Source organism: Lynx canadensis, chromosome X, assembly GCF_007474595.2.
Source record: "Lynx canadensis isolate LIC74 chromosome X, mLynCan4.pri.v2, whole genome shotgun sequence".
Lineage (NCBI taxonomy): Eukaryota > Metazoa > Chordata > Mammalia > Carnivora > Felidae > Lynx > Lynx canadensis.
Window position 1 is genome coordinate 96346492 of NC_044321.2, and position 72089 is coordinate 96418580.

The window sequence follows — 72089 nt, forward strand, 5'->3', positions numbered from 1 at the left end:
TCTCTCAAAACCCAGTAAATATTAAAATTATGGTAGAAACTTCAGATTTATACCATCATTTCGTACTTTCTAAACAAGTCATTTCCCCCATTATCCTTTAAATACTTAATTTTATCCTTGATGATATTGGAATTATTGAGTGATAACTTTTTTATTTTTTATTTTTTGAGGGGGGGGAGGGGCACAGGGAGAGGGAGAGAGAGAATCTAAAGCAGGCTCCAGACTTCAAAATGGATGAAAGACCTAAATGTAAGACAGGAAGCCATCAAAATCCTCCAGGAGAAAGCAAGCAAAAACCTCTTTGACCTTGGCCACAGTAACTTCTTACTCAACAAGTTTCCAGAGGCAAGGGAAACAAAAGCAAAAGTGAACTACTGGGACCTCATCAAAATAAAAAGCTTCTGCACAGGAAGGAAACAATCAGCAAAACTAAAAGGCAAACGATGGAATGGGAGAAGATATTTGCAAATGACATATCAGATAAAGGGTTAGTATCCAAAATCGATAGAGAACTTATCCAACTCAACACCCAAAAAACAAATAATCCAGTGAAGAAAGGGGCAAAAGACATGAATAGACACTTCTCCAAGGAAGACATCCAGATGGCCAACTGACACATGAAAAAATGCTCCACATCACTCATCATCAGGGAAATACAAATCAAAACCACAATGAGATACCACTGCACACCTGTCACAATGGCTAACATTAACAACTCAGGCAACGACAGATGTTGGCAAGGATGCGGAGAAAGAGGATCTCTTTTGCATTGTTGGTGGGAATGCAAACTGGTACAGCCACTCTGGAAAACAGTATGGAGGTTCCTCAAAAAATTAAACATAGAACTACCCTATAACCCAGCAATTGCACTACTAGGTATTTATCCAAGGGATACAGGTATGCTGTTTTGAAACCCCAATGTTTATAGCAACACTATCAACAATAGTCAAAGTATGGAAAGAGCCCAAATATCCATCAATGGATGAATGGATACAGAAGATGTGGTGTATACACACACACACACACACACACACACACACACACACACACACACAATGGAGTATTACTTGGCAATGAAAAAGAATGAAAGCGTGCCATTTGCAACTACATGGATGGAACTGGAGTAAAATTAGAGAAAGACAAGTATCATATGACTCCACTCATATGAGGACTTTAAGATACAAAACAGAGGAACGTAAGGGAAGGGAAGCAAAAATAATATAAAAACAGGGAGGAAGACAAAACATAAGAGACTCATAAATATGCAGAACAAACAGGGTTACTGGAGGAGGTATGGGAGGGGGGATGGGCTAAATGGGTAAGGGGCATTAAGGAATCCACTCCTGAAATCATTGTTGCACTATATGCTAACTAACTTGAATGTAAATTGAAAAAAAAAAAAAAAAGGCTCCACGCCCAGTGCAGAACCCAGCATGGAGCCCGATGTAGGGCTCAATCTCACCACCATGAGATCATCACCTGAGCTGAAATCAAGAGTTGGACACTTAACCGGTTGAATCACCCAGGAGCCCCTTGAGTGATTTTAAAAAATGTTTTTAAATGTTTATTTATTATTGAGAAACAGAAAGAGACAGAGCGTGAGCAGGGGAGGGGCAGAGAGAGAGAGGGAGACACAGAATCTGAAGCAGGCTCCAGGCTCTGAGCTGTCAGCACAGAGCCCGACGCGGGGCTTGAACCCACAGACCGCGAGATCATGACCTGAGCCAAAGTTGGACGCTTAATCGACTGAGCTACCCAGGCGCCCCATCCCCTTCAGTGATTTTTAGTTAAACTTTGGGGGACTCTTTTGTGGAGAGGTTGGCAAACATTTCTGAATTTCTTTGTATGCCAAAAAAAAAAAGCTAAACTTACAAACATAAAGCTCTTCATGACACCACTCAGATCCTGCATCGAATTCATCAATACAAGTCAGCCAGCACTAAAAGGAACACAGTATTCTTTTTTTTTTAATGTTTATTTGGGGGGGGGGGTAGGGCCAGAGAGAGAGGGAGACACAATGTGAAGCAGGCTCCAGGCTCTTTGCTGACAGCGCAGACACAGCCTGATGCGGGGCTCAAACTCACAAACCGTGAGATCACGACCTGAGCCTAAGTCAGAAGCTTAACCGACTGAGCCACCCAGGTGCCCCAGGAACACAATATTCTTAAAAAATTAAGGAGAAATTAGTGGTACCTCATCACTAGACTCTGTGATTTTGGTAACCTTCCTAATACAGGTGTGCCCTGTTTTAAGAAGGCCCAATTAGGGTGCCTGTGTGGCTCAGTTGGTTAAGTGTCTAACTCTTGATTTAGGTTCAGGTCATGATCTCATGGTTCATGGGATTGAGCCCTGTGTTGGGCTCAATGCTGACAGCATGGAGTCTTCTTGGGATTCTACCTACCTCCTCTTGGGATTCTCTCTACCTCCTCTCTCTCAAAATAAATAAACTTCCCTCAAAATAAATTAACTTGAAAAAAAAGCCCAAAAGAAGGGTGCCTGTGTGGTTCAGTTGGTTAAGTGTCCAACTCTTGATTTTGGCTCGAGTCATGATCTCACAGTTTGTGAGTTTGAACCCCATGTTGGGCTCTGCACTGACAGTGTAGAGCCTGCTTGGGGTTCTCTCCTCCCCTCTCTCTGTCCCTCCCCTGCTGTCTCTCTCTCTCAAAATAAATAAACATTTTTAAAAAGCCCAAAAGATGAGTTTAAATGCATTACAGCAAAATCTGGGCACTATAAATCAGATTGGATACATAAGCAACCTTTTAGCTACATGAAAAGAAAAAGGGCAAGGGGTCTAATCTGTATTTTCCTCCAAACTGAGTGTTTTCATTTTGGGAGGAAGATCTAGTGATTAAATTCACACAAGGAGATGGCCTAGGGCCTGCTAAAAGTCAGGTTGCAGTTTCCACTGCATTCAAGATACTCAGCAAGATAAATAACTTTTAGAAGAAACTTCAAATTTTCTCTCATTCACATCTCACCCAGTGGGTCTAACATTTCTGGAATTGGTTAGACCTGTGTTGTTCAATATGGTAGCCACTAGCCATATGTAAAATATATTCACAACCATGATCAATTTTCATTAGACTTTCACTCTTCCCAATTCTGTCCTCAATAACAGAGCGAGGTCAGGGTTACAGTTTTTGCCTATTGAGTGCACAGTGATCAAAACTGTAACTGTGACCTCAGTAATACTATTTTCTATGTTACTGATTCAGATTTTATCTACAAGACTGGGTACAAATAAGTTCAAAGACACAGCATATTATTTATTTTTCCTCTTTTTAAAAAAAGTTTATTTTTGAGAGAGAGAGAGAGAGAAAGAGGCAGAGAGATGGAGACACAGAATCTGAAGCATGCTCCAGGCTCTGAGCTGTCAGCACAGAGCCTGACGTGGGGCTTGAACCCACAAACCATGAGATCATGGCCTGATGCAGAGTCAGATGTTTAATTGTGCCACCCAGGTGCCCTGAGGCAGCATATTATTTAAGACAAATAGGGGCGCCTGGGTGGCGCAGTCGGTTAAGCGTCCGACTTCAGCCAGGTCACGATCTCGCGGTCCGTGAGTTCGAGCCCCGCGTCAGGCTCTGGGCTGATGGCTCGGAGCCTGGAGCCTGTTTCCGATTCTGTGTCTCCCTCTCTCTCTGCCCCTCCCCCGTTCATGCTCTGTCTCTCTCTGTCCCAAAAATAAAAATAAACGTTGAAAAAAAAATATTTAAAAAAAAAAAGACAAATAATATTTTATAAAGGAAAACTTGTGTATAAAAATACAACCAAAAGCATCAATTTGGTTTATTTCAAACATTTTTTAAATTTTTCATTAAAGTTTTTTTAATGTTTAATTTTGAGAGAGACAGAGAGACAGAGCACGAGCTTGGGACAGCAGAGAGACAGGGAGACAGAGAATCCGAAGTAGGCCCCAGGCTCTGAGCTCTCAGCACAGAGCCCGATGTGGGGTTCAAACTCATGAACCGAGATCATGACCTGAACCGAAGTCAGATACTTAACCGACTGAGCCAACAGGTGCCCCTAAAAAAAATTTTAAGTAATCTCAACACCCCATGTGGGGCTCAAACTCACAATTCCAAGATCAAGTTGGCATGCTGTACCAACTGAGCAAGCCAGGCACCCCTGAAGAGCATCCATTTGGTTTAAAAAGCAATTGTTACCTGAGGCGCCTGGGTGGCTCAGTTGGTTAAGTGTCTCACTTCAGTTCAGGTCATGATCTTGCAGTTTGAGCCCCGTGTAAGGCTCTGTGCTGACGGCTCAGAGCCTGGGGTCTGCTTCAGAATCTAGGTCTCCCTCTCCCTCCCCTGCTCACACTGTCGCTCTCTCTCAAAAATAAAATAAACATTAAAAAAAATAAAAGCAATTATTATCTTAGCACCCACTAGGAAATCAAACAATGGGATGCATTCTCTGATATATTTATTACAATTACACCTTAATATACTAATATAATTGAAGCTGATAAATGCATAATTAAAAAAATATATTGTTGGGGCACAGTTGACACTTGTAAAATTTTTTTTAACGTTTTTATTTATTTTTGAGACAGAGACAGAGCATGAACAGGGGAGGGTCAGCAAGAGGGAGACACAGAATCTGAAACAGGCTCCAGGCTCTGAGCTGTCAGCACAGAGCCCAACGCGGGGCTTGAACTCACAGACCGCGACATCATGACCTGAGCCCAAGTCGGCCGCTTAACCGACTGAGCCACCCAGGTGCCCCACGGTTGACACTTCTAAACTGGGTGTCACACTCAGGGTGATATTGTTTATCATTGTACTTACACCAAACATGACTTGATCTGTATTAATTGCATCTGAGACCACATATTAGGGTGCTTGATAAAGAGATTTTTATTATTTTTAAAAATTAACAATTCTTCATTTTAACCAAAAACCCCAATAAGGAAGATCAGATCAATTTTTTTTTTTTTTTTAAAAAATTTTTTTTTTTCAACGTTTATTTATTTTTGGGACAGAGAGAGACAGAGCATGAACGGGGGAGGGGCAGAGAGAGAGGGAGACACAGAATCGGAAACAGGCTCCAGGCTCTGAGCCATCAGCCCAGAGCCCGACGCGGGGCTCGAACTCACGGACCGCGAGATCGTGACCTGGCTGAAGTCGGATGCTTAACCGACTGCGCCACCCAGGCGCCCCCAGATCAATTTTTAAAAAGTGCTTTACACACCATTCTGATGATCAATAATAATTTGAAGCCCGAGGCCCTCGAGGAAATTCTTTCTGGTTTGCAAAAGCTGTGGGAGACCATTAACATCATGAGGCCAGTTATGGCAAATATTGATCTCTAAAATGTCATGGTCTCACACCCTATGGGGGGCGGGGGCTTATGGATCTGACTTAATATAGCATGTGCAGGCCTGATTATAGGACAAATCAGTTCCAAGTACTTCACACATTTATAAGCACAAGAACTATTGTATCCACCAGTGGATAAAGCTTCTGTGTAGCCACTGAAATTAGGCAAATGGTATGGTAATCCAAGGTGACTGGTGAGGTTAAGGCCTCCACACCCAAAACCATTGGATAGGATGCAACTATGAACATGGGAAAAATCTCAGAATTTTAACAGGTAAAGAAAAACCAGGGCAGACTCCACTGCCAGATTACCAAAACAAGTTCTTCAAAGACTTCCAAAGAACTCATCCGCCCAGCAGCAGTAAACACTCAAGTATTTTTATCCAAACCACAGCCAAGAGCTTGATAAAGTGGGAAACAACACAGTTAAATGTTAAATGAAATTAGATTCTTCATAGTGACCACTCCTATTTCAGTATCTGCACAGAGAAGTAGAAGAGAGTTACACTGAGCTTGTGTATGCTGAAGAGTGCCACTAAATTAGCTCCTGGTGAAATTATTAACCTTTATAGATCATTTTCACTTTTTCTCCCAGGGACGCAATTCCACTTTCCCTGTAACATTAGTTGGGAACATTTATTTCCTTTGTGGCTTGGTTGTGTATTTTGAGAAAGCAATCCATGGGCCCTTGCAAAAGTTCAGAACATATATCAGCATTACAAGTAATGGAAAACACATAGCTGAAAGTTTTAATCACAAATTCACAACTAGAGATTTCATTCACGTATCTTAGAAAGCTAAAAAGACATGTTAAATTTTTTAACGGATCAGCAAAAATATGTGCCACAGATTCATAATTTAGAATTTATCACATAAATATAATATTTATAAATATCTTTTATTTGCAAAATTATTCTTAAAACATTTCTTTCCAAAATGTTTGACGTTTTCACATGTGTTTTAAGGGGAAAAAACCACCCTATTTAAAATGTACCACTAAACTTTAATGTGCCATTAAACCAGTGCCACCAAAGTAAAAAAAGGAAAAGAAACATACTGCTGTGTTGGACATGCAGTTGTTACTGCAAATAGTGACAATACCTGTCCTATATGGTGATTGTACACATGCTCTTCTTTCACTTCTCAGTCATTGTCAGAACCATTTGGAGGTAAGAAGACCAATGCATCATTGAAAATATGCCCAAACGCCCTAAGACGGTATACTCCATACATCATCACATGCATCTGATTAGGAGTCAGTCCATTAAAAGTAACAGCCATATCCGAACAGCATCCTTCTACCACCAGGTTGGGGTGATTAGTCATTGCCTCTTTAATAAAAAGCCCAATGGATTTGGTATTAAATACATCTTTTCCTTCAGAATCTTCTGCATTTTCTGCAAACACTCCAGCATATTTCAGGCAGACTGCTAGCTGCTTATCTTCAGATATCTTCCAAATCATCCCTCCCTGTTCAGGACACTTTTCAGGGATACTGAGAAGGCTGTTAAGCCTTTTCATGGATTCTATACTTAAGACAATGCCTCCTTCCACACTCACATATTCAAGGTCTCCAGATTTTATAGTGTGGCCTAGATAGAAAGGTTGTGATGGATCCTTTTTTAACAAAAAATACTTTAAGTTTTCAATAATAGCAAATGTAGAGGGGCGTGCAAGGAAGAACCAGTTGTATTGGTCTCTGTATTTATCAAAGGCATATTTGTAAGCTTTTCTCATCATCAACCACATGTCATTTGTTTCCATGTTAATAGACTCAAACACTTTAACATTTTCAGAACTGAAGAATTCTGCTTTGTCACAGTGTTTGGTCCAAGTCTCCTTCACTGCAGCCCAAAGACTCACATCTTTGGGTTTTACAAGAATGATACAGTATACTCGAAAGCTCTTACTGAGCTCCATGCGTTCATCCTCTGAAATCTTCGAGATATCTTCTTTATTAGGAGCTTGTAGGTGATGATGCTCATGGTGCATTCTGTTTCCATGACCAATCCTAATGTGTCCTAGCATAGTGATCAAGGCACAGAAAATGCTTCCGAGCATCACACCCTTCAAAAATGAACTGCTTTCAGAAAGCATTTTTCCTAAAGAGAAGAAAAAAGATCCTTAGGATACTTAATAGAAAAGGATTAGTCTAGTGATTTGATTTGGTATGCCTTATAGACTTACATTTTGCTCTTAACATTAAAAAAAGTTCCCAAGTTTGAAATCAAGTTAGTTGCATAGAATACCAAGTCTAAGAATCTTTAGCTTCCAATGGTATCTGATTACTGTTCTGTATAAACTGGAACTTTGCAACAACACCTCTATGCACTAGAATTTTCTGGGAGGCCATTTTTGCACTTCTTCTATGGGGATTTAATTAACTAAGTACTAAATCAAAACATTAACTCTAAAAATCAATGTTGTAGAGGTTGTCAGTCCGTCATTCTCTTTAAAGGAATTTCACTTCACAAGCTTGCTTATATTATTTAAATATTTCTGTAGATATGAATGGACTTTATATCAAAACCTTAAATTGAACAGATAGAACCACCTATAATTAGCAAATCACCAATGACATCTGTGCTAGCATTTCTGTTCTTAACCTAGTGCTTTATTTAACTGATGGCTGCTGTCCTTAGGTGTTCTGAGTACATCTAAATCAAATTTCTTGAGATTGAAACCATACATGTTAATATTTACTCTTTTGCTCCTAAGACTAAATGGTTTCTGATACAGTAACCCAACTAACTGATGTAATAAAAGCCCATAATGAAAATAGTTAAATTATTTAGATGAGAACTGACTCAATATAGGCATATCTGGGGAACCATTAACCAACATCTTTATTGCCTCCAAAGGCATTTTATTCTCTGGGGAAGTAGAAAGAGAAAAGTCTACACTTTTATTTCAATCAGAAATTAAAAGAAAAGCCAACATTAAATACAACTGTTGAGATTTCCCAATCTTCTATCTTCACAAGAAATGTTCTACTGAGCTACTTAGATTTTTCTCTTTGTCTCTTAAAGCTGAAAGAAGCCTTAGAAGTCACCTAATACCATTTCTCTCACTTTACAGACAGGGAAAGAGAGGGTCTACAGAGGTTAAGTAACTGACCCAAAGTCACACAGTCAGTGGTAGAACTAAACCAGCAATCAGATCTCTTGAGATCAGTGTAATGCTTTTTCTATTACAGAATAGTGATCTGAACAGTGCTTCTATTCATACTGTTGAAAATTTAATAGATGGGTTACTGGATAACCTCGTTTTCCTACAAATGAAAAAAATATGGGGTTTGTTAACCGTAATTGACATTTTGCACCCACGATCAACATCCTGCCAGAAGGAAACCACCCCTTTGGTTTTCTTCTAGAGGAAATGGACTTTGACTTCTACTAGGACAAGGTGTGGAATAGTTTGACAGATGTAATTCCTGAGTGGGGGAGGAAGGGTGAGCAAAGAGGCTGGACGGTTTTCCTATGTCACTCACAGAACTTGGTCAATACACAGCTCTACGAAGAAAGAGAACTGACAGAAAATAAGCTCTGCTTAGTATCAGAATTCTCAGATGCACTCTAAAAGTAATTTATATAGGCTTTTGACACTTCATATTATACAATTTTCATTATTTCTAGCCAATATATGATAATCCACACGTGTCTCTTAGTTTGATAATAGCATATCTAGATCAGAATTCTTCCTGATGGGGATACTACTCATGGATCATCTGCATAAATTATTCTAAGGAGATTTTTTTTTTTCCATCAGGGGAGGCAAAAAAATGTAACACTGAAGATGTACATGATAGGATATTTGTTGCAGAGGAGAGGGAAACTTAAAACTGCACACAGGCATAAATGAAGCAGAAACTCCCAGAGTGGTTTCTGAGATGGCATCTTTTTAGAAGGTGAAAGTGGCTGGATGGATTATGGAAAAGGGAGAAGAACGAAATAGAGAAAAACGAGAGGGAGGACGTGGTCACCTCAAAACCCCACTGAGGGGCCAAGGCAGCACCTCCAGGAAGGCAGTTCTCGGTCTCCCCGACTAACTACTGCACCCCCGGCACCTGCCCTGGGATCCGGCGTGGAGCATGCTGGGAGTGGGCCAGGGCCCAGGCCTTCCCCCAGGAGAGGGGCGGGGTCGATCCGCTCCGGGGTCCGCGCAGGGTGCGGGCCGACGCCCCAGCACTCACCCGCGTCTACAACGGCTCAGGGGCGGGAAAGCGCAGCCGCGCACGGCTTTCCTCTCACGTTCGCGCGCCACACGCTTACGCTCCTGGTCGGGCTGCTCTAGCTGCAGGCGGTGTTCTCTCGTTGGTTTCGCTAAAGGTGGGGAGGGCCAGGAAGTGAACGCCGCTACGGCGCGGGTAGCGGGGCGGGGCGGGGCGGGGCGGGGCAAAGGAACCCACGGCCAGGCGGAGCGGCCGGCCCGTGCTGACGTCGGAAGGGCCGGCACGCACGCGGCGCTCCTTTATTCCCCGCCTCCCGCGGAGTTCACAGAAGCGCGTCTAGCTGGCGTGACCCGCACGCTTGCCTGTATCCAATGGGACGCCCGGAGGCGTGCGTGCGTAAGAGCCGCTGACACCTCCCACCTCTTCACCTTCTTGGCGTGGAAACCGCGAGAGTGAGGTAGAGCTTTGCTGCTGGCAGCGCTTGTGTCAGGTTTCTCGGTGGTTTCTCTCACGTGCTCCTGCATCGTTGCACCTTCATATCGAGGAGAGGGTGCGCTAGCCCGTATTCCTGGGCTGGGACCAAAGTGCAAGCCACTGAAATATTCCTCAAATTATGAGGGCAAGGATTTTCTGTGGTTATTGGAATGGCATCTGAAGCCCCACTGACTGGAATCCAATCCTGCCTTCACCGCGTCCTTTGGTATGCTGGGAAAGTTACTTCACCTCGCTATGCCTCAGTTCCCTCCTTTGTAAAGTACAGAAAATATCACAGTAGTGCTAGGAGATTAAATGAGCGCATATGACTCCATTAGCAAAAGACCAAGCACAGAATAAGCATTCATTAAATGTTGGCTATTACTATTATTCATCCCTGTATCACTGGCACCTAGCTTAGTGCCAGCGCACAGTAGACAATACATGTTTGTGGAATTAATGAATGTTAGAACTACAAATGAGGAGACTAGGACCAGAAAGGAAAAGAACTTCCTAAAGGCCACACAGTAATTAATGTTGGAAGTGAGACTAGAATCCAGGTGTCCTAATTACAAGTGCAGAACTCTGTTAAACATGATCTTTTAAAATTCTTTTTTTTTTTTTTTTGTGGTAGCGAGGGTTTTTCCTAAAAAACACAATTTACCCCAAATATTTAAAATGACTAGGTTCCATCCAGATAACATTGAGTGGTGACTGTCTTGGGTCTGAGTTCCTAAAGATAAATGTTTTGAGTATTGACAGTGACCCAGTTTAAATAGACTGAAGGTTTCCTGAAGCACCGAAACAACAAATAGATATTAGGCAACTACTATCCTAGCAGCACTAACCTAAATTCTGGAGATACAGTGGTGAACAAAATTGGCCCCCTGCCTTCATGGAGCTCTTAGTTTAGCAGGGAAGAAAGACATTGAACAATTCATTACAAATAATTATAGTGGTGGTATGTTCTGTGAAGGAATACAAAAACAAGTTTTAGAACTGGAAAGGAACTTAAGTATCTCCACTGTGTTTTGTTAAATGCTATATATTGTCATTGTCACATATATATAAACATATATGTATATATGGACATACATAGTTCAGTGAAACAAGTTGCAGAATAATGTGTATAGTATGATTATACTTTGGTCTAAACAAAATTTTATATATGTTTGCATGTTTGATCTGTATGAGCAGGGAGAGTTGTGAAAGACTGGGCAGGCTGTTAAGATTACATCAGGAGGTTGAGGTGGAGGTGATTAGCTTTGTCTTTATACATCCTTGTAATGCATTGTTTCACTAGTTATAATAAGCATTTGTTACTTTTGAATTTGAAGAACAGCAAATAAAGGGATCTTCAAAATGAGAGGGACAAAGAGTAAAAGGAAAAGTTACCAAAAAAAGTACTTTTTTAAGGACAGATTGACATGGCATTTAGAATTCAGAGACTGACAAAGTGACAGTTTAAAATGCCACTTCTGGGGTGCCTGGGTGGCTTAGTCTGAAGCATCTGATTTTGGCTCAGGTCATGATCCCAGGGATCATGGGATTGAGCCCTGTGCTGTTAGCATGGAGCCTACTTGGGATCCTCTCTCGCTGTCTCTGCCCCCTCTCTCAAAATTAATAAATAAACATTTAAAAAAATGCCACTTCTTTCTAGTACAGGAAGGTATGCCAAACTGGAACTACTGATAACAGGATGCTCTGAAGCAGAATAAACCATGGGATATGTAACATCAAAGGCACTGTTATTGAGAGGTTGTCCAAGAACCCAGTTCTCTACTTAAAGCAGAGCTGAAATACACTTAATCATTGGAAGTGAAGTTAGTAAGATGATTGACTTGTAGTTAGGTGATTGCATTTTTAAAACACCATTCCACAATGTAGCCCTAATTTAAAAATACATGCAAATAGTATCTATTAAAATTAAGAATATTTATACCCTTGGCTCAGCCAACCCACTTATAATCTCTCTCCCAGAAATTAAAGGCCCAGTATGTAAGGCTAAATGTATTGTCTTATAACAGCAAAAGTGGGAAACATCCATCAATAAGAGAATGGTTGAATTAATTATAGGGCATCCATACAGTGGAATATTTAGCATAAGATAAACAGTTTATTTCACTTACCTACATTAAACACTTCACTAAAAACATTAACCTGCACCTTATGCAGGTTGCTTTTGAGTTTGGTTGCCCTCATGTACCCAGCATGTAAGGCAAGATTGCATTTAAAGCTGATAATACTGCATTTTTTTCTTAAAGTTTTTTTTTACATTTATTTATTTTTGAGAAACAGAGTGAGACAAAGTGTGAGCGGGGGTGGGGCAGAGAGAGGACACACAGAATCTGAAGTAGGCTCCAGGCTCTGAGCAAGCGGTCAGCACAGAGCCTAATGCGGGGCTCAAACCCACAAACTGTGAGATCATGACCTGAGCCCAAGTCGGATGGATGCTCAACTGACTAAGCCACCTAAGGTGCCTGAATACTGTATTTTTGATAAAGACCTCCTGTCAAGTGCATGGATTATTCAGCATGAGAAGTCATAAATTTCTAGTATTTGGCGATTTACTTGCATGTGAGCACTAAAATTTTCTAAATCTGGGGGTGCCTGGGTGGCTCATTTGGTTAAGTGTCTGACTCTTGACTTCATCTCAGGTCATGGTCTCACGGTTCATGAGTTCGATGCCCCGCATCAGGCTCTGCGCTGACAGTGCGGAGCCTACTTGGGATTCTCTGTCTCCCTCTTTCACTGTCCCTCCCCTGCTCGCTCGGTCTCTCTCAAAAATAAATAAATAAAACTTTAAAAATAAATAAATAAACAAACAAACAAACAAACAAATAAATAAATAAATCAAAATCTGTCCAAAGGCCTTTAGGAAATTAATATGGCTTTCCACACCAGTTCACTGGAGTAGTAAATATTGAAGAAAACCTAAGGTAGATTGTTTTCTGCATAACATCTTTTTGGAGGGTTAAAAATGTTTCTGTGTTTACCAAAATTAAGTACCTGTAATGTATGTACCTCTTCTGCCCAGAGTTTCACAACTCTTCGTCCTCCGTAACCAAATTCCCTTGTCTGGGCAAATTCATTATTGTTTCCATTTGAGTATAGTTGGTCCCTAAACGAATCTAATTTGTGTTTTCAGGCATATTCATGCTTGTAATTTCATTTCCAAAATGTTTTTCCACTTGATGGCCATCTGAGAGTTTTCTTAAAAAAAAAACACAAATGATTCGCCTGCCAACAGATACATATTAAGTATTAACAGTATGTCAGTCACTGTGCTAACTATTGTTTCTTTTAAAAACTTTTATTAAGGGAAATTTCAAACACATTCAGAAATAGAAGAGTGTAATGAAACCACATGTAGTTTTTTTTTTAAATATTTTGTTTTTAAGTAATCTCTACGCCCAACATGGGGCTCAAACTCAGAAGCAAGAGTAGTGTGCTCCACCAACTGAGCCTGCCAGGTGCCCCTGAAATCAGTTGTACTTTTTTTTTTTTAATTTTAACGTTTATTTATGTTTGAGACAGAGAGAGACAGAGCATGAATGGGGGAGGGTCAGAGAGAGGGAGACACAGAATCCGAAACAGGCTCCAGGCTCCGAGCGGTCAGCACAGAGCCCGACGCGGGGCTCGAACTCATGGACCGTGAGATCATGACCTGAGCCGAAGTCGGACGCCTAACCGACCGAGCCACCCAGGTGCCCCCAGTTGTACTTTTTAAGGAAGCTTCAATGTCATGAGTTCAAAGCCAGTCTTGTTGAATCTATACCCCTTCTATTTCTCTCCTTTCCAGATTGTTATGAAGGACCTTCAGGACATCATATAATTTCACCCAAAAACATTTCAATGTGTGTCTGTAAGAGGTAAGAGCTTCTTTTAAAAAAACCCCACAATACAACTAGACAACTGAAAAATTAATTCCTTAATATAATCAAACATCTAGTGTTCAAATTAATATGTTTCTCTGTTTTTTGTGCTTCTTATAAATGGGTAGTTAGATCTAAAGTAGGATTGTCAGATTTAGCAAATAAAAATACAGGGCACCCAGTTAAGAGTGAATTTCAGATGAATAATGAATACTTTCTAGTAAAAGTATGTCCCAAATACAATGCGTGGGACATACCAAATATTGCATAGGACATGCTTACACTAAGAAAATTATTTGTCGTTTAAAATGTGATTTTAACTGGGCTTCCTGAATTTTATCTGGCAACCATAACCCTAATCTAAAAGCTTTGTTTGATTAAGGTTCAGTTTGGGGTGGGGTGGGGGACAAAATTAACTTCAGGAGCCACGTAATGTCTGGTTTTCTCTGTGATGATAGCTGCATTGATGCCCAATGCCTAGATCTGCAATTCATTAGGGTCATAATATGGCGATCTTCTAATTTTCCAAGGCATATTTTTTCCACTGATTTTTATTTTTTACCTTTTTTTAAAAGTAAGCTCCTAATCCCAACTTGGGGCTTGAACTCACGACCCGGAGATCAAGAGTTGCAAGTTCCACCAACTGAGCCAGGCAGGTGCCCTTCAAGGCATATTTTTAAGAGGAACTTTGGTGTGGTGATTAAGAGGTCAGTCCTGAATCATGCATAGGAGAAAGACTTGGCTTGAGCTTTGGGTCAGCTGCTTTCTGGCTGTGTGACCTAGGGCAAGTTAGTTTGCTCCTCTCAGCCTTAGCTTCCTCATCTGTAAACCAAGGCACATTGTAGTACCTATGTCATAAGAGTTTGTGATGATCAAATGAGTTAAGGTATGTGGAGGATTTAGAACAGGGCCCAGCACACAAAGTAGATGCTCATGAAAGCTAGCCCTTATGAGACTCTTGAAGAGTTATGTACTTTAAAATTCGGCATTTTTTTAATATTAGAAACTTTAAATCCTCCATTCAACAGTTAGGTCTTATTTTAACATTAATAAAAACAGTAAAGATTTATTAAGTGAATAGTGTCTCATATTTGTCCAATGCTTTGCAGTCAACAAAGGCCTTCTTCACATATATCCATTCTCATTTGATCCTCATAGCAGCCTTTTACTTGTTTATTTTTTAAACTTTTTTTTAAAATGTTTATTTTTGAGAGAGAGACAGAAACAGAGTGTGAGTGGGGGAGGGGCAGAAAGAGAGGGAGACACAGAATCTGAAACAGGCTCCAGGTTCAGAGCTGTCAGCACGTAGCCCGATGTAGGGCCTAAATCCATGGACCATGAGATCATTACCTGAGCCAAAGTCAGATGCTTAACTGACTGACTGAGCCACCCAGGCGCCCCTTCATAGCAGCCTTTTAATTGGAAGGACTGGTGTTATCCGTTTTTTACATCTGAAGAATTTTGGGTTTACGGATATGATTTGCTTAATGTGTAACACAGCTAGAAAGTCATACAATAGAGCAGGGACCGAGTCTTAGCCCAAGACTCTTTTGATGGAAAACATTGAGTAAAACTGTGTGGTCCTCCCTCTGTGCAGCGTTTTCATTTCTTGGCTCCAGTGACATCTGCTATCTTGTTTTCTTTTTCAACTTTTCATCTGTTTCTCAAACTGCTCCCTCCCATCCCCATCCCAGGGGTCTCTTTCTTTTCTTCCTGAATGTAGTTGTTCGTCAAGGTTCTATCCTTGGGCCATTTTTATTGCTGTATTCTCCCCTTATGATATCTACTCAGTAGTTTCATTTATTCAAATATCATTCACTCGGGGAAGATGATTTCTAAATCTGTATTCCTGGCCTTTACCTCTTCATTGAGTTTTGGACCCCAAATTTCGGTTGCCTGCTTGATATCTCCATATGGCTGTTTTAGACAGAATCTTGCATTCAGTTGATCTGTTTATCTGGTCCTGCTTTTAACCAATCAACTATAAATAAACAAGGAGGACATGAGGAAATTTGAATACTTACTGATGACATTAAGTATTTGATGGCATTAAAGGCTTAATGTTAATATTTTAGTTAAGATAATTGTATGTGGCTATGTGAAGAGTATCTTTTAGAAATAGATACTGAAGTGTTTATGGATGGTATCCTATTTATGGGATTTACTTTGAAATAATCCAGTTGGGGAAAGGGGAAAGGAGGACTAGGTAAGGCTCCTGATGAAACGAGATTGGCCATGAGTTGATAATCGTTGAGCTGGGTAATGGGTATAGGGCTTTAATCCCCTATTCTCTCAGTTTTTGTCTATGTTTGAAAATTTTAATTATAAAACATTTGAAAGATTAAATAGGTCCCAAACCAAATTGATCAACCTTGCCTGCATATCCATCTCCTGACAGTCATATTCCTATTAATGTCACCTATCTTCCCAGTCACTTATTATGAAAACCTAAAGCTCTCTTGGTTTCCTCCTCCCTGACCTCTGCATCCAACCAATTGGTAAGTTAGGCTGAAACTCCCTTCACAGTGAATCCTGTTTCTATCCTTTCTTTTCCATTCAAACTGCTACTATTCTACTAAGTCCTTCATTACTTCTTGACTGAATGGTGTCATAGCATTAATACATTTCTCATTTCCAGTCCCTCCTCACTTAGTATATGTAAAGCATCTAGCATAGTGCTTGGTGCTTAGTCCCTTCTCTCTTTTTCCTGACTTGTGAATTCACCTTCCTTGCTGCCTGCTTAACCCTATGATGACGTCTCTCTTCCCTGAGAAGACTGTCCCTCTCTCTCTTTCAGCATTGCCTTCTTCCCTATCCCACCTGGATCCTGCAACCTCACTGCTGCCTCCACTCCACCCCCAGCTGCCATGCTTTGTGGAGGAAGTGTGTGTCTCTGCATAAAGACTGATTTCTCACTTCCAAAATTAGATATAAGAGCAGGATTTTTCCTAGCTGTAGGTGAGGGGGCCTTTACATACAGACAAAACAGGCATACTAAGTGTGAGTAAAAGAGAAGCAGGTCTCAAAGCTGCCTCTTTCCCCCCCAGCTCAGTGGGGAAGAAAAGGGAGAATGTCTGGTTTAGATAGATCAGCTTCTAGAGCCAGGCAGGGGCAAGTAAATGCTGGCGGCAAAGAAGAGCTGGGTGGAGAATATTCCAGCAAGTGGGGGGCTTCTTGAGGAAACACATCTTGCCTAGTCTGGCGAAGGGAGGAAGAGCACGAACTGCCTCCACTGGGTCTCAGAGGTGTCACCTCAGCAGTATGGATTGGGTGAGGGTCACGTAACCCAGGCCCAACCGAGGAAAATGGCTGCAGAACTCTTGTTTTTGGCAGCCTGGCTGGGTGTCATTCTGTCTGTAATGGATAGCAGCCGGGCATCCAGGGCTGGGCTGATCAAGCACAAAGAACTTTTATCCTTTAAAAAGAAAATGCTATAAGTCAATCACATTCTTACATTTTAAGCATAACACTTGCAACTAAAACCAAAGTGCCATATTATAATCAAGATGCATCCGCTTATTTTATATTTAAGGCCCACAGGCTTCAACTAATTTAGGGGACCATCTGCTGAGGAAGAGAGAAAGTCTAATTACAAAGTGGCATTTGTTTGCAGGCTAAGGCCTCAGAAGGGTTTGTCCTGGGGACCTCAACAAATGTCCTGTGCCCGTGCCCAGTGCTCCCAACCCTACCACTTAGATAGAGCACAGCTTTGGAGTCCGATAAGATTCAATTCCTCCTCCAACATTCACAGCCTGGGTACCTTGAGCCACAGGACTTCTGAGGTTTGAGTTCCCTCATTGTCCTCATATGTAAAATGGGAATTCACATACCTGAAGTTGTTGGAAAGATGAAAGGAGATCAAGTGCCAGAGGCAGCCTAGAACTACCACTTCCTTTCCTGTGACCCATAACTTCATTCTCCATCTTATTCCCTCTGAGCCTTGCTCTTGCCTTCTTTGCTTCATACCCACTTCCACGTGCATAGACCCCAGGCATGCTTTTAAATGGATCTTTGAATAAAAGATAAAAAAAAAAGAATTTTGTTTGAATGCTGTCATTTGTTCACCTCCCCAGAAGGTAGAGGAGTGAAATGGAATTGCCTTGGGACACGGGTCAGAAGGCAGTTTTGCCTGTCATGTAGTGTGCTGAACAAATGTGTTCTCAGAGTCCTCCTGTCCTGTGGAAAGGATTAGATCAGTCAGCTGGGAGAGGTGCTGGTTGCAGCTCAGAGGTGGGGGTAGCCGGGGAAGCAGGTTGGTTAGAGATGAGGAATCTGGGAATGGGGATGCTTTTAGATCTTAACTAGACAACTGCTGCTGAGGTGACAGCTTTATTTCAAGTGAGAATATGAATTTGGCTGTATTCCTAGTGAGAACCTAATGCTCAAAATCTCCTCTAAATCAAGAAACAAAATTAAAGAGTGATGACTGAGATTGGCAGAATGTAATCGCTGCAGCTGAGTAACAGATACCTGCAACTTAATTGCATTGTTCTCTATCCTTTTGGGTATATTCAAAAATACCCAAAAGTAGAAGGTTTTTGTTTCTGTGACAAGTGTGGGACAATAGAGGTCACTCAAGAACTGGGAATTTTGACTGTCATGTCAGAAAAGCTAGTAGAAGATATTGGACCAAAAGAATTCCCTAGGGGAGATGTGATTTCTATAATGCTTATCTAGTGAACTGGATTTATTTGAAGGATTAAATAGCATGCAGATAAAATATTAGGTGGATAAAATATAAATTGACCTCATGAAACTTTTGGTAAGATATCCCAACCACTGTTTTTTAGGGAATTCAGTTGCTATAGGACTGTGACCCTCTTTCCTCTGAGTAGATACTGCCTTAGAAATAGGAAACAAAGGTAGAGATAAAGGTGGTTAGGGATATTATTTTGACATTTCAAAAGCATGATTTCTTAGGGATGGGGAGTGGCTAGTTTTTCAAAAAACAAATCTTTACAAAAGATCCAAAGGGAGGAATGCACAGTGAAATCTCCAAGTGGAAGATTATATGAAAGTGTTCTTGACAATAAAAAGCATAGCTGATGGGAATAAGCTATAAGGAAATCTCGTGGCCATGGCCCCGTTACTGAATGACCTAAAGACCTTTTATTATAGGTAACGTACACGTGTGTTTGACACTAGAGTAGTTACTGGGATTGATTGTGTTACTCAGGAGACCAGATCTTACCCCCTGCTAGGACTGGCATTTTGGAAGGTATAGGCGGAGACTCTAAGGGACACCCATAATCCATTCTGTTGGGGCTGGCACTGGGAGAGAGTGTAAAGCTAACATCGAATAGGGAAGAAAAATAGTTGGTCCTCAGAGACTTTCCTTCTTCTTCTAGGGAGAGGGTTGATCAGCCTGCTGACAGTGAAAAAATGAGTCAAATGACTCCTTGTCAAGAGGTTTACCTTTCTACGTGAAGGAAGGAAAATGAAAATAGCAAGTTCTTATGGTGGTGATGGTCGCAGAACAACACATTTCAGGGTGACAGCTGAAGAGGCAAGGTACGCTCCTGACAGGATCAGCTACATAATTTGCAGGACCCAGCGCAAAATGAAAATGTAGGACCCCTTATTCATGAATTATTCAGAATTTCAAAATAGTGACAATAGAGTATTAAACTAAACATGGGCTCTTGTAAGCATGGGGCTCTGTGTGACAGCATCGGTTGTATGCCCATCAAGCTGACCTTACTCCTGCTGCCCGGGAGCAGTGATAGCAAAAATTCAGAAGGCATTAATGGAAAACTATAAAGCAGAAAATCAAGATAATCTAAAATCCCACCACCTGGAAGTAACTGTTGTTTTCATTTTGATATATATCCCAGAGATTTTTCTCTATCTCTATATATCTATATAATATTTATGTGTCTATATATAGACATGTATTTATATGATTTTTATACTATGGAAATGGTATACATTCTTTTCTGCAGCCTTTAAAAAAATTGCTTTAAATGTTTATTTATTTTTGAGAGAGAGACAGAGCACAAGCAGGGGAGGGGCAGAGAGAGAGGGAGACCCAGAATCTGAAGCAGGCTGCAGGCTCTGAGCTGTCAGCACAGAGCCTGATGTGAGGCTCGAACCCAAAAACCACGAGATCATGACCTGAGTGGAAGTCAGATGCTTAACCAACTGAGCCACCCACGTGCCCCTGTAGCCTTTTTTAACACTTAACCATATTTTAGAGAGTTTTCCATGTAGTAAGTATAGCTCATTTCAATCCTATTGTATAGAGGTTCTATTTAACCAAACCCTATTGTTGGGTGTCTGAGGAGTGTTGAGTTCTTCATTATTACAAATGATGCACACTGAATATCAGTAAAGCTGAGTGAGGATGGAATAAATTAATCAGTGCAAAGCACTTCACAGAGTACTTAGTAAAGAGCAAGCTCCTTATAAATGTTTATGTTATTTTTATATTGTCAAATAGCCCTCTATATAAAGATGAACTAATTTACATTCCCAACCACAGGGTGAGATGGCTGGTTTCCCTAACTCCTTGCCAGTTTCAATTTTTGCCTTTTTGTATTTCTTTCTTGGTAAATGGCCCTTTCATGTTCTTTGATGGTTCTCTTCTTGGATTCCTCATTGCTTTAAAATTTTTAATTGATTTCTGTATTGGGCTATCAATCCTTTGTAATATGAATAACAAGTACTGTTTTCTCTAGTTTTTTTTTAATTTTTAAAAATGTTTTATTTTTGAGAGAAAGAGAGAGAGAGCGCGAGCAAGCAAGAGTGGGGGAGGGGCATGGAGAGAGCGGGAGACCCAGAACCCGAAGCAGGCTCCAGGCTCCGAACTGTCGCGCAGAGCCCGATGCAGGGCTCGAACTCAAGAACTGTGAGATCATGACCTGAGCCGAAGTTGGATGCTTAACCAACTAAGCCACCCAGACGCCCCTCCTAGTTTTTTTTAATGCTTGATTTTGTTTGCTTTAACCTTGCAGATGTTTTTCAGTTTAATATGGTGAAATCTGTCCCATCTTTTCCTTAGGATTTCTGTCTTTGCTGCCCTCCTTTAGAAAGTCTTTTGCCACAGAACAGGCTTAGAATTCAGTGGTGGTGAAGCCTTTCCTGCCTTATATTAACTCCATCAGGTTTCCTCTGAGGCATCATTCTTCCTGGGCATGGTTTTTCAAATTGTATCAATGGAGTTCACAATACTAGACTACTTTAAATGTGTATGGGGGGCGGTGCCTGGGTGGTTCAGTTGGTTAAGCATCTGACTTCAGTTCAGGTCATGGGCTCAGGTCATGATCTTGTGGTTGGTGAGTTTGAGCCCTGATTTGGGCTCTCTGCTGTCAGCACAGAATCTGCTTCGGATGCTCTGTCTCCCTCTTTCTCTGCCCCTCCCCCGCTCATGCTCGCTCGCTCGCTCTCTCTCTCTCTCTCTCTCTCTCTCAAAAGTAAATAAACATTAAAAAAATGTATATGGGAGGGGAATACTTTTATTAACTTTAAATCTACTTGTGAAGACACAAGATATATATATTAAAAATGAGTATTGTCTATCTTCTTCCAACCCAGAAAACACTTTTGCTCTTTTTATATTTTCTGCCTTTGTTTGCTTTCTAGGGAGAGTTCTGTCTTTACTGGAGCTATTCTTTTGGGGATCCAACGAAAGATAAATTGAATTTCAGATATATTTATTTGGGGTTAGAAGGATATATTTATGTGGTTTGCTATCATTTTGGCATATAGTTAAGTTATTGGTGGCTGTACCAGTGTAGAAATGACTTATGGGAATACTCTTAAAGCAGTAAGTCTAAAGTTTATTTAAAATTAGTCATTACATGAGTGCCTGGGTGGCTCAGTTGGTAGTGTCTACCGTGGTTTTGGCTCAGGTCATGATCTCACGGTTTGTGGGATTGAGTTCAGGGCTCAATCGGGCTGTGAGCTGACAGTGCAGAGCCTCAGAGTCTGCTTGGGATTTTCTCTCCTCTCTCTCTCTCTCTCTCTCTCTCTCTGCCCCTACCCCCACACTCATACTCACACATCTCTCTCTCTCAAACATTAAAAAAATTTAAAAAGGTTAGTCATTACGTAAAAAAACTTGACATAGCCTAAAATCACAGTTTACGTATAAAAGAAATGATAGAGGTTTGATAGAGGTTTCCCCAAATTTGACAACAGTCCAGAATATCTACATGATATTAATCATTGATGGGTTGGGAAGCCGAAAGAAACTTTTCTAAAGTCTTAGGAAAAACTAAATTGTTTCCCTCTTCTCTCTATAGACATTATAGTCCAAAAGTGATATCTGATGAAGAGGTAATCAAAAGATATGCAGGGAAAGGATATAGAAAAGGTAGCAAGGAGTTGTACCAGTTAATACAATGAAAAATATAATGTTTGTAAAAATTTTGTCATGTTTGTGGGTTTTGTCAGTTTTTAAAACTTGTAATTTCTTGTCATTTAATGTGTCGTTCTAAGTAAATGTTCAGGATTATACCTCATTTTACACTTTTTAAAAACTTAAACGAAACGGCATAAGCTTTAGGCCCCACAAAGGCTGCATCTGCCACTGCCTGTGCAGTGACTATTGATGGTGATTTAGAGTGTTTCATGTTACAGAGGACACTGGCCTGCCCAAGCTCGCATAGATAGTCGTAGAACCAGGATCCAACCCCGAGCCTGTAAGGCTTCAGGGCTTTTTCCCCCCACTTTCCAAAACTGTCTTTTTAAAAAAAGTTTATTTATTTTGAGAGAGACAGAGACAGTGTGCATAGGGGAGGGGCAGAGAGAAAGGGAGACACAGAATCTGAAGCAGGCTCCAGGCTCCAAGCCGCCAACACAGAGCCTGACAGGGCTCGAACTCACGAACCGTGAGATCATGACCTGAGCCAAAACCAAGAGTTGAATGCTTAACCGACTGAACCACCCAGGTGCCCCCAAAACTGTCTTCTTTTGGATGAAAATGTACAGTCATCAACCCAAATTATAGGAATAATGATAATCTACTGGCTTCTTCTTCAGGGCCATACTCACAGTTGCCACTGAGGGCCCACTGCATTAATACTACATCAGTTGTGCTCTTTCTGGCTTTCACCAGTCCTGCTTTTGGCAACACTACTATCGTTTTCAGCTATTTTGTTGATGTAAAATGTGGTTGTCAGCACCTGGGCTGCCATGGTCCCTTTTTCTTCAAGAAAGGTAGACCCCAGGGCATACACTGGGATCATGCCAGTTCTCAGCTTGGAGGAGAACAGGGACCTCTGGGTCATACCCTTACAACGTTCCAATATGAGTTTTTTTGTGTTTATTTATTTTTGAGAGACAGAGCGAGAGTCAGGGGTGGGCAGAGAAAGAGGGTGGGAGAGGATATCTGCAGTGGGCTCTGCGCTGACAGCAGCAAGCCCGACTTGGGGCTTGAACTCAGAAACTGTGAGATCATGACCTGAGCCAAAGTCAGATGCTTAGCTGACTGAGCCACCCAGGTGCCCTTCCACTATGAGATTTTAAACTGCAGCCCTCAGTAGGGCAGGTGGAGGCCAAAATAAGCATTTTGAGGGCCTGTGAAGAAAAGCGAAGCAGGGCTCACCTTCTTGAGTTAGAGCTGACTTGGCTCCAAGCCAGCTTAGGGAAAGCATTTTGCAGGTGTCCTCTCACTCCCAGAGACCGAGCCTGTACTTGCTTTACTCCTTCCTCCCCACTCTCCCCACTTAGCTATTAGTTCAACTGTCTCCCATAAAGGAAATGCCCTTTCCTCAAACAATTCGCCTAGGCCTGCCTTCAGCTCCAAAGCTCTGCCTTCCAGGACACCAGGTACCCGAGGGTGTTGTCTGTAATTGTTCACTTTGTGCTACAAACTCAATTTTCAAAATTGGATCCCAAGTCTCATGAGCTGTCAGACCTTGCTTGGCAAATGTGATGGTTATCCTCACCTCTGGGTCTTTATGACATAGCACAGATCTGAAGTCTTCAAAACTGGCATCAATTTATAAAAGGTCTTGGTGGTGGAAGACAACATATGCTAAAACAGAACTCTGAGTGAGGCAGCCTGCCGATCTCCAAAAGCTCAAGAGGAAGGGCTCATGAGAGCAGTTTGGGTGAAAACTGCTTTGTTTATTTTGGTGGGGGTGGGGGGTGGGTTGTTTCCCACCTCCTACAAGGGCAGCTTTATTTTGATATGCAACATAGTTGTGCCCCAAGCACAGATCTTCCCGACTGCCAGGCCCCAGTATTTTGACCTGCCTTCCTCTCCCTCTTCAACTCAGGTGTGCTCCAGTTCTGATCTGATCACCCTGAGCAAACTCATTGAGGGGTTTTGGAATCTTTGAACAATCCTTCAGCCAGCTCCTGTAGTGTCTGCTGAATCCCCTTAATGTTTTAAAATGTTGGGACCTGACCAGTGATATTTCTAGAGTCTGCCCATCCCTTCTTGTGATTTTATATGTCCACTGTATTTTATTGAGGTCTGGCAGGCCTGGCATTTGTCAAGGGACAGTTTTAGGCTGTTTCCCAGGTGATTCAGTAATATAAGGAGCCATTGTTCTCCAGAGCTCTGCCAAACATAATTATACCATCTAAACATATAAGCACCTCTAGGTAATTCATATCACCAAATGCTTTTTCCATCAAACTCTTCAAGGTGTCTGTGGCTCCAAAGATGTGTGGAGCAGCCTTTCAAATAGGTAAAACCTCACAGAGCAGATGAAAGCTGTCTTCTCTGGCCCAGTCAGACATAGGGATTCAGCAATAGCACTTCTCAAACATAGTGCTGGAAATTACTGATTCCCTACCATGCAGTCTAGAGGTTAATCTGGACACAGAACTTTCTGTAAGGTGGAGAAAGATAATGGAAGGTCAGTACCCCTGTCCTGCACCTAAGTCCCCTTGCCAGCCTGAGTCTGCTCTCTTCTATCATGAGCTTTCCTTCTTCCCCTCTCCATTTTTGTTTATTCAGCTAAATAGTAGTTCTTAATCCTGACTACCTAGTATAAACTGTGGAGTTTGTTATAAATTTTTTTTAATGTTTATTTATTTTTGGTAGAGAGACAGAACACGAGCAGGGGAGGGGCAGAGAGAGAGCGAGACACAGAATCCGAAGCAGATTCCAGGCTCTGAGCTGTCAGCACAGAGCCCAACGTGGGGCTCGAACTCACAGACCGCGAGATCATGACCTGAGCCGAAGTCGGACGCTCAACCGACTGAGCCACCCAGGCACCCCTGTGGAGTTTGTTATAAACATCTATCCTTGAGCCTCACCCTCCCCAAGACATCCTAACATTTTCTAAACACCTAGTCTATGCTAGGTCCTATGCCCTGCGCTAGGAGGAGAGGCAATTTAGTCATGATCCCTGCCTCCATGTAGTTCATAGTCAAGGGGCAGAGACAAATACATTAAAATGTATAATTCACAGAGAAAATATGGTATAACTCCATATTCTTTCCTTTCTTTTAAAAAAAGTTTTTAATGTTTATTTATTTTTGAGAGACAGAGTGAGTGGGGGAGGGCCAGAGAGAGAGGGAGACACAGAATCAGAAGCAGGCTCCAGGCTCCGAGCTGTCAGCACAGAGCCCCGTGTGGGGCTTGAACCACGAACCGTAAGAACACGACCTGAACCGAAGTCCAACACTTAACCGACTGAGCCACCCAGGCGCCCCATTTTTCTTTCTTTTTTAAATGTTTATTTTTATTTTTGAGAGAGCCAGAGTGTGGGCAGGGGAGGGACACAGAGAGAGGGAGACAGGATCTTAAGCGGGCTCTGTGCAGTCAGCACAGGGCCCCATGTGGGGCTTGAACTCACAAACTGGGAGATTATGACCTGAGCCAAATTCAGACACTTAACTGACTTGAGCCATCCTGCTGCCCCTCCTTGGTCTTTTCTTAATCTAGCTTTTTTTCTCACAAAACTGTGCCAGTATTAGTAAGGCAAACATAGATTCATTCAACAAGTCCTGGTATATAGGAGGAGGAGGCTTTCTTGGGTTTTTGGATGACATAAATTAAAAATTAAAAAAAAAAAGTAAAATGTGAATGTCCATAGAAATTTTATTTGTAATAGCTCAAAACTGGAACACGGCCCAGATGCCCTTCCATGAATGAATGGTCACACAAACTAGTATATCCATACCTAGAAATACTACTTAACAAGAAAAAGGAACAAACTATTGACACTTGTGACAACCTGGATGAATCTCTAGACAGTTATTCTGAGTGAAAAAGGCTAATTTGAAAAGGTTATAACTTGTGTGATTCTATTTGCATAACATTCTTGAAGTGACAGAATTATAGTGATGGATATTTAGTGGTTGCTAAGGGTTGGGGAATTGGAGAGGGAGGGAGGTAAGTGCGGCTATAAAAGGGTAACACGAGGGATCCTTGTTGTGATGAAAATGTTCTTTATCTTGATTGTGGTGGTGGTTATGCAAGGCTATATGTATGATAGAATTATATAGAATTAAACACCCACTGCCCCATACACTCAGACATAAATGAGTACATTTATAACTGGTAAAATCTGAATAAGCAAGGAGGATTATACCAATGTCAATTTCTTATTTATTTATTTGTTTGTTTTTAAAAATTTACGGCTTTTGCCATTAGGAGATTTAAAAAATTTTTTAAACGTTTATTTTTCAGAGAGAGAGAGAGAGAGAGAGAGAGAGAGACAGAGTGTGAGCAGGGGAGGGGCATAGAGAGAGGGAGACACAGAATCTGAAGCAGGCTCCAGGCTCTGAGCTGTCAGCACAGAGCTGGATGCAGGGCTTGAACTCATGAACCAGGAGGTCATAACCTGAGCCGAAGTCAGACATTTAACCTACCCAAGCACCTCTCTTGTTTTTTTTTTTTTTTTAATTAAAAGTTTTTTTTGTTTTTTTTGTTTTTTGTTTTTTTTTTTTTAGTTTAGAGAGAGAGCATGTGAGCAGGGGTGAGGGGCAAAGGGAGAGAAAGAGAGGCTCAGTGCTCAGCATGGAGCCTGATGCAGGGCTTGATCCCACTACCCTCGGATCATGACCTGAGCTGAAATCAAGAGTTGGACACTCAACCAACTGAGCCACACAGGTGCCCCAATTTCTTGATTTTGATATTGCACTATAGTTATGTAAGATGCTAGCATTAGGAGTTCACTATAGTTGTATAAGATGCTAACATTAGGGGCTACTGAGGAAACAGTGCATGGGACTTCCCTGTACACTTCTTGCAATCTTCTTTGAATGTAATTATTTTGAGAAAATAATAGTACAAGAAGTTACTAACCAGAAGTCAAAGGATTAAAAGCGTTATTCACATTTATAAATGCAAAACTATAAATGGCTACATCAGGAGAAGCTGGGAATATTGTTACTCCTTAATGTTATATAAAGAAGACAAACAGTCCTTCTCCAGGAGTATCAAATTTAAAAAATAGGGGTGCCTGGGTGGCTCAGTTGGTTTAAGCATCTGACTTCAGCTCAGGTTATGATCTCGCGGTTCTTGAGTTCGAGTCCCACATCAGGCTCTCTGCTGTCCATACAGGACCCTCTTTGGATCCTCTCCTCCCCCCTGCCCCTCACCCTGCTCACATTCTTTCTCTTTCTCAAAAATAAACATTAAACATTAAAAACATAGGTAACTTTCATTTTTTTCCAACTAAAAAAGATTGTTTCTTGTGGAAAATTTAGAACATGGAGTTCAAAAAAGGTCATTGATAATCCTATCAATTTGAGATAACCATTTTTTTCAACATTTAAGGTATATCTTTTCAGTTTTTTTCTGTGCATAAAATTAAAACAGAAATTTCACAGTCAGCAATAGATTTTTCTTGTCTTTCAAGAGTCTTGTATTTTTTTTCTTTTTTAATTTTTTTTTTAACGTTTATTTATTTTTGAGACAGAGACAGAGCATGAACGGGGGGAGGGGCAGAGAGAGAGGGAGACACAGAATCAGAAACAGGCTCCAGGCTCTGAGCCATCAGCCCAGAGCCTGACGCGGGGCTCGAACTCACGGACCGCGAGATCGTGACCTGGCTGAAGTCGGACGCTTAACCAATTGCGCCACCCAGGCGCCCCACAAGAGTCTTGTATTAATAGTACTTTAATGTATATACAATATTCTATCATGTGGACACTGAATGAATTATTTACCCAGTCCTCTATTTTGGATATTTAGATTGTTTTCAGTACTATAAATACTACCGCAATACACATCATTGCACTTGCACCTTTGTGTATATCTCTGATTACTTCCTTAGTATAAATTCTTAGTAAAATTACAGAGTAAAAGCTTATGTAAAAATTTTAAAGTTTTTTTTTTTACGGTTGGCTAAATTGCCTGCTAGAAAGGTTGTATGAATGTTCCTTCTTTGTGGAACATTTTCCAGAAACGTTTTTTTGTTGATAATGTTAGCAAGTGGGTAGTAGGCTGGATAGACCGACTGTGGCAAATTTTCTGTCCTTGGTACAGTGTTATAGGATCTAGCACAATGCAAGGTTCACACTAGGCCCCTAAACAATATTTGCTGACTTAATATCCTTTATAATACATTCCTGGAAACTCTTATGTGGGGCACATGGGAAACAAAATCATCAAAATACTAGTGTGCCTTAGCCCTGAATTACAGCACTGACACCTTGTGAAGTTGTGAGGGAATGAACAGGTACATCTTGATTGGGAGGAAGGACTTGGGAAAAGTTTGGAGACTTTAAAGTGGGAAGTGTGGAAATAAAGGAAACTATTTAAAATGGAGTCGGGGGCACCTGGGTGGCTCAGTTGGTTAAGTGTCTGATTTCAGCTTAGGTCATCATCTCGCAGTTCGTGGGTTCAAGCCCCGCGTTGGCCTCTGTGCTGACAGCTCGGAGCCTGGAGCCTATTTTGTATTCTGTGTCTCCCTTTCTCTCTGACCCTTCTGCTGCTTGCCCTCTGTCTCTCAAAATAATAAACATGAAAAAAAATTATCATGGAGTCAGGAAGTCCTGAAGGGGCAGCTCTCATGCATTACCAGTTGCTGGAAGAAGCCTATCTCACACTCCCCAAGAGGGAGCAGCTTACTTACACCAGCAGGAGGAAGATTTTCTCCTTGTCCAGCAACAACCCGGTCAGTGAGAATGCAGTGGAATAGCCCCTCCCAGCTTCCTCCTTTCCCCTGTAAAAGCTGGCCCCTCTCTGCTGTTTTCCAGATCTGCCTGTTAACCATAGTTTTCCTGCCCCGAATTGCAATTCCTCTGCTATATCTGAGTAAAGTCATTTTGCTGGTAAAATAACTGGCTCTTTTGTTTTTTAAGGTCAACATTATACGGTGACCCAGATGGGACCCAAAAGAGATGAACCCCTGAGGAACTAATGACCCTCAGAACCATGTGAAGTACCCACTTGAGTGCCTAGTACTCTCTGCTTCCTTTCAGTTTGGTAAGTCTCTTCTCGGATCCGAGCTCCCTGCTTTCGGTTGAGCTCTCCGACTTTATTCTGGATCTGTTAAAATTGTGTGTGTGTGTGTGTGTGTGTGTGTGTGTGTGTGTGTGTGAAGGTGTTGTCTTTCCTGGTGAGTAATCTGTTTCCTGAACCTTCTTTTGAGTAATGGGATCTCAATCTGCTAAATTTTCTCAGGAGGGTCCTCCTTTTGGGACCCCAGCCAGTTTTTATGTTTAAAAACTATGGTACTTCCTCATGTGCATTTTTAACTAATTGGGCCAGGTTAACACAGAATAACTTAGGACTCCAGTGGCTGTTATGGGGAACTTCTGATCTTCCCAAACTTTTTTTTTAATATTTATTTTTGAGAGAGAGAGAGAGAGAGAGAGTGATAGAGACAGAGAGAATCCACAGAAGAGAGAGAGAGACAGACAGAGAGAATCCAGAGCAGGCTCATCACTGTAAGCACAGAGCCCCACATGGGGCTCCAACTCACGAACCTGAGTCAAAATTGGATGCTTAGCTGACTGAGCCACCCAGGCACACCTCTTCCCAAACTTTCTTAGAACCAAATTCGAAGCTCTAAAATAAAACAAACTGGATGGGACACCTATTTCAATTAATATCTTGATGCTTCCAAGAGTATCCAAGACTCTAAAATCTTGTTTCTACAAAAACCATTTTAAATTAACCAAGGTGAACAAATAATAGAAAGAATGCAAAAAACCTTTTGAGGGCTCTTTCTTCCCTTTTTTCCTCTTTGTCTCTGTCCCCACCTCCTTTACATCCTCTGCTTCCTCATTCTATTTCTCTCAGTGAACTTCCCCTTTGTCTCTGAACCTCTTCCCTCTCCCTTCTCTGAACCCATTAGAACCTGCCCCTTTAAAATTAAACTCTTGGACAATCCTGATGCTAAGCCCCTGATTTCTGTCCCATGTCCCCTGGACTAAGGCTGAACTATGAGCCATAGTGAAAGATTTTGCTGGAGTTACTGACGATCCTTTTAGATTTGACAAAGAATTTATTTTTTTTTATTTTAAATTTTTTTTTTCAACGTTTATTTATTTTTGGGACAGAGAGAGACAGAGCATGAACGGGGGAGGGGCAGAGAGAGAGGGAGACACAGAATCGGAAACAGGCTCCAGGCTCTGAGCCGTCAGCCCAGAGCCTGACGCGGGGCTCGAACTCACAGACCGTGAGATCGTGACCTGGCTGAAGTCGGACGCTTAACCGACTGCGCCACCCAGGCGCCCCGACAAGGAATTTAATATAGTCATCCAGACCTACCAACCAGGTTCCTCAGATTTGTACCAGCTAGTTCACATGCTTGTTGGTAAAGGCCAGGCCCAACGCTGGATGAAAACAGCTAATTGGGATGATCCTGAAAAATCTTTAGAACTTTAAATGAGAGATCAACCCCATGCCTTTTTATATGATCAGGCTGGGAAATTGCTAAATGACTTTACCTGGCTCCCTAGGGCTTTCCCAAAACTGTTGATTGGAATAAGATTGAGACTCGCTCCCAGAAACCCATGAACCTGTGCACGACTATTACTGTCATCTCTAAATGGTTATTAAGGAATATTCTGGTCTCCCTATGGATGTTGAATCCACTCAGCTACCCTTCAACTCTGTATTCATTAAAGCGCTGAACTGGGATTTTCCTCTTGTAAGTTAAAAGGGCTAGGATGGAATGGGACACTGTCCACGCAGATTTAGTCATTTTAGCAAACTGGCCCACCCACACCCTAGAGAAGTCAACTACAAGGAAGACCACTAAAATCCTTAATTTTCAACTCCCAACAAACGGAGGCCCATAAAACAAAACCAACCCTCTCCTGGTCTCTGTGATTATTGCAAACAAACAGGACATTGGAAGGAAGATTGTTCCAAACATAAGCGTTGCAGGTGCCTTCAGCCCTCTAACTGACCTTTCAGTGCCCTCCAAACTCCCAACTACAGGACTCAAAAGAACTGCAGAGGCTTTTCTCAATCCTTCCTCTTCACCAACTTGGAGGAAAAACTCTCCAGATTTGGGATGATCTCTCTCTGTCCTTATGACACCAGACGTACACTCTCAGTGCTCAACTCCACTGTTTAAATTTTTTTTGTTTATTTATTTTTGAGAGAGAGAGAGCAAGCAGGGGAGGGGCGGAGGAAGGGAGGTGGGGGGGGAGGGAGAGAATCTCAGGCAGGCTCTGTGCTGTCAGCATAGAGCCCAGTGTGGGGCTTGAACTCACAAACTGTGAGATCATGACCTGAACTGAAACCAAGAGTCAGACGCGTAACTGAATGAACCACCCAGGCAGCCCACAACCCCACTGTTTAAACAGCCCCTGCTCAGAGTACTTAAATGTTTCAAGTAGTGGGGGTCTCTAATAAACCTCAACAGGTTCCTGTCTTTTTTAAAAAAATTTTTTAATGTTTATTTTTGAGTGAGAGAGAGAGAGAGACAGAGCGTGAGCCGGGGAGAGGCAGAAGAGAGGGAAGACACAGAATCTGAAGCAGGCTCCAGGCTCTTAGCTGTCAGCACAGAGCCCGATGCAGGGCTTGAACTCAAACCATGAGATCATGACCTGAGCCGAAGTCAGATGCTCAACCGACTGAGCCACCCAGGCGTCCCAATAGGTTCCTATCTTTAAAACAATTCCTTCTTGTTTAGACCCTTTGAGAGATACTCCTTCTTCTTAGTTCCTCTGCCCTATTCATTTATTGGGCTGAGATTTCGTAGAAAAATATCATATTGCAATTTTTTTCTCCTGAAAGGGGGAAGTAATTCTAGAATTTGATAGCAACAACTAAAATTGCCAACTAGGTGAATCAGATGACCCTGCAACGTCTTTTATTTGCTCCATCAGATTTTTCACTGTGATTGATTTCTTTGTGGATAAGGCCAGTCAATATCTCTTTGCCTTTTGGGGAAGGAAAACAGTGTATTTGTACAGTAATGCCCCAGGGTTTTACTGAAAGTCCTTCCTACTTCTCCCAAACCTTAAAAGTGGATTTAGCTGATATCAAGTTACCTGGAAGTTCTGCTTTATTACAATACTTAGGCGACTTGCTTCTCTGCTCCCCTTCTCAGGTGGCTTTGCAGGAAGACAGCCTTCACCAGTTCAGGCTGTTAGCCTTAAAGGGACACAAAGCTTCCCAGGAGACACTGCAGTTTACTCAGACTCTGGTTTGATATTTGAGGCACCTGAGTTCAGAACAAAGACTACATTTAGATCCAGTTAGACTTCATGGCATCCTGAGTTTCTCCAAACTAAGCCAATTACAAGGTTTTCTCAGGCTGGCTGACCACTGTGCAAATTGGATTCCAAACTCTCTTGTGGTAATGATCTTAACCCTGACACCATTCTTCCTTCTCTGTGGACAATACTCATGACTCCCCGTGTTGGCTTATAGCAAACTCCTTTGGATAAAGTGAGCTTCTTGTGGTTTACCAGTAGTTCTTATTTAAAAGGTGAAAATGGCAAATACTATGTTGGGTATGCTATTACAAATTTTTTTGAAGTCCTCAAGGCAGCAGCTTTGCCCTCAGCTACCTTGGCCCGACAGGTTGAATGATATGTTCTTGCTTGGACCTGCATTTTAGCCAAGGGCAAAACTGCAAATATCTATATCAACAGTATGTAGGCCTTTGGGGTAGCTCCTGACTTTGGGATGCTATAGAAATAGTGAGGCTCCCTCACGTACAGTGGGGACAAAATTAAAAATGGCCTTAATATTCAGGGATTATTAGGTGCCATACTCTTGCCAGATACTTTGGCCAGTATCAAGATCCCTGCACATTCCAAACTGGATTCCTTACAGGCCGGAGGAAACCACCTTATTGATATTTCCACAAAGAACACTGCTCTCAAAGGAACTAACAACCAGACTTCTGTCATGATCCAAAGGGATATCCCCCGCACAAATGATAATCTCAGAAATTGACTAGAGATGCCCAACAGTCAGCCCCAGAAAGGAAAATCAATATTGGAAACCTAATAACTGTTGGTTCGATTAAGAAAAGAAAACTGTGGGTTGGGCCAAATAATAATCCAGTGTTGCCAGAGACTCTAAAGTTTCCATTACGACTACTGTACATGTATCCAGTCATTGGTCTTCTGATGAAAATGAAAACATTTATGAGGCCTTTGGGGCCAATACTAGTGGGTAAATATTAGCAAGGCCATAGAATGCCTACTTTGCTTGCCCCACCTGCCTGAAATACGATTCAGGAAAATTTGTCTGCATTGTTCCTCGACACTTTAATTTGCCCAATGGACCACTCAAAGTTTGGCAGATGGGTTTTATTCAGCTTCTCCCAATCTCATGCATATAACTATGTTTTGGTAATGGTTTGTATGTTTTCTCACTGGACTGCCACTTTGTGGCTAAAATCCTACTAGAAAAGATCATCCCTACCTGGGGGATCCCTCTTGAACTTCATAGTGACCAGGGAACGCTTCAACAGGTCTGTGCTGTTTGGCCAGTGTTACAACACTTCCACTGTGCTTACTATCCTTAATCATCAGGGCTAGTCAAACACACTAATGACATCCTTAAGAAGAATATGTAGAGACCCTTCAAATACACTGGGCAAAAGCACTGCCATTAGTTTTTCTAAATCTCAGGTCTATCTCTATTGGAACTTATAAACTCTCACCCTTTGAGATAATCACATGATGGCCAGTGTACTTGGCTCCTGCTTCTTTCGATCCACAAATGGTAAAGGAGGATATACTTCAGTATTGAAAAGGCCTAATTGCTTCTGTTGAGAATAACTATGCTTTAGTAGAACAATCTTTCCACAGTGTGTCCCTGGGAGACAAAGACCTTAAGCATCATGCCTTGCAGCCTAGAGATTTCACCTATTGGAAAATACATTTCCAGAAAGACTCTCTTCAACCCTGTTGGAAAGGCCCCTTTCAGGTACTGTTAACCAACCCTTCTGCTGCCAAACTCCAAGGAAATGACTCTTGGATCCATGTGTCACACCTTTTTTTTTTTTAAAGATTTTATTTTTTAAGTAATCTCTACACCCAATGTGGGGCTTGAACTCACAACCCCGAGATCAAGAGTTGCATGCTTTTCTTACTGAGCCAGCCAGGCACCGCCCCCCATGTGTCACATCCAAAGAAAGCACCAAACCCTGACTAGATCTGCATGTCAGCTGATGACCTGGAAATAAAGATTTCCAGGAATTGAAGCAGACGACAGCTGAAGGAGACAGCTTTCCCAAGATGACTGGGCCAGACCTGTATACCTTTTTCTTGCTGCTGCTTCTTACCTTATTTTCTCCCTTTCTTTCATGGCCCAATCTGTTGCAAAAAGGGAACCTTTCTGACTGTTGGATCTGACATACCAGAAACTTTGATCTGTTCTTCCCTATTTATTTTTTTAAAAGTTTATTTTTGAGAGGGTGAGCGTGCAAGCAGGGGGGAGGGAGGGTCAGAGAGAGAGGGAGAAAGAATTACAAGCAGGCTCTGTGTGGAGCCTGATGTGGCGCTCAAACCCATGAACCATGAGATCACGACCTGAGCCAAAATTCAGAGCTGGACTCTTAACCGACTGAGCCACCCAGGCGTCCCTATTCTTCGCTATTTAAATATTTTTTGTTCCCCTGGACCCAAGGAAAATACAAATGAGCTAGCTTCTCTTTGTAAGGCTTTTAGAAAAGACCACTTTACAGGAATAAGACAAGGATGTCCACTCTCACCATTACTATTTAACATAGTATTGGAAGTCAGCCTCAGTGATCTGACAACAAAAAGAAATAAAAGGCATCCAGATTGGCAAGGAAGAAGAGAGTCGTTCACTATTTATAGATGACATGATACTCTATGTAGAAAACCCAAAAGACTTCACCAAAAAATTGCTAGAACTAATACATGAGTTCAGCAAAGTCATAGGATATAAAATCAAAGTACAGAAATCGGTTGCATTTCTATACACCAATAACAAAGCAGGAGAGAAAGAAATCAAGGAATTGATACCGTTTGCAATTGCACCAAAAACAGTTAGATGCCTAGGAATAAAGCTAACCAAAGAGGGTAAAAGATCTGTACTCTGAAAATTATAGAACACTGGTAAAAGAAATTGAAGAGGACACAAAGAAATGGAAGAGCATTCCATGCTCATGGATTGGAAGAACAAACATTTTTTTTCTTAGTTTTTTTTTGAACTGACGTTTTTTTTTTTAAGTTTATTTATTTTGAGAGAGAGAGAATGCACACACAAGCAGGGGAGGGGCAGAGAGAGAGGGAGAGAGAATCCCAAGAAGCAGGGGGAGGGCAAAGAGAGGGAGAGAGAGAATCCCAAGCAGGCTCCAGGCTGTCAGCACAGAGCCTGACATGGGGCTCAGTCTCACAAACCATGAGATCATGACATGACCCGAGATCAAGAGTCAGACGCTTAACCAGCGGAGCCACCTAGGTGCCCCAGAACAAACATTGTTAAAATGTCTATGCTACCTAAAGCAATCTACACATTTAATGCGATCCCCATCAAAATACCACCAGCATTTTTCACAGAGTTAGAACAAATAATTCTAAAATTTATATAGGACTACAAAAGACCCCGAAGAGCCAAAGTAATCCTGAAAAAGAAAAACAAAACTGGAGGCATCATGATTCTAGATTTCAAGCTATATTATTATTATTTTTTAAAGTTTATTTATTTTGAGAGAGAGAGAGAGAGAGAGAGAGAGAGAGAGAAAGCCAGTGGGGGAGGGGCAGAGAGAGGGATAGAGGATTCGAAGCAGGCTCTGTGCTGACAGCAGAGAGCCTGATGCAGGGCTTGAACTCACAAGCCATGAGATTATGACCTGAGCCGAAGTTGGACACTTAACCAACTGAGCCACCCAGGTGCCCCTCAAGCTATATTATAAAGCTGTAGTCATCAAGACAGTATGGTACTGGCACAAAAGCAAACACATATATCAGTGGAACAGAATAGAAAACCCAGAAATGGACCCACAACTATATGGTCAACTAATCTTTGACAAAGCAGGAAAGAATATCCTTTGTTGAAAGATGGTCTTTTCAACAAATGATATTGGGAAAACTTGACAGCAACATGCATAAGAATGAAACTGGACCACACCACTTTCTTACACCATACACAAAAATAAATTCAAAATAGATGAAAGACCTAAATGTGAGGCGGGAAACCTTCAAAATCCTAGAGGAGAGCACAGGCAGCAACCTCTTTGACCTTGGCCATACCAACTTCTTACTAGATACATTGCTGGAGTCAAGGGAAACAAAAGCAAAAATGAACTATTGGGACCTCATCAAGATAAAAAGCTTCTGAACACCGAAGGAAACAATCAGCAAAACTAAAAGGCAGCCTGTGGAATGGGAGAGGATATTTGCAAATGACATAGAAGACAAAGGGCTAGTATCCAAAATCTACAAAGAACTTAATCAAACTCAACACCCAAAAAACAAATAACCCAGTGAAGAAATGGGCAGAAGACATGAATAGACATTTTTCCAAAGAAGACATCCAGATGACTAACAGACACATGAAACAATGCTCAAGATCGCTCACCATCAGGGAAATACAAATCAAAACCACAATGAGATACCACCTCACACCTGTCAGAATGGCTAAAATTTAACAACACAAGAAACAACAGGTGTTGGTGAGGATGCAGAGAAAAGGGAACCCTTTTGCACTGTTGGTGGGAATGCAAACTGGTGCGTTCACTCTGGAAAACAGTATGGAGGGTCCTCAAAAAGCTAAAAATAGAACTGCCCTACAACCCAGCAATTGCACTACTAGGTATTTACCTAAAGGATACAAAAATACTGATTCAAATGGGTCATGTACTCTGATGTTTATAGCAGCATTATCAATAATAGCCAAATTATGGAGAGTCCAAATGTTCATCAACTGATGAATGGATGAAGAAGATGACATATATGTATGTGTTTGTGTGTACACACACACACACACTGGACACACACATATATATACATACACACAATGGAATATTACTCAGCCATCAGAAAGAATGAAATCTTGCCATTTGCTCCTATGTGGATGGAGCTAGAGGATATTATGCTAAGTGAAATAAGTCAGTCAGAGAAAGACAAATAACATATGATTTCACTCCTATGTAGAATTTAAGAAACAAAACAGATGAACATAGGGGAAGGGAAATAAAAAAGAGAGAGACAAACGACAAGAGACTAAACATAGAGAACTGAAGGTTGATGGAGGGAGGGGGATGGGGGATGGGCTAGATGGGTGATGGGCATTAAGGAGGGCAGTTGTTGTGATGAGCATTGGGTGTTGTATGTAAGTGATGAATCAGTGAATTCTATCCCTGAAACCAATATTGCACTGTGTTAACTAAGTAGAATTTAAATAAAAATTTGAAAAAAAAAAAACAAATCAAAAAACCCAAAAGACCCCTTTTAAGCTGGGACAGTTCCATGTAGAATGTCTGCTCCTCATCTTACTCTGTTTAATCATTTTTATTTTTATTAAAACATTTAAAAAATATTCATTTTTTGAGAGAGAGAGTGAGTGAGTGAGTGGGGGGAGGGGCAGAGATAGGGAGACACAGAATCTGAAGCAGGCTCCAGGCTCTAGGCTGTCAGCACAGAGCCCAGTGCGGGGCTTGAACCCATGAACCATGAGATCATGACCTGAGCCGAAGTCATACACTTAACTGACTGAGCCATTCAGGCACCCCATGTAATCATTTTTAAACTTTATACATGTTGCCTGTCAAACCTTTGTAGAAACGACATGCCTAATAGGGTGATGCTAGCTTAGTGCTTCAAGATGATCTTCAGCGTTTACCTCAGAGGGGAAATGTCTGACAGTTCTCCCTCCTACCCTTCCCTGTTACTCAAACGTGACCTCAGTGGTTTCCAATCTATCCACTTTCCCTTTTATATGGGTTGTGACCATCAAGGAAGGTCCTTTCTGGCACCAAGGGGACGAAACCACTAAATATGAAAAAAAAAAAAACACCAAAAAATCACAACCCTGATTCCTGTTCAGCAATGCTTTTGAAGAAAGACCTTGATCAAAAGGGGGAAATATGAAAATACAGTAAAACCTTGGTTTGCAAGCATAATCTATTTCGGAAACATGCTTGTAATCCAAAGCACTTCTATATCAAAGCGAATTTCCCCATAAGAAAGAATGGAAACTCAGATGATTCATCCCACAACTCAAAAATATTCATAAAAATGATTACAATACTGTAATACACTTCAAAATAATAAAACATAAAATATAAAGAAAGATAAATAACCTGCACTTACCTTTGAGAACTTTCGTGGCTGGTGTGAGGGAGACGGGAGAGGAGGATTATTGTGTAGGACGACTTTCACTATCACTAACGAAATCACTGCTATCTATTGGCTCAATGGAATCTTTTTCTTTTTGTGCAACTTTAACAAGGAACCTATCCAATGACACTTGCTTTTGCCTCCTTTTGAGGATTTTGTGGAAATGTGACATTGCAGTGTCGTTAAACAGATTTCATCGCTTGCACTGCTACAGCCTTATTTGGGTGGTGCTTTTCTATAAAAATTTTGCACTGTTTCCCACATTTTACACATCTCCCTAATCTCCTTTGGAGTGAGGGATTCCTCCACCTTTTTCTCCTCCTCTGCAGATGAGATCTCCTCTATAACCTCTTGCTGTTGCTCACAATGCAGATTCATCAGTTTGATGGTGGTTAGCTCCGGGCCACGTTCCTCCACCAGCTCTTGAATCTTATCCTCTTTCACCTCTAGTCCCATGATCTTCCCCAGGGTTATAATTTCATCGACAACTGGCGGCTCCTGTTCATGAGCAGGCCTCTCTAAGTCATGTCTGAGAACACAATCAGGCCTCAGTTTTCTCCAAGCAGATGAGGGTTCTCTTGGTGATCCCATCCCAGGCTTTATCGATGATCTTGAGGAAGTTCACGATGTGGAAATGATTTTTCCAAAACTCTTGGAGGGTAAGATTTGTTCCTTCAGTCACCTTGAAGCATTGCTGAAATAGTGCTTTGGTGTAAAGCTTTTTAAAATTCAAAATGACCGGCTGATCCATGGATTGGAGGACTGGAGTGGTGTTGGGAGGAAGGAACCTGACCTTAATGAACTAAGATTCCTCCAGTAAGTCATCCTCAAAGCCTGGAGTATGAGCAGGAGCATTATCCATAACCAGCAAGGCTTTGAGGGGCAGATTCTTTCCTAAAAGGTATTTCTTTACTGCAGGACTGAAGACCTTGTTGATCCACTCAATGAACAAGATCCAGGTGACCCAAGCCTTGTTGTTGGACCTCCACATAACATTTAACTGGCTCTTCTGCACCTTGCATTTCTTGAAGGCTCATGGATTCTTGGAATGATACACAAGCGAGGGCTTGACTTTGAAATCTCCACTTGCGTTAGCACAAAGCAAGATGGTGAGATGGTCTTTTGTGGACTTGTGACCGGACATTGCATTCTCTTCTTCTTTAATGTAGGTCCTCTTTGGCATCTCTTTCCAAAAAAGCCCCATCTCATTGCAGTTAAAATCTTGTTCCGGCAGGTAACACTTGGAAACCATGATCTTATGGAACTCAGTAGCAAATGCCTCAGCTGCCTTAGCGTCCGAACTCACAGCCTGTCCGTGCCTCACAATGCTATGGATGCCACCTCTCCTCTTAAAGTTATCAAACCATCCCCTGCTTGCCTTGAAGACTTCTTAATTTTCTGTTGATGTACCTGGCAGTTTACTTATGAGGTTGGTGTACAAGGCCTTTGCCTTCTTGCAGATAAAAGTTCTTGGTCACTGTATCACCTGCTAGTTGCTTCTCATTTATCCAAACCAGAAGCAACTTTTCTACATTTTTCAGAATACGTGCCATTTCTTTGATATTCCCGTGACTCCTTTTGCTGCATCTAGTCCCATTGTTTCTTCTTTCTTCTTTAATATTGTGCAAATGGTCAACGTAGACTTCTTATGAAGTCTTGCAATTTTGGCCACTTGCATACCTCGTTTGTACTTCTCAGTGATTTCCTTCTTTTTTTTAATAAAAAAAATTTTTTAACGTTTATTTATTTTTGAGACAGAGAGAGACAGAGCATGAATGGGGGAGGGTCAGAGAGAGCGGGAGACACAGAATCCGAAACAGGCTCCAGGCTCCAGGCTCTGAGCTGTCAACACAGACCCCGCCATAGGGCTCGAACCCACGGACCGCGAGATCATGACCTGAGCCGAAGTCGGACGCTTACACAACTGAGCCACCCAGGTGCCCTGTTTCTCCTTTTTAAAAAAAAAATTTTTAATGTTTATTTTTTGAGAGAGACAGTGCATAGGTAGGGGAGGGGCAGAGAGAGAGGGCAACACAGAATCCGAGGGAGGCTCCAGGCTCCGAGCTGTCAGCACAGAGCCCGACGCAGGGCTTGAATTCACAAACCAAACTGTGAGATCATGACCTGAGCTGAAATTGGACACTTAACCGATGGAACCACCCAGGCACCCCTCAATGATTCCTTCTTAACTTCCACCGTAATCATCTCCTTCTTACCGCCTTTCTTTTCAACCTTTTTCTGCATGGGGGCCATTGTATATGCTCGCATGGATGTTGACTACAGTACAGTATTAATGAACTCTTGCCATATACTGTATTTAATGTAACTGGCAATAAGGCAGCAGAGGAAAGGGCTATGTCTGCCGGCAGCCTGACCTAGAATGAAGCAAAGCATTCCGATGCTTCTTCTTGTATGGAGAAGGAAAGGACTGTCCAGAGGTGCTTTGAAGTGACAAAAAATACACTAGTGCCAGTTATCGGCACCTTCCAGCGTTCTGAAAAATCACTGATTTCTGCCAAACACCGTGGCTTGAGACCAAGCATCCGAGCATGAGAGGTGATCACCCACAATCCTGCAGCGAGAGAGAGAGAGAGAGGGGGGGGGGGGGAAGAACCATTGGCTCAGTTGTGATCATGTGATTTTCAGCATCTTGTACTACTCATATTGCAAGACATCACTTGTTTATCAAGTTAAAATTTATTAGAAATGTTTGCTTTTCTGTTACTTGCAGTCCAAGGTTTTACTGTAAAGGAAACCTCATTTAAAATGGAGTCAGGAAGCCCTGAAGGGAGACCTCTCACACGTTACCACTTGCTGTAAGAAGCCTGTCTCACATTTCCCTGCAGGAAGCAGCTTACTATATGTACCCCAGCCTGAGGAAGGAAGAATTTCTCCTTGCTCAACAACAGCCCAGCCAGTGAGAACTCAGTGAAACAGCCCCTCCCAGCTTCCTCTCTTCCCCTGTAAAAGCAGAACCCTCTCCTCTGTTCTCTGGGTTTGCCTATGGTTTGCCATAGTTTGCTTGTCCTGAATTGCAATTCCTCTGCTATTCCTAATAAATTCATTTTGCTGGTAAAAATAACTGGCTCCTTTGTTTTTTAAGGTCAACAGAAGCAGAAACCACCTGTGGTTTCTGGGAACAGACTAAAGGGGTCCGAAAATCTGAGGTTTGCTGAGAAGGGAGGTGGTGTCTGGGGCATTCACATAGTTGCTGTGGGGGTTGGGAGAGAGTGAAACTCTTGCCCATTACCTACTTCCCACTACCCCACTCCTTTAAGCACTCAGGATGTTAATTGATCTGGTGGCCTTTATGTAAAACATTAGTGTGCAAACTTCTGCCAGCAGAAATCTGGGCATAGTTATATTGAATTGTGCTTTTATTTTTTATTGGGGGAGGTAGGAGTTTCATCTGTCTTTCTAAGTTTCCCCCTTTGTGTCCTCCATGTGATTATTACTGGTCAAGTGGGACCAGTGGCCAGAGGTCTGGGCTTCCCATCATTGGTGCTCTGCCCACCCTGTGCCTGGAATACAAGTAGGGTGGGAATCCACACAGGCCCCAGGGCTCTCTAGGAAGAGCCCACCATGGTTGTAGAAAAGAATACCATGGCTGGCTCTATTCAGTTACCAGATGGGATTAAATAATAAAAATATGTGAGCACTCAAATTATACCAGACTCTTCTTGGATGACTTTATGTCATCTCATTTAATCTTTCTAACAACCTGTAAGATAGATCCTTATTATCCCCATTTTACAGTTGAGGACATGGGTTTAATTAACTTACCTGGGTTACCCAGTTTGTATGTTGCAGATCTAGGATTTGAAATTGGATTTGAAATCTCATCCATCTGATTCCAGACAGCTGCTCCTAACCACTGCCTGATTTGAAGCACACAGGGCAATGTGCTCTTCCTGAATCTATTTCCTGCATCACATGTCTTATTTTCTTAGATTCCACCATTTGAGATTCAATCCTTTGGATCATGAAGGCTTTTCCTACCCCAGGATCCCTTTATTATTATTATTATTTAGCGTTTATTTTTGAGAGAGAGAAAGAGCATGAGCAGGGGAGGGGCAGAGAGAAAGAGGAAGACACAGAATCTGAAGCAGGCTCTAGGCTCTGGGCTCGAACTCATGAACTGTGAGATCATGACCTGAGCTGAAGTTGGACACTTAACTGACTGAGCCACCCAGGTGCCCCTAGGATCCCTTTTTTAAAGGTATCTATCCATAGGAGCAGCAATGGCTTAAGCACATTAGATAACATTTGAGTGGAGGAAAATGGGTTGTTAGCTAAGTTCCTCAAAGGACATGGACAGTTGTTTCCTCAAGGTAGTCAGTTTTGGCAAATCAGGAACACAAAGGTCCAAAGAAGAATAGATAAGATCAAGTATACATTTTATATTGGTCTTCTCAGAGATTTGCTACCATTGATAAAGCCAACTCTTTGGGGCCTGCTCTACTGTTTTTGCATTCGAGATGACTTACTAGCACATAAGGTAAACGACACCTTTTAATTCTTCGAGGCCTCTGACTTAACCATCTGTAGCCTTTTTTGCTTCCTTCACAGTTCCCTTTATTTCTCGAGATTATAGGAAGATTCAGTCATGTACCTGTATCACGAAGGAGTTTTTCCCCTAGCAGGCTGAGGTAGCATGCCATCATAGGTCCTTTGATAGTCCGCTTTTGCTGTACATTTTAATGGGTACTTGTTCAGCTTAAACAATCTGTATGATATTAACAGTATATTATTGAGTGCATGTTATATTCCAGACATTGTACTAAGCACTTTACATGCATGATCTCATTAAAGCCTCATGAATCTGAGAACAAACTCCATCCCAGAAAGGCCAACTTGTTTGAAGTCACAAAGATAGTAGCAGAATGAGGATTTAGGTCTAGTCTGACTTCAGAGTCTCATAACCATGCCTGGTGGTAGCTAGAGATAGAATGTAATAATGGATTTAAATATAGAAATAGGGGCCCTGAAAAAAGGTGGTAGGGTATTTACTTACTAACAATGTAGTCTGTGCTACCCTCTTGCTGATTCCTGTAGGGATAACTATCAATGAAATAGCACGTTTATTTATTTTTATTCTTTTATGTTTATTTTTGAGAGAGAGAAAGTGCACACGAGTGTGTGAGTGGGGATTGGGCAGAGAGAGAGAGGGAGAGAGGGAATCCCAAGCAGGCTCCACAATGTCAGCATAGAGCCCTACGTGGGACTCGAACCCACAAACTGTGAGATCATGACCTGAGCTGAAATAAGAGTTGGATGCTTAACTGACTAAGCCACCCAGATGCCCCTGAAATAGCACATTTATAATATTATCTAATATAAGCAAATAATAAATAACAATTATTGTTAGTATTAGTTTTTATTTGTAGCAAATATTCATTGAGTGCTTTCTACATGTCAAAGATTGGGCAAGGTTCTGGGGATACAGAAGTAAGCAAAAAATACATGTTTTTTGCTTTCTTGTGCTTATAATTTAGTGGCAGAAACAGGCATTAAACGATCGCTCTGATGACTATGTAATTACAGAGATAAGAGATCAGAAGGGAGAGAACATGGTTCTCAGGGGGCAAATAACAAAAGAACCTGGAATAGATGGTGGGTTGGGATCAGGGAAGGCTTCCCTGAAGAAGAGAAGTAAGGATGAGTTGGAATGAAGTAGGTGAACAGGGAGTGGGAGTCTGCAGCTGAAATGCACATCTCAGGGAAGGGAACGGCATTAGCACATGTCTTAAGGATTTGGTCTTAGTGCTAAGAGCACTGAGAAGTCACTGGAAGGTTTTAAGCAAAGGTGTGCCATGATCAGATTTACATTTTAGTAAGATCACCTGAGTTGCTGCAGGGATAGTGGATTGGAGGGTAGCGAAAGTGGAAGTCAGGGGACCAATTAGCCATAGTCTAGGCTAGAGATGGTGACTTAGACCAGGGTGGTGGCAGTGGAGATGGAAACATATTTTGGAGGTGACAAATTTCTTGGAGGTGGTGCTGATAGAACTTGGTGATAGATTTAGTAAGGAGATGCCAGGGGCACCTGGGTGGCTCAGTTGGTTAAGCATCATGACTCTTGATTTTGGCTCAAGTCATTATCTCACAATTTGTGGGATTGAGCCCCATGTCAGGCTCTGTGCTGACAGTGTGGAGCCTGCTTGGGATTCCCTGTCTCCCTCTCTCTCTGTTCCTCCCTTGGGTGTGTGCTCTCTCTCTTAAAATAAATAAATGTTTGAAAAATGGAGGTATTGGATGGCAGAGGACAGTGATGCCCTTTAATCTTCACAACTACCCTCTGAAGGATGTGTTACTATCCCCTCTTTTACAAAGAAGGAAACAGACTTCTCGTGGCTTTAGCATAAAGTCTACAGGCTTCATACGACCCTCAGGACATTATATAAGCTACAGTGTGTTGACTTACATATCCTGGTCTCTCTGCCATCATCCACCTAGTTCTCTGTGCTCTAGCTACAGTTGCCTTTTAGTTATTTGCTATGCCAAGTTCCTCCTAGTCTTAAAGCCTTTTCATATGCTGTTCACTTGATCTGAAATGCTTTTTTCCTTTTTGCTTGGCTCATCTTTCCTTGGGGAAACCCCTGACCTATCCGACTGGGTTAGGCTTTGAGGCTATCTGCCTCTCACAACACTCTGTACTTTTACAGTTATTAATTATACATCTATCTAGTTTTTTGTGTGCTTATTTTTGGACTGTCTCACCTACAAAACTGTAAGCTCTGGAGAAGGGATCTTGTCTGTCTTGTTTATCATCCCGTTCCCAGTAACTAGCATAAGGCTTAACATATCATAAGGTGTTACATATATATTTCGTGAATGAATGACTGAAGCTTATAGAGTCTAAGCTAACATGTCTACCGTTAAGCAGTATGTGACTAATCTAAGACTTGGACCAAGTCTACCTAATAGGAGAGCCCAAGCCCTAACCAGTAATATTGGCACTGTTCTTGTTTGCAACTGAAATACTTCAAAGCCATACAGCAATTGCTAAAGAACTTAGAATCAGCTTTCTTTTTCCTCCTCCATTTCCTCCATTCTTCTTTCTTCTTTTCCTTCCTCTCTCCCTTCTCACAACCCTGCCTGCCTCCCTGTCTTTTTCTTTCTTTTATAAGATTTGGAAAGACTATTAGAAGTCATCTTGTCCAACCTGTGCATTTTACAAACGATCAAACTGAGGCTAGACCAAACTGCCTGCCCAAAGGCTACAGTTATTGGCAGACTCAATAGATAACTTTATCTTTTCTGGTGGGCATCATTCCAGCAAAATCAATGGAGATCTAATTTATTTCCATCTTGTTTACTCAATGTCTGTTTGTTATAACCAGGTTAGTCTCATCACTGACCTGGACACATGTTTTGCTAATTTTTATCTTAGTAGCATGATCCACAATGGTCCCTTTGCTTGGGATCTGTTTTTTCTTTTCAACCTATCCTTCAAGCCCCAGCTCAGTTCTTATCCCCTCCATGCAGACTTTCTGGCTCATTGTAAAGTCATACAGCAGCCTAGATCACTCATTTGACCTTTAATCACAAATTAATGTGTATTTTCTTTTTTTAAGAAAAGTTAACTTATTTATTTTGAGAGACACAGAGAGACAGAGCTCGCGAGCAGGGGAGGGGCAGAGAGAGGTGGGGAGAGAGGATCCCAAGCAGGCTCCGTGCTTTCAGTGTGGAGCCAAACACGGGGCTCAAACCCATGAACTGTGAGATCATGATCTGAGCCAAAATCAAGAGTCAGATGCTTAAACAGCTGAGCCCCCCAGGTGCCCCATTCTTATAAATATTCTTATGTGTGTTTTTTCTTCTTTATAGACTGCCCTCACCCCAAGCTTATCAAGCTTATCAAGAACCATATCACATAGTGTGCCTCTTTTATAATCCTTTTGATCCCTAGAATGGTGCTATACACATGGTAGACACTCAATAATTGTTGAATGAATGAATGAATAAATGATGTAAGCAAGGAAAAAATGAAATGGTAAATTCTGCCATCTTGTGGCTATCAGTCTTTAGTGTTGCCATTTTCACTGTTTTTCATGTTGAAATTAGAAAAGTGGCACATGGTAATAAACAAACGAGATGGTGGTGAGTGGGAGAGGTTTCTTTTTCTTTTGATTAATGTACCAACGGCATGGTTGCTGATATTTTATAAGAGAAAACAGATCGAGGGAAACTAAAAACCAAACTAACCATGTACCTAAGGACTGGGGAATATTGATTGGATTTCCTCAGGTACAATTCCTTCTTTGAAAGGGACAAGTAAAAGAAATTGTCACAACACACCCAACAGAGCTCTGATCAGATGACCAAGCTACTCATTTCGGGGGATCTATTAATGGACCTTTTGTGAGAGTCATCTGGGGAAAAGAATCTCTGCCTTTGAGTTAATGGGCTTAAGATCCAGCCTTTGTTTTGTTGAGCAGCCTTGTGTGGATCACACAACCTCTTTGTCTCAGTTTTCTTTTCTTTTTTCAACCCCCCCCCCCTTTTTTTTTGAGAGAGAGCAAGAGCGAGAGGCAAAGGGAGAGGGAGAGAGAGAATCTTTTCTTCTCTTAAATGTTTATTTTTCAAGAGAGAGACAGAAAGCACAAGTGAGGGAGGGGCAGAGAGAGAGGTATAGAGAGAATCCCAAGCAGGTACCATTGCCCAGCGCAGAGCCTGACACAGAGCTTGATCTTACGAACCATGAGATCACAACCTGAGCCAAAATCAAGAGTCAGATGCTTAACCGACTGAGCCACCTGGATGCCCCTCTTGTCTCAGTTTTCTTACCAGTTAATTTACTGTCCAATTTACTTTCAGGGCTGTTGTAAGACTCTGCAAAACCACAGGCATGAAGATTCTTAGAAGAGTTTTTTTTTTAATTTTTTTTTCAACGTTTATTTATTTTTGGGACAGAGAGAAACAGAGCATGAACGGGGGAGGGGCAGAGAGAGAGGGAGACACAGAATCGGAAACAGGCTCCAGGCTCTGAGCCATCAGCCCAGAGCCTGACGCGGGGCTCGAACTCACGGACCGCGAGATCGTGACCTGGCTGAAGTCGGACGCTTAACCGACTGCGCCACCCAGGCGCCCCTTGAAGAGTTTTTAGAAAGTGATGTATGTTTAACATTTTCATAAAAGAAGAATGTTTGTACTTTCTGTTTGTACAGCACCTAAATATTTAAGTGCCTGTAAGGCCATTACCTATTTTCGGTCTCATGGCAACTCTAGGAGATAGGCAGGCAGATATTACCCTCAATTTACAGATGGAGCTCAGAGATTTATCTTCAGAGTTAATAAACATACGTTGAGGACCTGTTACATGCCAAGCATACTGATAAGTACTTTTGCATGTTAGAGAAGTTAGTTCAGGATCACCTGGCTGATAAGTGGTAGCGTTGTAATCTGACCCAGGTCATTTGATTTTAGAAGCCAGTGCTCAAATGCCACTATCTTTAGGTCAGTTGAATTCCTCTCCTGGGGCCATTTGCATTTAATTGTTCTCTCTCTCTTATAGAATGAAATCTTTTGTTACTGTTAAACATATTTAAGGTCTGAAGAGCAGACTTGGTGTAGGTTACAAGCCTACACTCCGCTTAAGGCAGTGGTTCTTAGCCCTGGTTGTACATTTCACATCATTTAGGGAGTTAAAAGAAGTTACTCATGTCTTGGCCCTAGAACGGAGTAATTAAATCAGTCTCTCTCTGGAGGTGGAGCCCAGGAAACAGTTTTTTTGCTTTTTTTTTTTTAAAGCTACTTCCGAGGTGCAGCCATGGTTGAGAACCACAGTGCTCTAGTAGAAAGGTCATTCTAACAAAGTCAATCCAATTTTTTCAGAGACTGGTTCTGGCATCAAGACTGTTCAATGAGGAAGAGGGAAGAGGAGTAAAGGAACAGCTCAGAAATGTAATTTGTTGGGTCTGCTTTTAGTAGTGTAAGCAAATTGAATAGCACTGGCAGAGGTAAATCATTAAAGAAGAACCAGGAAAGAAAAGGACATGGATCTCACTTTGAAGCAGCAAGAAGGATGGCAGACACCTCCTTCTCCAGAAGAGCAGACTTTATAAACCCCTGTTCATTCATTCACTCATAAGTTGTTCACTCATTAAGTATTTACTGAACATCCACTATGTGTCAGGCGCTATTCTAGGTCCTGGAGATGTAGCAGTGAACAAGCCAGGTACAGACTTTGGTCTCATGGAACTTTCATTCTAGTTGTGGGTGTAAGGGAATGGTTCTGTCCTGGTGTTCTGGTGACCTTGAACATCTCCACATAGGCCACATAGCCCAGGCTCAACCACAGTCTGACTCATGTCGTAGAGGAATGCCCTGTGATCCTCTCTGGAACACGGCAAGATAGGCAATTGTGAGGAGCTGTTACAGGACCATCATCTACCTCCCTATCTTCTGGGAGGCTGCTACATGGTGGCTGGCCTCCCATCTGCCTCCCTGGTTCTGGTGAGGCATAGAGCTTTCTTTCACATACACAGTCCCCTTAAGGATAGCTGCAGTATAACCTGCCTGGCTGTTAGTTTTGAGGTGGGTCCTGCACAACAGAATGACCCACCATTCACATCATCTGTCATCTGGCCCCTCCATTTCAATGTCATACTGTGGGAATTGGGATGTGGAGCGCTGGCACAATGATGACCTTGCTTTTGGGGCTATATAAGGAAGACACTGACTGTATGCATTTGGACTCATTGTCTTCTTGTTGGCCGAATCTATGGAAGTGTCTTAAGCCAGCCTAGCTGCTGCCAGTGCACTGCTGTTTAGGGACTGCCTGACCGCTTGATAGAAGTTCCAGGCTGTATAATTTGATTGGAAAAACTTAGCAGTTGGCAGAACCCTCACACTGGTTTTTTGGCCAGTAGGGTAAGAGCTATTGTAGTAGAAAAGGCCAAATAGAAGCCCCAGAAACTCCTCACTCCCACCTCCCAAGATAATAAGTAAAGTAAATAGAAGCTAAAAACCATATTGCATCCCAGGAAGAATTGCAGAATTTAGTGCTTTCAAAGACTTACACAGTGCATACCCCCATCAGATACCTGTTAAATTCACTACTGTGGCCCTGAAAAAAAAAAAAAACAGATGAATCATGGCAGGTGACAATATGAAGTACCACAGACTTTACTAAGTAGTACCTACTGCTCTGTCAGATGTGATATCTTCACACAGCCATGTGTTTGTGGCTACCGATCTAGTGAAGGTGTTATTTTCCATTCCCATAGGCAGGCAGATCAGAAAGTTTATATTCACATGGTATGGCCATCAGTGCATGTGACAAATGTTGTAATGTGCCACCCAGGTCTCCTTTCAGCAATGAAGACCTTATTCCTCCAACTGCTGGGAGTGCATCTGGACATCCCTTGGGAGTCCACCTTCTTTATGGATTGCCTCAGCTAAAGAAAACTGCTTTGTCTAAGATCGTGCCTCCTTCTAAGGGAAGGCCACATCCAATGACTAATAAGTTCAGGGGTATAAATGCCCAGCCCTTTTAGCCCAGTGTGGGACAACCAGACATTCTAGTTATAGAGCCTACCGTGGGGTTGGCAGGGGCCTTCATGGGAACCATATCATAGCTTCACTTTTTTCTCCCTCTGCCTAGTGCTGTTTTGGCCACCTCTTTTCCAGAGGTGATGATCCCAAAGGCACTCCCTAGTAAACGTCCTGTGCACTAGTCTTCATCTCAAGGTCTGTTTCCTGGAGAAGCCAGACCCTGTGACAGTTGGTGCCAGGAGTGGTCTGTGGAAGAGGGTGTTTTGATGGAATTTTGGGCCTGGCCCACTCACTACCTGGCTGGTATCGAGGACCCTGTACTGGTAGTATGTGGAGCATGGATAGTCCCAGACACAACGTAGCAGTGCAGTTAAAACTTTCACTGGTGGGAAGGAATAAATAAATTGAGATATAATAATAAATAAATAAATTGAGATATATCAGATATTTGAGAAATATGGGGAGAATAGTAATCTTTTGTTGTTGTTTATTTTTTGAGAGAGAGAGAGAGAGAGAGAGAGAGAGAGAGAGAGTGCAAGTGGGGGAGGGGCAGAGAGAGAGGGAGACAGAGGATCTAAAGTGGGCTCTGCACTGACAGGCTGACAGCAGTGAACCCAATGCAGGGCTTGCACTCAGGAAAAGCGAGATCACGACCTGAGTCGAAGTTGGATGCTCAACCTACTGAGCCACCCAGGCACCTCAGGGAGAATAGTAATCTTTAAAAGAATGGGATTTGGTGACTGCTCCTAAGTTTGATTGACACTCTGGCAAAAGATAACAAAAAGCTGAAAGTGATTAGCTGGCAATTTAAAGTTAAGTGTGAAAGCCACAGAACCTCTTTGGCAGCATACACAGAGGCTCACCTCCTGCAGGGTGATAGAGAAAGTGAATGACTGGGCCCGGAACTTTAATCCTAAGAGTAGTCCGTCTCCGAGGGTGGTTAAAATCCCACGTAAGGCAGGTCTACTATGCCAAGGTGAGGGCTCTGGTTGGGAAAGAATGGGACTCTGACATAATGAGAGAGGAACTTTTAGGGCTTGGAAACCTTGAATTCCTATATTTCTCTGAATGCTCTGGGCCTGCAGAAGTGGCCCACTCCTCTCTGTTAAGAGCTAGCACACCCTGTTTGTTTGAACACAGTACAGAGGCCTCTCCCTTGGAAGACAGCATGTGCCTGTCCCCTGTCCTACTCCTCCCAGATGGTAGGCCAATAACTAGGGTTAAAGCCCAGTGTCACCCAGTTGGGGATGTTCTGTGCCTGCTAAGATAGGACACGAACAATACCCTGTAAAAATTGCAGCATGGAGTCAAAATGTAACAGCAGCAGCTGGGATGGTAGATATGGGCAAGGAATTTGCTTAATCAGGAGTGGTAGAACACAAATTTGCATAGAAGATCTTTGTAAATATAGGAGTACTCTCCTGGGATATAGGATCTCACACCCTGGCAAAGGCCCTGAAAGACAGTGCAGACATGCTGCTAGGATGGAGCTCAGAAGCATGGAAGACATGTTGGCTGAGTTGGGTAGAAATACCTGAATTGTCATTACAGACAGTGGATTAGAAGGCTCCGAGTGGAGCCTGCTGGGTGGATGGATGTTATGTGAGGCCAGAAGAGCTCCTGGAGGATAGTGTTGCACAGAAGGGCTCAGGGAAACACGCTGTTCACCAAGGCCACGAGGTACGTGCTGGTCAGAAGGACACCAGCATGACTGAGAAGTTCGTCTGCAGGCTGCATGGTGGCCGGGGTGGACCGTAGGAAAAGCAGTCACGGAGCTGAGCTCAGAACTAGCAATGGGGATGATGGGGAGACTGAAGTAACTGACGCCAGGTGGCTCTGCTCCCCTGCCAGAAGCTAGGTTGATGCGAGAGTCATACTAAGGAGCTAGGTCCGAGTGGCAGCCAAGGGGGCCTGAGTTAGCGGGAGTTATAGAGGTTAATATAGCATCCCCAAGGGCAAAACAGATGGGCAGATGACAGGGACACTGCTCAATCTGCAAAATCAAAAGCAATCCAGGTTTGGTCCGGAGGCTGAAGATAGTTGCTCCAATACCAAGTCATGACCTCTTGCTGAGTTGCTGGACATAAGTCAGTTTGCAGATGTGGAACCCGTGGATTGAATGGAGTCCAAGTCCCCAGGAGGAAGGACGTGCAGTAGTGCTTCAAGTATGTATAGTAGTGATTCCTCCAGTCCTTTTCCAGGAGGACTCAGGGCCATTCACTTGGGCAACTGTGCACTGGAGAAAGGAACTCAAACATTTTGAGAACTGTTTGACCGATGGACAAGGGGGTACAAAGGGTTTCCTCAAGTTGGGGTTTGGGGGGAAATACTCTGGAGCAGTTTATACTCCAGAGGATCTCCATGGGATCAGACTGAGGCTAGTCTCTAGCTAAGACCAAATTCTTGCCTAGCTTTTCACCCTGGTCCCATCCTGCTGGACTACCCTTTTGCTGAGAGCACCTCCCCAGTAAATCATGTGCACAAGAATCCTTGTCTCAGGCTCCATTCTGGCAAATGCAACCTGAGACAAACTGTCCATTCATACGTGAAACATTCATAGTAGTGCAGAGTATGGTTGTGTCCTGCTACATTTAACTGTCTGGAATTTATTTAGTCTTTTTCTGTTATGAACAATGCTTCAGTGAACATCCTTGCACCTGACTCTTTATGTCCCATGTGTCCTCAAACCTGTTTTTTTTTTCAGCTTATTTATTTTGAGAGAGAAAGAGACAGCGTGAGTGGGGGAGGGGCAGAGAGCAAGGGGGAGAGAGAATCCTAAGCAGGCTCCGCACTGCCAGCACAGGGCTAGAACTCATGAAACTGAGATCATGACCTGAGCTGAAACCAAGAGTCAGACGTTTAACTGACTGAACCACCCAGGCACCCCTGTCCTCAAACCTCTTTATATAACTTGCCAGCAGAGATGCTCATATCAGATTCCAGGTAGTCCCAAGAGGGCTATGAATATTAGGTTTGTGGACTGTGGCTATATTCCGGGAAACTGATTACCTGAGGTAAATAATAAAAGGGTCCATGAATTAGGGAGCTACACAGAGGTATTTGTGAAAGGGTCACAAATTAGGGAAATGGAAAGGATGAACAATGGTTGGAAAAATAAATTCAGTTATAATAGTCCAAATAAGCTTTGAGGGAGCAGTTAAAATAGCATTTAGGAGTATTTTTACTAGAGGAAAATTAGAATATTGACATTAGGTAGGATTAAGTGGCAAACACAGGTTCAAATGTTCTGGTTAATTAGGAGACGAGATAAGGCAAGGGACTAACATGAGGATCTTAAAGTAGAGTATTGGAAATTATAGTCAAAATGGCTCACCTCGACAGGTGTACCTAGGAATGAACTACTAATGAATGCAAATGCCTAAGAATCATTTTTCTTGAACTCGTTTGCTGTAGTGCTTTTCTGAAGGAACACGATGCTCCTTTCTAAGCTTATTTTCTTTGTTTTGATCTTTCCTCCCTCACTTGCTGTCTTCGTTGCCAAGATCGAGGAGGCAAAGATAGGCAAGAGAACATGTCATGGACTATAACTGGATAAGCTGTGTGACTCAAGAGTCCAAACAAAGGTTGGGGCATGGGAACCCTGCCTTGGCTATGCTCTTATACAAATAGGTCACCTGGCTTGTTTTTTGTTACATGTATCCGTTAATATGACAATGTGCATTTTGTGATTGTTCCATTCCATGTGTTCCAATGGCATGCTGTTTTTACTCCCGTTTTACCACTGTTTTCATTCTGATTTGCATTACAGTTAAATTATTTACTATTCTGAGATCACAGAGTGGTAGCTTATGAGACACCTCTGGCACATACATATGCTTCATTAAGCTCACACATGTCCACATTAAAAAAATAGTTGCCAGTATTTCAAAAATAGGAGGGTTCATACAAAAATATGGATTCCTGACCTGAAAAAACAGAATCTGGCACGACAGAATTTCCTCATGACAACTGGAACTGAGCAGTGGCTATTCTTGTTATTAACTTGATATTGAATCTGGAAGTCTGCTACCGTTTTTCACGGAACTGGCATTGTTCTTACAGTGACATTCAGGAGAGAGGGAAACATTTTTCTATATCCAGTTTATATAAAAATGGGGAAACCAATAGCTAGCTGAGGGGGGGGAAGACTTGTGGTTTAAGAATTAAAGATGGAGGTGGGGTGAAGACAATGTTAGGCTAAGAATGGAGAATTTGGACGAAACCACTGAGATGGCAGAGGGAGAAGGTAGAGGAGTAGCTCGGTCACTTCTCTTACCAGGCTTCTTAGGGGGGAATTCACTCCTAGAACATACTGTACTGTTTTTCTGCCATCAACTGAAATTTTCATTGAGGGACTACACCACGCCAGGCACTGGTAATGGAGGTGAGCGAAGGACACAAACCCTTGTCTCATGGAGCTCACACTTGAGTGGGGGAGCCAGACATCAGTAAATACTATGAGGGAAAATAAGAGGATGTTAAAAAAAATACTGGAGAAATGGTTTTCTAATGTAGGGGATCAAGGCAGGCTTCCCTGGGGAAGTGACACTTAAATTGGGGACTGAGGAGTAAATGAGAATTAGGCAAAGAGGCAGGGTAGAGCTTTACAGACGTAGGGCAGAGCATGTGCAAATACCACAAAGCAGGCAGGAATTTGGCACCACTGAAGACCTGACAGGTCAAGTGGCTGCAGTTAGAGAGCAGGGAGGAGAGTGGCTGGGAATGAGGCTGGATGTTCAGAGTGGCAAGAGTCACCAAGAGGTTTTTTTTTTTTTTTAATGTGTATTTATTTTTGAGACAGACAAAGCACGAGTGGGAGAGGGGCAGAGAGAGAGGGAGACACAGAATCTGAAGCAGGCTCCAGGCTCTGAGCTGTCAGCACAGAGCCTGATGTGGGGCTCAAACCCACCAGCCGAGCTGAAAGATCATGACCTGAGCCAAAGATGCTTAACCAGCTGAGCCACCCAGGCGCTTCTCAGTTGCTTTAAATAGACCTCACTTTTTACATATGTAAGAATATCAATAATAATAGTAATAGTAATAGAAATTCTGTCCAACATATACTGAATGCTACTGTGTTTCAGGAATTATGTTAAACATTTTATGTTATCTCATTGAATCTTTACAACAAAGCCATGGAGTTAGTTATAGTTATAGATGAGAAACAGGATCACAGACGTTACTTAGTGAAGGTGGTGTAGCTGATAAATGGCAGACTCTGGACTCTAACCCAGGTCTGAATATCCCTAAGTACATATTTTTCTCCCATGAGGGGGATTTTGCCCCTACGTTCATGAAAAATACTGGTCTGTAATTTTTCTTTTCTTATACCGTTTTCATCTGCTTTTGGTATCAGAGTAATGCTGGCCTCATGAAATGCGTTGGGAAAAGTTTGCTTCTCTGTTTTCTGATAGACATTGTGTAGAATTGATGTTATTTCTTCTTCAAATGTTTCGTGCTGAAGCAATCTGGGCCTATGTATTTCTTTTTTGGAAGGTTTTTAAAATATGACTCCAGTATCTTTAATAGAGGAATATTTAGGTTATCTATTTCATGTTGGATGAGTTTTCATAGTTTGTGGTTTTCTTTTTTTTTTAAATTTTTTAATGTTTATTTTTGAGAGAGAGAGAGAGAGAGAGAGAGCGCGAGCGAGCGAGCATGAGTGGGGGAGGGGCAGAGAGAGAGGGAGACACAGAATCCGAAGCAGGCTCCAGGCTCTGAGCTGTCAGCACAGAGCCCGACATGGGGCTCAAACTCCGGCACCGCGAGATCATGACCCGAGCTGAAGTTGGACGCCCAAACGACTGAGCCATCCAGGCGTCCCCATAGTTTGTGGTTTTCAAGAAATTAGTCCATTACATCTAAGTTTTCAAATTTCAAACAGAGTTATTGTAATATTCCCTTATATTCTTTTTAGTGTCTGAGACATTTCTACTGTCTCTCTTTAATTTCTGGTATTGGCAATTTAGGTCTTACCTTCCTTTATCAGTCTTTGTCATGTTTATTTTATTGATTTTTTCAAATAATTCGCTTTTATTTTCATTTATCTTCTTTATCATTTCCTAATTTCAATTTTATTAGTTTTTACTCTTTAAAAAAACATTTATTTATTTACTTTGAGAGAGAGACAAAGAGTGTGGGGGAAGGGGAGGGAGAGAGGGAGAGAGGGAGAGAGAATCCCAGGCAGGCTCCGTGCTGTCAGCTCAGAGCTGGACACGGGGCTCAGTCTCACAAACTGTGAGATCATGACCTGAGCTGAAATCAAGAGTCAGACGCTTAACCAACGAGCCACCCAGGCACCCCTAGTATTTCCTCTTTATCATTTCCTTTCTTCTGCTTGCTTTGGGTTTATTTCATTCTTTTTTTCTTTTTTTGTAGTTTCTTGAGGTGGGAGCTTAGATTATTGACTTGAGACTTTCCCTCTTAATATATGCATTAAATGCTATAAAATTCCCTAGTCTAAGGTTTGTTTTCACTGCTTCCCACAATTTTGATGCTTTTACTTTCATTTTCATGCAGTTTTATTATCTAGTAATCCTTATTAATTTTTTCCATCTTTTTTTCTCTGTATATAATTTTAAATAAAATCTGTTGCTATTTCTTCAAATATACTCATTTTTTTCTTATGCAATTTGTTATTTGCTTTTTTTTTAATGTTTGTTTTTGGACAGAGAGAGCGTGAGCAGGGGAGGGGCAGAGAGAGAGGGAGACACAGAATCTGAAAGAGGCTCCAGGCTCTGAGCTGTCAGCACAGAGTTCAGCGTGGGTCTTGAACCCACAAACTGTGAGATCATGACCTGAGCCGAAGTCGGATGCTTAACTGACTTAGCCACCCAGGTGCCCCTGTTATTTGCTTTTAATCCATCAAGTGTACTTTTCATTCCAAATGTAATTTTTCACTTCTGGAAGCTCCATTTGAGTCTTTTTTATATCTCTCATTTCTCATCTCATCATCCCCATGTTTTTCTGCCTTCTTGAATATATAAGGCATATTTACAATAGCCTTTTTTTAAAATGTCCTTGTCTGCTATTTCCATCATTTTGGTCAGATCTTGGTCTCTTTTTATTGACTTTTCTACTGATTAAGAGTCATGTTTTCCTGCTTCTTTGTATGCCTACTAACTTTAAATGGAACGTCAGACACTGTTCGATTTTTGTTGATTGCTGGATTTTATTATATTCCTTTAAATAGTGGTGCATTTATTTTTCTGATATGCAGTTAAATTCCTTAGAATTAGTTTGATCCCTTCAAGACTTGCTTTTAAACTTGGTCAGGGCAAGTCCAAAGCAGCCTTTGGTCTAGGGTTAATTTTGTTCCCCTACATCTTCTGAGGATTCCACTGGATGATCTGTGTATGAGGATTTTTTCTACTCTGGCTGGTGAGGACATGAAGTATTACCAGCCTTATGTGAACTCCAAGAAATATTCTAGTTTCTTTCTTTTTCTTTTTTTTGGGAGGTGGGGATGGGGTGTGGTTTCTTTCCCTGGCTCTGGGTATTTTCCCTCTCTCGACTGTGCATATCAATGCTTAAAGACTTAAGAGGCCCCTTCTGCATATCTCTGCTACTCCTTCTGTGTGCAGCGGCCCCCTGTCTGGTAGTCTGCCCCACGAATCATAAGTGCCTTGGCCTTTGTCCCCTCAACTCAATGAGTGCTCTGTTTGGGTCCCTTCTCCTTGAGCTGCATCCTGGAAACTGCCTCACAGTAGTAACCTGGTATAATTTTAGGGCTCACTTTGTTTACATATGCTTGAGGTTACAGGCCTTCCCTGCCCAATGTCTGAAAAATATTCTCTCTTTTTAGTTTTTAAGGTGGAGGGATAAATCCAGTCCCTGTTACTCCATCTTGGCTAGAAGCAGAAGTTCAATTAACTGAGTTTTAGCTTTCAGATTTTAGCTTTGTTTTTCTCATCTTGCTGTGCTTAGTTTTGGGGAGAAAGTGGCAAACCACGGTTGTGTCAGGAATTTATTTATTTATTTATTTTTGATGAAAAAGTGTTTATTTTTGAGAGAGAGAGAGAGAGGGAGTGCGAGCAGGTGAGGGGCAGAGAGAGAGAGGGAGACAGAGAATCCAAAGCAGGCTCTGTGCTGACAGCAGAGAGCCCAGTGTGGGACTTGAACTCATGAACTGTGAGATCCAAAGTCAGATGCTTAACCGAGTAAGCCACCCAGGCGCCTCAGGAATTTATATTAAAAACCAATTTGTAGAGCATGTCCCAGGTTCAGTCCACACTCAGGCAATCTGAGAACTCTATGCCCTAGATGTCTAATTTTTCATAATTGATAATAATGACCCTTAGGCTCTTGGCCAGTAGAAAACTGTCTCACTTAGAGCATGCTCACTAAGAAAGGATGAGCTCAGGGGCACCTGGGTGGCTCAGTCCGTTAAGTGTCCGACTTCGGCTCAGGTCATGATCTTGCAGTTCGTGAGTTTGAGCCCCGTGTTGGGCTCTTTGCTGACAGCTTGGAGCCTGGAACTCCTTCGGATTCTGTGTCTCCCTCTCTCTCTCTGCTGCTCCCCTGCTCACACTGTCTCTCTCAGAAATAAATAATAAACATTAAAAAAAATTAAAAAAAAAAGAAAGGATGAGCTCAACTTTTATAAAATGGCTTTCCAAGGGTGGGGAGGGTGTTGTGTGGTTGTGGGGAGTAATCCAAAAAGGCTTTTGCTTAACACTTAACTTACTAGAATATTCTATTGCCTAAAAGGATTGCTCCAAACTTTCCCAGTAGTACATGTTTTTCCTCTACTTGATATTTATTACCTAGTTTGTCATCTCTACATATGGTTGCTTCTTATCCTCTTCTTTTCTTCCTCACCATCAGTGCTTCTTCTCCATAGACACCATTTTCTTCCTGGCCCCAGTATGTCAGAAGCTGAGCTATGTGTCCCAACTCTGATTAAGCATCAATCTTGATGTAACTCTAGCTGTACTTGCCACTGCTCTCTGCTGTGGTCTCTCTACAGGCTGGTTTCCTCACTGACTTTTCTTAAAAAAAAATTAAATTTGTTTTTAATTAGAGAGAGAGAGAGAGAGAGAACACGAGTTGGGGAGAAGGGCAGAGGGAGAGAGAGAGAAAATCCCAAGCAGGCTCCATGGGGCTAGATCCCACGACCCTGGGATCATGACCTGAGCTGAAATCAGGAGTTGGATGCTCAGCCCACTGAGCCACCCAGGTGCGCCCCTTCTCACTGACTTTTGAATATGTTGTACTCCTTTGGGATTTTAAGTTCATGCTGTTGCTGCTGCCTGCAGTGTCCCTTGCCACTACAAATCTTGGCCATCCTTCAAGGGTCAACACAAGTTGCATGCAACTATCTCTGGCCTCAGCTCCACCAAGTGTACTCTTTCAATCTGTATCATTCATTTAGGCACTTAGTGCCTTGCCAGGGTTCCTAACAATATCATTCCTGCATACATCTTATCGCCACCATTGTATTGTAAACTCCTGGAGAGTAGAGACTGCTTAGAGGTGTTCTTATCTTTCTTTGTACTCCATCCCCTTGCCCCCAGTGTCTAGTGCTTTGTATGCTCATGGTAAAGTTAGCACCCAAACAATACTCTTTGGAATGAGTAAATGAATAAAGGAATACAAAAAACTCAGATATTTAAAATGAATAATAACGGAAGCTAAGGTTTATTGAACACTTACTCTGTGCCAGGATTTTGCTAGGGACCCTACACAGACTCTCATTTAATATTCTCTTTTTTCAGAGGGATCAACATTCATTTTCCAAATGTTATAATAAATCCAGGTGGAATAGAATGGTGTTAGCAAATAGAATATCTTTATTTCCATCTCTACATTTGCATCTGTATCTATGTATCTTTCCATCTCTGTCTCCATCTCTGTCTTTATAACATCTATTTCCATATCCAGGGTTTGACCTTTATATGTTATTTACCACAAGGGGGAGAAAAGGCAACAAGAAGTTGTGTTTCATTAGATATGTTCTTTTTACCTACCTCCCAAAAGCCTACCATGTCTAAAAAGGGCACACAGTCGAGTAGCGCCTGGGTGGCTCAGTTGTTTGAGCATCTGACTCTTGGTTTCAGCTCAGGTCATGATCGCAGAGTGGTGGGATCGAGCCCTGAGTCGCTTCATGCTCCACACTCAGCTCACACCTGCTTGTGATTCTCTCTCTTCCTCTGTCCCTCTGCCCTGCTCATGCTCTCCCCCTCTCTCTCTAAAATAAAAAAATAAAAAATAAAAAGGGCACACAGTTGATTCCCACACCAGAAGGGTAACCTTATGGAGGGCCAGTGCTCCAACTCAAAGACCGTTGGAATAGCACAAGAGAGACTTGACACTCAACATGGGGTGGCATGGTAAATGCTCAGACTCTGAGAGTACAAGCACTCTACTTCTGGCCCAGGGGCTTAGTGGGTAAGGTCAGCAAAACTTATGTGGAATGGGAGTAGGGAAGAGAATCAGAAATTGACTTCAGCAGGTGCAGAGCCAGGGAAAGAGGTGAGGACATGGACAGGAGCATTTTACATTACTCAACTCACTTGGGAAGCTGCAGGGGAGCATTTTCAACTACCCCTGTGGAAGGAAGGCCAGAGGGATAATGGGAAATTCCTCAGGAAGGAGAAGGGGGAAAACATGGCTAGGAAGGGGCAGCAGCCAGTTCCTTTTTCAGCATGGGGAGAAAGAGCACCAGGTCTGGCCAGTGACACCACAGTGACAGTATGTGTCTAACAACTTAGAAATCACCCTCCGCCCGCTCCTCTTTCTGCTCCCTGACTCTCGGTGTGGGTGCCAGTCTCTGGCCTGAGGAGATGGACAGTTCCGCAGCCTGGTGCCTTGTCCCTTCTTTTGTGTCTCTGGCATTGCTGGCAGAGGTAGCCTCTGCCTGGGACTCCTGGCTCTTGGGAGGCTGTAGCAGGGGGCCTTTCCTTCCTGGTAGGCTGCTTGATACTGCCAGCCCGACCTTCTCATTCTCCTCTTCCCCTTGGTGAGTGAGGCTAGAGACACAACATCAACTCCTTTCTGGTTTCTCTTGAAGGAAAAGCCTCTATTTGAAGGGCTCCTATAAGGGGAATTATTTCTCTTCTTCTCCTCCTCCGTTCCCACCTCTCGTCCCTTCTCCTTCCCCTCTTTCTCCTCTTTCTTCTTCTGAGTCTCTCTGGTGGGCTCTTTCTTGGACTCAAGAATTAAAGGTGCTGGCTCAATGACACTGCTGGTGGCCTGGGTGCCTCATGTATCCTATTCAGGGTGAGGAGATCCCCCTCTTTGCCTGTGGATGTTAAATCTTTACTGCTTTTTAAGTGGCCGTTCTCTTGTCCTTTGTCCCTGGTGGTGGGGTAGGGTAAGTTTTCACATTTCCTTGGGGTGCCTAAGCTCTGGATGCTCATACTGAGGGTTTGCTGGGGGATACCCAGAGTCTCCCCAGACCCACACCCCCGGAGGAGCCTGGTGCTAATGGAGTGGATTACTGAAGGAGTAGAGTGTCGGGGAGGGGCTGTGCCAGAATTTCTCATTTAATTCTTGCAACAACTCTGTGAGATAGATAGCTATTGTTATCCCTTATATGAGGTTCATAAAACTGAGTCTCAGGAGTTTAGTAACTTGTGTAAGGTCACATAGCTAGTAAGTGACTTAAATTAAAGCCCATGTTGGTCTCTAGAGCCTGTGTTCTAAACCAGGATAAGTTAGGCTACTTTGACTGCAAATCAAAAAGCAAATAAAAAAAAAAGCAAATCAAGAAGCTATGTGAATGCTGGTGCTGACAACTATGACTTTTCATGCTGCTGACTGTGGGTATAAGATGTATTCTTGTCCCCTCCGAACTGTGTGTCTTTGTGGACACAGACTAGACTACCTAGAGTTCGGATGTTTGGCAGATGTGACCAGGGCCTCTGAAGGGAATTGGAGTAGTTGTCAATTGGATGACACAGTTCAAGTCACTGTGTCCTGGTCGATAGAGCCATAAGAGGTGTTGCAGGAAGCACAGCTACTAGTGCTCATGGCGGAGAAATACTCATTGAAGCAGAATTATTCTTGCTTGTGAAATTTCTTACCAAAGGGTTTCCTGCTGAAACTCATCTGGGCTTTGTGTCTTTTCTTGAGTGAGTCAGGTGGTTAGAATGTGGGCATCTGGCTGCCAGGAGAGTCCTATAGCCCCCTGTTGGAAGGTGCCAGCTAGAGCTCTCCTGTGAGCACAATAATTACCAAGCCATTATTGAAATGGGGTTTGGAAGAAAATTTGTTTAAAGGGTTATATATCCTGGGAATTTTTACTCCTCTAATGTTATTAAAGACCAGTTGCTGTTTTCTCAGTTAGGCAAATGTTAGAGGAAATGAAATATAAGCAGAGATTAATTTCTTCTCTCTGACGTTTGATTTGCATTAGTTCCAAGCTATACTGTGTTCTTTTTAAAAACTCTGTTCTAAAAATTAAAAAAAAAAAATGAGGCGCCTGGGTGGCTCAGTCGGTTAAGCGTCCGACTTTGGCTCAGGTCATGATCTCACGGTCTGTGAGTTCGAGCCCCACGTCGAGCTCTGTGCTGACAGCTCAGAGCCTGGAGCCTGTTTCGGATTCTGTGTCTCCCTCTCTCTGCCCCTCCCCTGTTCATGCTCTCTCTCTGTCTCAAAAATAAATAAACATTAAAAAAAAAAACTCTGTTCTACAAAGTTAACGCATCTATTTTTTTCTTTTGAGATTGATAATGAACTTTAAAACTCACGTTTCTAAAGCGTTGATGTGACTGACCTGCCTGTTTTTTCATTTTTACCCCATTCACCTTTTGTCAGGCCCTTTAAATGAGTGCAGTTCAGACAAGCAAGTGCATGATGGGAACACTTAAAAAGCCACCATATTGGGGCGCCTGGATGGCTCAGTTGGTGAAGTGTCCGGCTGTTGATCTCAGCTCTGGTCATGATCTCATGGTGCATGGGATTGAGCCCTGCATCGGGCTTTGTGCTGACAGTGTGGAGCCTGCTTGAGTTTCTCTCTCTCCCTCTCTCTCTCTTTCTATCTGCCCCTCTCCCACTCACTCACTCTTCATCTCTCTCAAAATAAAAAAAAATTAAAAAATTAAGAAAGTAAAAAATTAAAAAAAGGCACACTATTATCTGTTCTTATTCATCTGAATTCATTTAGACCTCCCACTTGCTCATCTTATTATTCTTTGTTCCTGACTTTCCTGGTTTCTTGTTTTGGCTTCTGTTTTTCACTTCTACCAGGGTTTCTTAAATCCAGGTACACAAATTCCCAGAGTCCATGGATAAATCCATCCATTATATCTCAACTTAAAAAAAACAAACAAACAAAGGGTCAGCAAATTTGTACAGGGAAAAATACAGCTGTTTTTGCTAATGTCTAACTGAAATTTAACATTTTCTTCTATCGTGAGTATAAGCGAAGAGCTGCAGTAGTATTCACAGTACCTGCAACTTTGAAGCCAGTAGAATTTTTTTTTTAATTTTTTTTAACGTTTTATTTATTTTTGAGACAGAGAGAGACAGAGCATGAACGGGGGAGGGGCAGAGAGAGAGGGAGACACAGAATTGGAAGCAGGCTCCAGGCTCTGAGCCATCAGCCCAGAGCCTGACATGGGGCTCGAACTCATGGACCGCAAGATCGTGACCTGAGCTGAAGTCGGACACTTAACCGACTGAGCCACTCAGGCGCCCCTAGAATTTTTTTTTTTTAATCAAGTGACAAGTTGTAGAGATTTCCAAATACCTCTTGTGCTCATCACTGCTTTCAAATTATTATGGTAGTTATTACACCCCCTACTAGATCTCATTTAATGTGTTAATAAAGAAACACATGTATTACTATATCATATAAAATATCATATAATTGTATAGCCTTATAGTTGGTTTCCTTTTTAATCCATTGTGCCTTATTTTGTACATTTAGAAATATTATTTTGAAAAGAAATCCATAGGTCTCACCGAACTGTTAAAGGGGTCTATGGCTCAAAGATGATTAGGAACCCCAGGTCTAGACACTTCGATAACATATTTGAACTCCCTATTCTAACTTTGACTTGCTGCCTTCATCCCCCTTCATTCCCTCTCCCCTCCCTACCATGGTGTTTATTGCTTGCTTTCTGCCTGGTCCACAGGAAGGAGGCACCTCTCTTCCAAATCCTGCCTGCAGGACTGATTGCCTGGGGCCTGCTCCTTTCACTTTCTGCCAAAAGAAGAGTCTGAGAAACCTTGGCTGGCAACCCCAGCAAATGGATTCTGCCAATTATCGTTTACTAGCAATAAATGGATGCCTGATGGATGACTTTAATATATTTGAGTTTTCTACTGCTCAAGTCATTCTCATAATTCAGCTGGTTTCACATTATAATCTATTTTAGACCCCGACTGTTGGGTAAATATTTAATCCTTGACTCTTCCATGGTTTTGGCAAGCACCCCAGCCCTTAGGATTATAAAAGAAGCAGCAGGCTGGGTTCCATGCCCCTCCACACTTTCTTTTATCAATGCTCCCCCCACCTTTTCTGCACCTTCTTTGCCTCCTTCGTCTTCATACTCCAAGATGGTTTCATTTCTTTTGGGCCCAGATCTCTGCTTAGGTGGGCATCAGGCCAATCTAGTGGGCCTCACAACCTCACGGCCCCTGCATTGAAATTATAGGCATGAGCTGTGGGAGCACATGAGCTGTGGGAGCACAGCTCAGGTTGAAAAGGGTGACCATCCAAGCCTCTCTGTATGGAGGCTTTGTCTCATTCTCTGCCTCAACTGTCCCAGCTGTCCCACCTAGCTGTCCCCATTTTCTCTAATTGCTATCACTCTTAGCCTTTAGGACAGTGACCAGACCTGGACAGCTACCACATGGGCTTGGTCACTCTGGAGGCGGGTCTTCCAGAGCAGGTACTAACACCCTGGGAGCATCTGTGTCATGGAATATTCAGTTTCTAATATCCACTATTCACTTGTCAGGTAACAGATAATTGCTGGTCCCTGTGCCTACAGTAAAGTGTACTCTAATTTCTTTTATTATGTCTGAGTGATGCTATTTCTATAAATCATTTGCAGAGGAGAAAAGATTGACATGCCCTGATTCTTCCCTTCTTCTGCTAATAGCTCCTGTCAGTTTGCCAGGTAACTTTTCTCCTTAAAAGGGAATGTTCTTAAAAGAATCTAATAATTGTGGTTTATAATGTCAAAATATCTTAAAATTACTGTTCTTTTCAGATTTTTCAATGCAAAATCAGGCAGGAGAATCCTATAAAAATCTGAGGCAGACAGCTGACAATTAATTCAGGCCCACCCCAGTTCCCTTCATGGTTCTTCATTTCTGCTAACCCCCCAGACTCGGGGATCTGTGTTTTGGGCTCTGTACCAAATTTCATCTTGGCGTCCTCAGGACTCTGCGTTTGGAATCTGCTCCTTGGCTCCATCCCTTGTAACCCTGGGCAACAAACACAGCGGCTCCACCCACAGTCCTTGGAACATCGGCTCCTCCTGCTGAGCTCATTCACTTTCCACAGCCTCCAGAGATCTCTCATATAGAGTCCTGGATCATGCTTCCCACCTTCCAGCTCAGGAAAACAGTATCTGATGAGAATGAGGCAAAAGTTGAACCAGCACATTGGCCTACTTCTATCCTTGTGCAGAAACAAGATAGGAGTTGCTGGCACTGTTCTCTCAGGCCTCCTGTTAAGATGCCCTTGAGCTGCTTCTGCTTCTATTACGGCTTCTCACTTCAAATACCAGCATTAGCACATAAAGCAGTTGCATTTTTGTATTGCGGTAAAATATATATGATACAAACTTGGCCATTTTAACCATTTTAAGTGTACGATCCACTGGCATTAATTACATTCCCAATGTTGTGCAGCCATCACCCCTGTCCATTTCTAAAATTTTCATCATCCCAAACAGAAAACTCTGTACCTATTAAGCAATAACTTCCCATCCTTCCCTCCCTCCCATCCCTAGTCCCTGGTAACCTCTAATTTATTTTTTGTCTCTATGAATTTGCCGATTCAGGCTATTTCATGTGAGTGGAATCATATAACATTATTTTGCTCAGCATAGTATTTTCAAGGTTCGTTCTGCTGTAGCATCTATCAGTATTTAATTCCTTTCTAAGGCAGAATAATATTCTGTTATATGGATATACCACAATTTTTTTTAATCCATTCATCTGTTGATGGACACTTGAGTTGTTTCCACCTTTTGGCTATTGTGAATAATGTTGTTACAAATATTGGTGTACAAATACCTGTTTGAGTCCTGACTTTCAATTCTTTTGGGTATATACTCAGAAGTAGAATGCTGGATCATATCGTAATTACATTTTTAACTTTTTGAGGAACTGCCAAACTGTTTTTCACAGTGACTGCACCATTTTAATGTCCCCATCAGCAATGCATGAGGGTTCCAGTTTCTACAGTCCCCACCAACGTTTGTTTGTTTGTTTGTTTGTTTCTTTTAGAGAGGGAGTGCACGAGTGGGGGGAGGGGGCAGAAGAAAGAGAGAGAGAATCTTAAGCAGGCTCCCTGCTGAGCGTGGAGCTCCATCCCACGACCCTGGGATCATGACCTGAGCTGAAATCAAGAGTTGGAAGCTCAACTGACTGAGGTACCCAGGAACCCCAACACTTGTTATTTTCTGATTTTTAAAATATTATAGCCATTTTAGTAGAAGTGAAGAAATGGGCAGAAGACATGAACAGACATTTCTCCAAAGACCTACAAATGTCTAACAAACACATCAAAAAGTGCTCAACATCACTCATCATCAGGGAGATACAAATTAAAACCTCAGTGAGATACCATCTCACACCTGTCAGAATGGCTAACATTAACAACTCAGGAAACAATAGATGTTGGTGAGGATGTGGAGAAAGGGGAACCCTTTTGCACTGCTGGTGGGAATGTAAACTGGTGCAGCCACACTGGAAAACAGTATACTTTTAGCTCTTAAATTTAGGTCTTTGACCCATTTTGAGTTAGTTTTTGTGCATGGTATAAATTCAGGTTTACTGCTTTTGACAGTCTTGATTCATAACTTCTAGCTCTTTCTCCAAATTTGGCTTCATACCATTGTTCCTACTGTTTTTACTATTATTTCTTAAGTCTGCACCCTTGGGTTGGCTATGCAGTGAGGACCTTGGACCCGTCAAGTCTCTGCAACCATGAGTTAGCGTCACTTGACCGATGTGCTCTCTAGCAGTGTGTCAGGGAAGAGTATCAGGCATAAACGTAGAGTATCAGACAATTGGTCACCGATTCTAAGAGAAGGATATCTTCTTACATTATTATGGGGGAGAAACATGTGCCTACCACACACCTAATTGGATCCAGTATAAAAGGATATTATAATACAGAATTCAGAAGGGTTGAAGAATCATAGATTATCCATAAAAGAGCTATAAGAGCTGAGATCTGGCTCTCTCCACATTAGTCAGGGGACCCAAAAAACTCTGCTGCATGTTAATCCTTGAGGGCAGAAAAATACCAAACTTTTTTTTTACAGAAATATTTAAAATTTTTTTTAACATTTATTCATTTTTGAGAGACAGAAACAGAGCACAAGCAGGGTAGGGGCAGAGAGAGAGGGAGACACAGAATCTGAAGCAGGCTCTAGGCTCCAAGCTGTCAGCACAGAGCCCGACGCAGGGCTCGAACTCATGAACCGCGAGATCATGACCTGGGCTGAAGTCGGACGCTTAACTGACTGAGCCACGCAGTGCCTCGAAAAATGTCCAAACTCTTTAAAGAGTGAGGACTGTACAGAGAAGATAAGGCAACATGACAGGCGACTGCGGGGAATTACCTTGGACAGGAAGGAAGCACTTTCAGTGCTGCTGGGTGTTCACCACAACATGCTGCTGGTTCTTGACTGTGGCGCCACATAAGGCTGAGGCCATCTGGAAGGAGTAATGCATTTGCATCTGTGACAGAAAGTGACTCTGGAATGAAAGGCTTGCTGTGTTCCAACTGATGCTGTAGATGACAGCATCTCTCTCACTTCCTTTACTGCCTAAGGTTGTGGTATCTGCTAAGGAAGGCTGAGAATCTCTTTTTCCTTCTTCCTTCTCTTCTTGTGCAATTCAATGAAATTTCACTGAGCAATCTACTCTGGGCCAGGCCCTGCACTAGACAATGGGAAGTGATTGAAGGGTGGAAAAGACTTTGTTCTTATTCTTGGGAGCATTTTCAACACAGTCTTATTTCATTGCTGCCTTAGCCTATTTATTACTTTATGGAAATGTGAGTGCCTCAGTCTGCATTGGCTTCTGGGGATATTTGTATGTATGTATATATGTATTTATTTATATTTTTTAATATAATTTATTGTCAGATTGGCTAACATACAGTGGTTTTTGGGGTAGATTCCCATGGTTCATTGCTTCCATACAACACCCAGTGTCCTCCTCAATGCCCATCACTCATTTTCCCCTGTCCCCCATCCCCCATCTACCCTCAGTTTGTTCTCTGTATTTAGGAGTCTCTTATGGTTTACCTCCCTCCTTCTCTGTTTATAACTATTTTTTCCCCTTCCCTTCCCCCATGGCCTTCTGTTAAGTTTCTCAAGATTGGCTTCTGGGGATATTGAAGGAGCCTACATGGCATAGAGACTCAGGATTTTATGCTCAGGTTTCCATAGAGGAAGTGAGCTCTGAGGATCCATGTATGAAAGGTATAGATTTGACTGAGGAAACAGGGCATGCTCCTGTAAGAAAATCTTCCCTCTGCCAACCAGTATATAGTTGTATGTTCTTAGATTATTGGGCTTTGATAATGTATTGATAAATAATAATAATAATAATAATAATAATAATAATAATAATGGTAAAAACAGTTAACAGTGGGTATTTACTTTTGTCAGGCACTGTATTTAGCATTCTACACGTATGGACTCATTAAATGTTTGCTTCAATCATATGAAGTGGGTGCTTTTATCATCCCCATCTTACAGATGAGGAAACAGAGGCACAGATGGATAGACTGGTTTTGCTATCTGTGGGTTTATATAAATAAAGCAGCACCTTTGGAGATAGACGTTTTCCTCTCAAGGGGGTGCCAGTCCAGTCGAGCTCTGCCTGGATTGAGGTTATACTTATTGCCTAAGAATGTCTGGCTACCATGTTGATTGTGTTGGCATGGATGATGTCCTGAGGGCTCTCTGAACCCTCTTAGGAAACCATGCTTCTTGTGCCTTTACTAGGAACTGCCTCTTGCTTAAGGGGCTATGAAAAGCCTTAGAAACATGTTGGTTGATTTTAAAATGTGATCAGACAGGTGAGGCTAATGTCAAATCTTAGGAAAGCAACTTGTTATAACTGACTTAACTTCATTTGAGAGATCTAGGACATTAGGATTTTGAAGTCATGGGTACTAACTCTGTAAACACTGAATAACTAAGCAAGTTTTCACCTAATCGTGCTTTGGAATTTTTTACCTGTCCAATTTCTCTGTCTAGTGAATTTGTTAACTGTTAATGTTGAGTGTTATGTATGTTATGTTATGCAACCATTGGCCAAATGGTATCCTTGAAAGCTTTCTTGGGGGGCATGGGGGCACTGAGTAACAAATCAAAACATTCTTGACATAGAACATTCCCTCTCTATCTTCCTCTTTCTATTTTCTCTCTCTTCTTTTCTTTCATAAAAAAGCCCTCATCCCAGTGCTATCCCCAAAATACACAGTCTGCCTTGCAAGTGGATAGAAACTCTGTTTCGATAGCCCCAATTCCCTCTTCAGTTGCAATGTGAACAGCAAGCTAGTTTTGCAAGTTGTGCCAATTATATATTGAAAAAAGAAACACCAGGTAAACTATTTTTAAAGTAGGACAGAAAAAATAATTGTATTAAATCTCTGCTGCTGATACAAATCAAAACCACACTCAGGTATCACCTCACGCCAGTCAGAGTGGCCAAAATGAACAAATCAGGAGACTATAGATGCTGGAGAGGATGTGGAGAAACGGGAACCCTCTTGCACTGTTGGTGGGAATGCAAATTGGTGCAGCCGCTCTGGAAAGCAGTGTGGAGGTTCCTCAGAAAATTAAAAATAGACCTACCCTATGACCCAGCAATAGCACTGCTAGGAATTTACCCAAGGGATACAGGAGTACTGATGCATAGGGGCACTTGTACCCCAATGTTCATAGCAGCACTGTCAACAATAGCCAAATTATGGAAAGAGCCTAAATGTCCATCAACTGATGAATGGATAAAGAAATTGTGGTTTATATACACGATGGAATACTATGTGGCAATGAGAAAGAATGAAATATGGCCCTTTGTAGCAACGTGGATGGAACTGGAGAGTGTAATGCTAAGTGAAATAAGCCATACAGAGAAAGACAGATACCATATGGTTTCACTCTTATGTGGATCCTGAGAAACTTAACAGGAACCCATGGGGGAGGGGAAGGAAAAAAAAAAAAAAAGAGGTTAGAGTGGGAGAGAGCCAAAGCATAAGAGACTGTTAAAAACTGAGAACAAACTGAGGGTTGATGGGGGGTGGGAGGGAGGGGAGGGTGGGTGATGGGTATTGAGGAGGGCACCTTTTGGGATGAGCACTGGGTGTTGTATGGAAACCAATTTGTCAATAAATTTCATAAAAAAAAAAATAAATCTCTGCTGCTGTAGTAAGTCAGCAAGTATGTATATTTCTCTTATATGCAAAGCTCTCTGAAATGCTACAGTGTAGGAGATGAGAGAAGAATAAGACAGTCTCTGCCTTCCACCAGAGGCTTAACCTCAGTCTTCTCTGTTCCTCTCAAAATCGCCTCAATTGCCTGTTCTACTTCATTCTCACTGCCAAGGTGGTAGTGTGGGCTGCTGTGCCACCAGAGCTGCTTTGCTGCCGCCTGTCTCCCAGCCCACTTCCATCTCATTTCAGCCTCTCTTGTACACCATTGCCACATTCATCTTCCTAAAGTCATGTCTCCTAAATTGTGCTTTTGGGGACCATTAGCCCTGATACATACTCCCTGTTAAAAAGAGGATTTTGTGCTAATGCAGGTTCAGAAACCAGGCAACATTCAAATCCCTCCTTGAAGATTCACAGGGTACCTATTAGCATGTTAAAGGATCTGAAAAGTCCTGAAATAAAGAAACATCTTTAACTTCCTTTAAACTCAATTGACCACAGAACTTCTTTTTCGTGTAACATCAATTAGTATTACATATAACGCTTTTTCAGAAATGCCATCCTAAAACATCATTTTATCATGCCATTTTCCCAATTTTAAAATCTCCAGTGCTTCTCTGTTTTCCCATGGGAGAGGGATATCTACCTTGTCAGCCTTATATCAAGGACCTTTGCAACCTGATCCTAACTTAATTCAACTCAATTTCATCTTCTACTGCTTCCTTACTTGGGCCCTTTTCCCCCCAACTAGACTGCTCTGCTCATCATTCTGTGCTGATCCACTATTATGGTCCAGATGAGGAGGTAGGCCAAGAATGGTTGGGGACAGAGATGTGAGGCTTTCAGCAAAAGTCATTTGTGAGTAAGTTCTACTTGGAGGGCTCAGCAGCAGAAAGCTGGGAGTGGGACAGCCTAAGTAAGATGAAATGGAAGCAGAATCCAGGATGAGTAGGTGTGGGAATACCCATAGCTGAAAATGGCTTCTCATTTCAGATAGAATCATGAACATGCAGGGCAAGGCCAGATAGGCAGAGAAATGAACGTCAGGACAGGGAAGATTTCAAAAGTAAGTGCCAAAGAAATGAAAAGAAGCAGTGGTGAGATCAGGTCAACTATTTCTCATGTACAGAAACAGTAACATCAGAAATGAAGTGTGTGTGTGTGTGTGTGTGTGTGTGTGTACATGTGCCTTTGTTTAAGGCAGTGGTTGTTGATATTCTTTGAGAATCTGATGGAAGTTATGAGGCCTCTCTTCAGAAAAATGTACATACACAGAATTTTGCATCAAATTGGGGGGGGTTTAAAGACTCTGAAATCCATGGGCCTAAGTTTAATAAATCCTTTTTATCTAATGTTTAGGGGAGAGAGACAAAGAGAGAGAGGGGGGCAGGGAGAGAGTGCCTTCCAAACAGAGGTCCTACCAGGCCAATCTCTTAGGTATAGTTTTCTCCTTTATGTCTTCAAAGCAGCCCCAATTACAAAAGCTAGCAGCATGGCATCAACCAAATTGTACTTCATTTCTGTTT

The 72089-nt window shown here is 42.1% G+C and overlaps 1 protein-coding gene and 1 long non-coding RNA gene across 3 annotated transcripts; one reads left to right on the forward strand and one right to left on the reverse strand.

The window, feature by feature from the left end:
• Nucleotides 1-5527: 5527 nt before the first annotated feature.
• C1GALT1C1 (C1GALT1 specific chaperone 1) lies at nucleotides 5528-9662 on the reverse strand. Of its 2 annotated transcripts, none has more exons than XM_030305642.1 (2): nucleotides 9517-9662; nucleotides 5528-7426 (listed from the first exon to the last, which is right to left on the reverse strand). In XM_030305642.1, exon 2 carries the CDS (start codon nucleotides 7419-7421, stop codon nucleotides 6468-6470), a length of 954 nt encoding a protein of 317 aa, XP_030161502.1. In that variant the 5' UTR covers nucleotides 7422-7426; nucleotides 9517-9662; the 3' UTR covers nucleotides 5528-6467. The 2 variants fall into 2 exon arrangements, with proteins under 2 accessions (XP_030161502.1, XP_030161503.1); XM_030305643.1 differs by lacking the exon at nucleotides 9517-9662 and adding an exon at nucleotides 9307-9478.
• A 286-nt stretch (nucleotides 9663-9948) lies between these two features.
• Nucleotides 9949-40177, forward strand: LOC115507338. Its single transcript, XR_003966612.1, has 5 exons — nucleotides 9949-10195; nucleotides 13772-13841; nucleotides 29058-29181; nucleotides 39402-39592; nucleotides 39718-40177. It is a non-coding gene; the product is annotated as an uncharacterized LOC115507338 (long non-coding RNA).
• Nucleotides 40178-72089: the final 31912 nt, after the last annotated feature.

Excerpts from the sequence above, each read along its gene's own strand:
- C1GALT1C1 (XM_030305642.1), bottom strand. The coding sequence starts at position 7,421 with ATGCTTTCTGAAAGCAGTTCATTTTTGAAGGGTGTGATGCTCGGAAGC.